General features: G+C 42.8%; 2 long non-coding RNA genes across 3 annotated transcripts in view; one reads left to right on the forward strand and one right to left on the reverse strand.

Annotated features, from left to right (window-relative positions):
- The window catches only part of LOC147580770 (uncharacterized), a 14,797-nt gene extending 5,175 nt beyond the window's left edge, over positions 1 to 9,622 (forward strand). The window contains exon 3 of the long non-coding RNA XR_015251072.1: positions 9,471 to 9,622. This is a non-coding gene — a long non-coding RNA (uncharacterized LOC147580770). The remainder of the gene's footprint in view (positions 1 to 9,470) is intronic.
- A 13,077-nt stretch (positions 9,623 to 22,699) lies between these two features.
- LOC147580771 (uncharacterized) lies at positions 22,700 to 48,710 on the reverse strand. 2 transcript variants are annotated; one of them, XR_015251074.1, is made up of 4 exons: positions 48,540 to 48,704; positions 45,610 to 45,686; positions 26,901 to 27,031; positions 22,700 to 23,983 (listed from the first exon to the last, which is right to left on the reverse strand). It is a non-coding gene; the product is annotated as an uncharacterized LOC147580771 (long non-coding RNA). The 2 variants fall into 2 exon arrangements; XR_015251073.1 differs by lacking the exon at positions 22,700 to 23,983 and having other exon boundaries at positions 23,997 to 27,031; positions 48,540 to 48,710.
- Between the last annotated feature and the right edge of the window lie 9,752 nt (positions 48,711 to 58,462).

Below are 58,462 nucleotides of genomic sequence, written 5' to 3' on the forward strand. Positions count from 1 at the left end.
CTAGTGTCCAATATCTTTGGGATAATGTGTGGAATTGTTCATTCACTGAACAATTATTTACTGATTGCCTACGTTAGGTGACTAAGGAAGGCACACGTAACTGACCCAGATGGCCTCAGCCCTCGAGGACGTACCTTCCAGTTTGCAGACGTAGCTGGTGCTCTGCCACAGCTCTCTGCCTAAGGGATTTTCTTTTCTGGTCAAGTGTGTTTGGCCTGTATGTAGGACAAGCTGGAAATGCCCAGGAATTATTTTCCCTGGAAACAGACCTCAAATAAAACATGGAAAATGCATTGGTGAATAAATACCCCAACGTCTTTGACCTAGGGTGGGATAACTGTGTTTGACCATGTCCCCCAATGGGACTGAGCTCAGGTTGCCCACAGTAGGATCTGAATGGCTAATGTATCCTTTATTGACTTGCTTCTCCCCCTACTGGAGATTTCTGGGATCTCCTCTCAACTAAACTACTTACATCTGAATCCCTGTCTTAGAATCAGCTTCTGGGGGAAGCCCTACCAACTAAAGAACTAAAACATATGCGCAGATAGTTATAATTCTAGAAGAATTGGTGAAAGACGACAGTAGAGTGCCTCATTTAAGATCCCATGAGAGTTCGCAGGAAGAGATTGCTTTGGGTTGGGGAACTTACAAAAGGACTTCATGGAGGAGAGTCCCTAAATGGGGAGTAGGATTTGAGCATACAGTGATTAGGTGAAGGGAAGCTCAGTGGAGCTGGGTAAGCTGGGCCATGAAGACAGGAAGTGAGCATATATGTTTGGTAACAGTTCAGTCTAATAAGGGAATTACATCAAGGAAAACAGCAGCAGATGGGCTTGGAAAGGGTGGATTTAAGTGCCAAGCCAAGGTCAGAAGTGTTTAAATAGTGATCTAGGCCAGCCTGTCCAACAGAAATATCTGCAATAATGGAAATGTTCCAAGTATGAGCTGGGCAGTATGGCGGCCACTAGGTGAGTGTGGCTATGGAGCACGAAATATGGCTAGTACAACTGAGGAACTCCATTTTTCATTTACTTTAAGTTAATGTAAATAGTCATTTATGGAGAATGGCTACCATGTCTAGTATTGCATTTCCAGGCAATAGAAAATGACATGAGCAAAAGTGTGTGTTGCTTGAAATAATCTGAAAGCTGACTATAAACTAGATTATAGGAGAAGTACTATAAAGATAGGCCAATTATGAGACAAAATCAATATGTGGGCCAGTGGTTTTTTTTTAAGTTAAATAGAAAATATTTCCTTCAGATATTAAAAAAAACACATTAAACAGATAAAAGTGGAACTGACTTTCTTAAAATTCAGGAGGCAGGAATGGACATCGTAAAGAGACATACCGTTTTCTTGCTTTCCCACCCACGAAGCCCCTGAGGGTCTCCCTGGGATTTCCGAGAGCTGCTCAGGACTCTGTTTGCCAACCACTAAGTTAGCTCAATGGTGGGGGGGGGGGGAGGTAGGGGCGGTGTTCTACCAGGGTGATAGAGATAGAGAGGAATAAATGTGGGAGATATTATCGAGGCGGAATCAACAGATCTTGGCATCTGAGTATGAGAAATAAAGTTTGATTCTCTTCACATCTATTTCCCCACTCATCTAAATCCAATCCCTGGTGTTACCTGGAATTCTTCCCCATTACAGAGCCATCACAAATATAATAGGTACACAAAAATAAAGTTATTGAACTGAATGGAATTAGCATACACAATGCTACATAGATGTTAAGCAGTGGGGATAATCTGGATTCATATCCAGGTCCATTGGCTCCAAGATTTGCCCTACAGCTTGCTGTCCATCCCCCAGCATAATAATGATCCCCCCTGAATATATCCCCCCTGAATAATGCAGTCACGGAAGCCAAGGTAAGGGGCTTTGCTAACGGAGGCGCTCAACGAATGGTTTTAAGTGCAGCAGCAGGTTTGAGAAGAAAATGATAAATGGATATTGAAGCTGGAAGATAATTTCAGTTACAGTGGAAAGAAGATGAGCTCTGAAGTCAGAAGATTTCATGTATTAGGATAATAGGGAATGAAGGTAAAAAGTGAAGGCAACGGATGTAAACTACTATGTAGCTTCTTGGTAAATGGAAAGAAAGAGGTGAGAGGTACTGGGAAAACTTAGTAAGGTGCCTACTGGATCCATTGTCTACTTTTATGAAATCTTAACGTACCCAGAACACCCAATGTCCTTTCAAAGGAAGTCCCCAGCTATCAGTCACCTTACTTAGAGCCTTGTGGTCTCATCATCAGGTGGAGAAGACCCGAGATAGACAGCGGACAGGAATCAGCCATCACTAGGCTAACCAATGGCCCACGGGGTGACCTCACAGCAGACCCCCAACAGAGGCAGGGTGTTCGGACTGCTGGCTGGCCATTCTACTCACCCTCTGTGTCAAGGAGGTAGAACCCAAAGACACCAGAGATACTCAAGTAACACTGGAGCAGTAGAGGTAGGGACAGAAGGGGAAGATCACTTTGTCATCTGAAGTCACTTGGAGCAGAGAACGATGGCTATCTCCCCTGAAGAAACGAAATGACCAGAACCTTGGAAATGTTTCATTCTCCACAGAGTCTTGCTAGAGATGGCTGAGATCTTCCGCACTTTCTCTTGTATCCTTATGAAAAAATACAACAATTTGACAAATTATTTAAAAGAAGCCTTGCACAATTCTGTTTCTTGCTCAGAATGGGAGTGTATTTGGAGATAGTACATTTAAAGAGATGACTAGGTAAAATGAGATCATAAGGGTAGGGCCCCAATCCAATATGACAGGTGTCCTCAAAAGAAGAGAGGATTAGGGTGTGCCTGGGTGGCTCAGTTGGTTGAGTGTCCAACTCTTGATTTTGGCTCAGGTCATGATCTCGCAGTTTGTGAGTTCAAGCTCCACATCAGGCTCTGTGCTGACAGTGTAGAGCCTGCTTGGGATTCCCTCTCTCTCTCTCTTTCTCTCTCTCTGTCTCTCTCGCTGCCCCTCCCCTGCTCATACTCTCTGTCTCTCTCTCTCAAAAAAAATAAACATTTGAAAACAAAGAAGAAGAAGAAGAGATTGGGACAAAGACACATACAGAGGAAGGATGACGTAAGGACATCAGGAGATAGTTACCTACAAGCCAAGGAGAGAGGCCTCAGGAGAAACCAGACCTGCTGACACCCTGATCTTGGACTTCCAGCCTCCAGAGCTGTCAGAGTATAAGTCAGAGCTGTCTGTTGTTTAAGTCTGTGGTACTTTGCGATGGCCCCTCTTGTGAACCATCCAGTGTAACCTTACCCCTGAAGAATCTGAGGTGTGGCATCACCCAGCTTGTATGGGTGTTAGGTCCAGGCTCTAGGGGGTACCCATTCTCAGCCCAGAGGTCTTAATACCTACCACACCCTGAATTTGACTTGCATGGGTTTCTAGAAAGGACAGAGAAGGATGATGGGAAGATCAAGGGCACAGAGTTGGAATCCAGTCCATCATCTGAAAGGAAAGGATGACTTAATGGCTGCTTGTAAAATCCAACAATTCTTGGGCTACCTTAGTAGTGACTTTTTTAATATTTTCCATTTTTCCCCCATTCTTCCCTTGGTTTCTAACTGGGGGGAAATGATTGGTTGTAGACACTTCAAAGCGACTTCAGCGTGATTTTTACATACGGGACACCATGTTGGACCAGTAGGCCCAAATTTAACCAGGGAGACCTCTTCATTGGTGTTTACGGCTCTGATTTGTTGACTGTCTCCCAGAACCTCCTTTGATGAGAGAATCTGGGACAGCTGGGGGATTTGTGGTGGCAGAGTTTAAGTGATTTGTAATTACATTTTATTTTAGTTTTAGTTTCTGTTGTTTTTTTTCCGAGCGTGTGTACCTTTTAGGCCTTTTTTCTTTTTTTTTCTCGTAACATTACGGGCCTCTGAATGCCAAACTAATTTTCCCTCTCAATCCCCTGTAGGTTTCAAGTGACAAGCTTTTAAAAGCACAGCCCTTGTTAGTTTTAGAGTCTTAAGACTCATTGTCTTGTAGCCTTCCTGTCCCTCACCCCCCACTCTTATTGTCATCTCCCAGGGTGTTCTAAATCTCTGATTTCCCTCTCCGAGTGGTGTCTCCCATTTATTTTATTTAGAGATAATGCAGAGCTTTTGAATCTGAAGGAGGCTTGGCTAACTGAGCTTAGTGGGTTGGGAGGTTGGGCGATATCTCAGCATAATCCCAATGTCAAAAAAAAAAAAAAAAGGCTGAAATGCCCAGAGGCTATTTTTCAGAAACCCCATTGTTTTAGGCACAATTCTATCGGTGGAATTCAAGCTTCTGGACTTATTTCCACTGATTGGCATGATTGACACAGTGCCAGGCATTGTGTGGTGAACCAGGTGGCTTTGTGGCCTAGACTGGCCGTCACAAACACCAGCAAATGTAGCAGGATTATGTAGCAGGATATGTAGCAGTCAAGTCTGGACAGACTGTGATTATTCCGCTGTGGATGCTGAAGGTCAGGGCGCGGGTGGCCTTGAAAACCGTGCTTTACGTTGCCTTCCAGCACGTAGAGAAGAAATGAAGCCAGGCCTCTTTCATGAGGACCAGGAACACAACAGGTAGTGCTTACTTAAAAACAGGATCCATGACAAAGCATTCTAATCAAGGCTTTCACGTTGGCACCATAAAATAGCTTAACTGCCAAAAAAGATGCATTAGAGAGCAAAATACTGGTTTTAATTGGTGGGGTTTTTTTTCTTTTCTTAAAAAAAGGGAAACTTTAGAGCACATTTTAATTTAAGTTCTGGCCCTTGAGACTTTTCTTACTTGTGTGGTTACCAGCAAACGATATGTGAATTAATGGATATTAAGCTTCTCAAATTAGCTTTTTAACAATGATAAACATACGCACCTTGTAGCAATTAAAAATAGGAACTCCTCATGCTGAATTTCTTTTATATTAACCATATCCAGATGCACAACCCCCTCCGCTTAATTCCTTATTAATCTACTGTTTCCCCCCCCCCCCCCCCAGTACAGTGAAGTTGTAAATTAAAGGAAGAAACTGCGTCCCCTGGATTTTATTAATCGCAGTCGTTTGGGGGAAGACAGGCAGTGCTCCTGGTGTTTCTATTTGCAATCGCTTAAACCCCTTTGGAGAGGTTTCTTCAGTGCGTGGCGCAACTTTTCGGAACTCTGGAGAACATTCAGGAAAAGAGAGCACAAGTGATAAATAGTTTGGAAATGAAGATCAAAAAAAAAAGAACATTAGGAGCACTGGTAATGTTTAGTCTAGAGGAATGAAGAAGAAGCAGAGACAGATTTTTTCCCCCAACTGTCATAAACAGGATGAGGGCAATTCTTTTTTACCAAAGTGTAAATAAAGAACAAGTGAATATCGGCAGAAGAAAAGATTGGACTTTAAGTAACATCATTTCTTTTAGGGTTTTTTTTTTTTTTTTTTCATAATAATGGAACTCCTAGGAGCTTACTAAATTATCCTAGAGTAGTTTCAGAATGCTATCCGCAGGACAATCTGGGGATTAAGAATTTAGCAATACCTATCAAGGGGAGTGACGGATTATTATTGGGGCACTTAGGTGGCTCAGTCCGTTAAGCGGTGGAGTTGGGCTTGGGTTCTCACGGTTGCAGCCCTGCATCGGGGCTCTCTGCTGTCAGCACAGTCTGCGTCAGATCGTCCGTCTCCCTCTCTCTCTCTACCCCTCTCCCACTTAAGCACCCGAGCTCTCTTTCTCTCTCTCAGAAGTCAATAAATGGGGGCACCTGGGTGGCTCAGTCGGTTGAGCGTCCAACTTCGGCTCAGGTCATGATCTCACAGTTCGTGGGTTCCAGACCCGCGTCGGGCTCTGTGCTGACAGCTCGGAGCCTGGAACCTGCTTCGGATTCTCTGTCTCCCTCGCTCTCTGCCCCTCCCCCACTCGTGTTCGGTCTCTGTCTCTCTCTCAAAAATAAATAAACATTAAAAAAATTCTCTTAAAGTAAATAAATGAACATTAAAAAAAGAATTAACGCTATTCACATAACACGGAGCCTGAAATACTTTCCACCGATAATTGAGATAATAATGGCGTTTACTTCTCATGGGGCTCTCACGTTGATCACACGTTGATCAAACAATCTGTTCAGCATCAGGCGCTGAAGAATTCGAGGCAGTGAACACAGAGTGCTTGCCGTACCGGCACTGTCCTCAGTGCTTTACACACAGGAATGGGTAACCTGTTTTCCATTTGTGTCCTCTGGGGAGTAAAGGCCAAGGTGACATGAGATGGGCGTGAGGTTCATTGGGAGAAACGCCTATGAAGGATGAAGGGAGTGGACACAGGAGGAGGGGGCAAGGACAGGCTTCAGACCAAGATGCAGGTGTGATATCTATGCCAGAAGGTAAAGAAGGAAGCACTGGGTAGGAAAAGCCTCTGACCACTGACAAAAGTCTCAGATAGGCTGATGGATGAGGAATCTTGGATCAAGGTTGGAAGAATTCCTCATGCAGCATGAATGGCTTACTGTAGTGGTCCCAGCAGACGCTGGTGGGGGGGTGAGGGGGCTCTACCTCCTATAGTGGGCTCTTTGGAGAGAGATCTGAGTGGGACACTAGAGAACACAGCCTGTCTGGCACCAAAGTCCATGCTCTTAGCCGTGTGATTCCACCCGCTCATGCTCTCAGGGTGGGCAGTGAAAGATGTAACCCTGTTGTAATGAAAGGGCTGAGTAGGAAAAGAGGATGCCTCGTCACAGAGATCTAGGGGTTGCACTCAGCACTCACATGGAGCCTGGTCTCGGTGGCGTCCGAGGCCATGAAAAGCAATGAGTCTGGGAGAAAAGGGGCTGCACCGTAATCTCCTAATCCTAACATACTTGCAAATTTTGCCCTGGGACAGACACCTTCATCTGTTCCGATCTCATAAAACTTTTCAGTCAGTATTTAAATATTTACGCAACACTCACCAACGACGGGGCGCTGTGCTAAGTGCAATGGGAAATGCTAAGATCCAAACCTTAACTCTTCCATCCACTGGTTTACCCAGTAAGGAAGACGTCATTCACGTAAATAACCATAGGCACACGAGGACAAGTGAAAATGCCACATAAGGCACAGACAGGGCACCTTGGAAGTTTAGGGAAGAGAGGGACCACTTCCTGTTGGAAACGTTGAGAAAGATTTCATGAAGGAGAAAGAATTGGTATCGGTGCCTCAAATGCAAAGATGGTGGCCAAGAAGATCTAGACATTCATTCTCCGTTGGGAGAAAGTGACAAAAACCTGTCACAGAAGCTGGAAGCCAAACCTGAAATGACAGTATCATGATTCTCCTAAGAGAAATGTCTACAGTCCAGACCCCAACGGAGCTAGAAATATATTAATCTTTTTTATTAGAGGAAGAAGTAAGATTTATTTAGTTGACTAGAGTTGTTGTAACAAAATACACAAACTGGGTGCCTTCGTACAATAGAAGTTTATTGTCACACAGCTCTGGAGGCTAGAAATCCAAGATCAAGGTGTCAGTGTCATGCTTCCCCCAAAGCCTCTGAGGAAGGATCCTTTCTTGCCTCTCCCAGGTTCTGGTACTTCTAGGAATTCTCTGGCTTCTAGATGGATCTCTTCAATCTCTGCCTCCACTGTGACATTCCCCTGGTGTGTCTGTTCTTCACATGGCCATGTTCCTTTAGTGTCTCTTTTTCTAAGGACACCAGTCATATCGGGCCCACCCTACTTGACTATTGCCTCATTTGAACTAATTATAACGGCAACGCCCCTCTTTCTAAATAAGGTTACATTCTGAGGTCCTAGGGGGAAAGACTTCAACATAGCTTTTGGTGGGGGGACACTATTCAACCCGTTAACATTATCCTATTACTTGAATCATGATGGTATTCTTTGCCGCCTTCCGAAATATAATTTTACGTGAGCAAAAATCTCCTCAGATTTCCTAAGAACGATGAAAAGAAAACAAGCCATAATTATTTGGAACGTTAAATCAGTAGGTATATATTTATACATCAACATAAAACATTGAGATCTCTGAATAAAGTCCTAAAAATATTCTTAAACATTTGACAAAAGCATTGATTTTCATCATTCTTTCTTGGTTTTCCTAGCTGGTGTAGCCTCATGTTCAAGCAATCTGTTGAAGGTTTCCATAATTTCAGGGCAGATTTTTCCATAGAAAGTTCCAAGGTAAGAGGTGAAGCACTAACTCCAGACTCGGGCTCTTTTGATTGCAAGAATCTGTCCCTTTGTCCCTGAGAAACGGGAACAATAAAACATCTCTCACTACACTAGGCTGAGAGGAGCAAAGCTCTCTAGATGCGGTGAGAACAAGCCCATTAACTAGTTTGAACCCGGATCGCCCAACCTCACAGATTGTACCTTTTCAAGATGGCCACAAAAATATGTCCCCTCCCATCTGCTCTACTTGTAATGCGACATTGACACTGTTCCACTGGGAAGTGGAGAATATGGACAGGGTTTAGGGACTGGCTGCTAATGAACGCAACACCCGGGAAGCAGAGTTGAGTGATTTCCAAGATAAGATCATAAAAGACATACAGCCTCTGCTTGGCTTTCTCTGTCCTTCCCATCTCGAGCTCCCTTCCTGCCTTTCTGCCTCTCTGTCTTTCCCTCCATTTCTCTTTCTGTCCCTGTCTGTCTCTGTCTGTCTTTCTTTCTCTCTTTCTCTTTCTCCCTCTCCCTTCCCACCCCCCCTCACTTTCTCCCAGGACCCTCACCTGTGGAACCCAGCTGCCGTGTTGTAGACCATGTTTTGGAGCCCAGGCCAAAAGGAGAGGCCACACGTGGGTGTTTGAGTCGGCAACTCCAGCTACACTCATGGCCATCAGCCAGCATCAACCTCTAGACAAGCTGCAGGAACAAGTCTTGAGATTATGTGAGCTGAGGCCCAGACATCATGGAGCAGAGGCAAGCTCTCCCCACTGTTCTCTGGACACATTCTTGCCCAACGGAATTCACGAGCATAATAAATGGTGGCTTCATGCCTCTACATTTTCTGCATAGCCATGGTTACTGGAATGCCATATATCCAGCAAAATGACAAGTTGTAAAGCTAGATTCTTAAGTGACATATTTGTTGATGTTGCTGGAACTTTACCCTGGCCCTCTGAGAGAGGCAATCTTTTAGAAGCAAAGAGAAAGATATACTAAGGCTGAAAGGTTCTCAGAATCTAAAGAGTTCAAGGCTGCCAATAGGTAAAGCATTGAAGACAGACGTCTCTCATTTCAGGGGCGCATAGCTTGGCAACTGCTTGTGACTCTGTGGTTGACCAAGCAAACGTTTAGTGTCCTTGAAGCTAAGGTGACAATCAATATTAGTTGTATCTCAGGTAAACTCCTGCTGAATATTGACTGATAAATTTTATAAAGAGCAGCTATTTTGTTGGGATAACTACTATATTCTTATATAACTGATAAGAAAAACCTTCCTCCTTCCCTCCGTCCTTCCTTACTTCCTTTATTTCTTTTTCAGGGATGTCTGTGAATGAATGTATGAATGGCAGAAACAAACAAAAGGCTGAGGGTGAAGAAATAAACTCATTTTTAAAATTCAAGGTACTATTAGCACGTTATCTAGGTTAAAAATCAATTATATGTGACTCTTAGAATTTGTCTTCTTTCCTACTTGGGCATTCTCAGTGAACTTCTCAATTGAAACAACAAATTCATCTAAAGCTCCTATTTAAAATGTATAAAGGGGCACCTGGGTGGCTCAGTCGGTTAAGCGTCCGACTTTGGCTCAGGTCATGATCTCACAATTCAGGAGTTTGAGCCCCGCTTTGGACTCTGTGCTGACAGCTCTGAGCCTAGAACCTACTTTGAATTCTGTGTCTCCCTCTCTCTCTCTCTCTGCCTCTCCCCTGCTTGTGTGTGTGCTCTCTCTCTCTCTCTCTCTCAGAAATAAATAAACATTAAAAAATTTTTTAAATGTATAAAACCTCCTAATTAAAGACAATGATGCATTAAAATGGGATCCAACTGTTTATTTTATTTTATTTTTATTTTTTTAATGTTTATTTATCTTTGAGAGAGAGAGAGCGCGGGGGTGGGTGGAGAGAGAGGGAGACACAGAATCTGAAGCAGGCTCCAGGCTCTGAGCCATCAGCACAGAGCCCAACGCAGGGCTCGAACTCACGGACCATGAGATCATGACCTCAACCGAAGTCGGATGCTTAACCAACTGACCCACCCAGGCGCCCCTTATTTTCTGTTTTAAAGTTGTTATTTAAATTCCAGTTAGCATACAGTGTAATATTAGCTTCGGGTGAACAAGATAGTGATTCAACCCTTCCAGACATCGCCCAGAGTTCATCACAGTGAGTGCACTCCTTAATCCCCAACACCTACTTCACCTATTCAATTGTTCACGTTCAATCAATGATCGTGACAGCTACAACAAGGTCACTGCTGAACAACCAGCGAGTGATAAATCTTTAAAAATGGGAGAGGTTATTTACTTAACCAGAGTGGAGAAGTTACTTGCCCATGATTAGAAATTTGAAGCTATCTTTAAAATCCACATCTAACCCACCACTCTCACCCCACGCACTGGTCTTTGGCAACTTGCTGAAGACAAACGCCTTGGGTTAGAAAATGCAGTTCGGATCATAAGATTGAGAACAGGGATATTCTTGTGGTGGTGGCAGGTTGGAGAGAGACCAGAGACGGACGTGGAAACACGAGGGTCCCTATTGATCCGTTTTTCACCTATTTAAGTTTTTATTTAAATGCCTTAGTTAACATGCAGTGTAATATTAGCTACAGGTGTACAATGTAGGAAACCCATTTTTTCAGGGCAGCATCTTATTTTTAAATCCATTTCAACCTACTTATGTTTAAAGCAAGTGCCAAGTTTCGTATTCCCTATATCTCAAGTGCAGCAAAATGTACAATTCTCTGTGTAGCCATTGGTCCCCATGCAACACGTTTCCTTTTATATACGGTCCTAATGGCTCAATGGGACCTTCCTTGATCTAAGCCTTCCTTTTACTTGTGTGGTGGAATCATGATATTTTTTTACAGTTTATTTATTTATTTTGAGAGAGAGAAAGGGAAAGATAGCATGCGCGAGCAGGGGAGGGGCAGAGAGAGACAGAGAGAATCCCAAACAGGCTCCACACTGTCAGTGCAGAGCCTGACCTGGGGCTCGATCCCACAAACCGTGAGATCATGACCTGAGCCTAAATCAAGAGTCAGATGCTTAACCAACTGAGCCACCTGGGTGCCCCGGAATCATGATTTTTAAGCTACATCTTTAATGTGTCAGGAGTTTTCAATAATTGAATAATCGTTCTAAAAACATATCCCTTCTTCCTTTCGTTTTATTGACGTTTTCTTTCTAGGCTGTCTTTCTAGGTGTTTCCTCAGCGATGTAAGTTCATCTTGAATCATTCTCTGCACGTAGACCTGTTTCATTTGTGCAGATAAAGCTGTTTTAGACATTTCCCAAGGCGGAAGAGGGTCTGGGGTCTGGGGAATGTGCTTTCACCTTTAAGCTGGGTTAAGCTTTGAAAATGCTTTAACGAGTTTTAGATTCCTGTCTGATTAAGAGCTGCTCCAAGTAATAAGTAGGAGAGAGGCAGAAACTGAAGCCACACATTCGTGGATACGCGTGTTAAAGACCCTTTATATCCCTGCTCTGTGATTCTAGGAATTCTAAAAATCAAATTGTAGCCCTTTTATTCAGATTATATATATATATATGTATATATGTATATATATATTTATTTATTTTATATATATATTTATTTATATTTATTATATATATTTATTAAATATATAAATATATATTTATTTATGATATAAATATATATATTTATTTATACATATATACATATATACATATATACACCCCAAGCAGGCTCCAGGCTGTCAGCGCAGAGCCCGATGGAGACTCGATCTCACAACCTGAGCCAAAATCAAGAGTCGGACACTTAAACTGACTGAGCCCCCTGGGCGCTCCTCACTCAGTATCTTTTAACGAAGCTGTTCCATTTTATTGGAAGCTCTTACTTCTCTGAGTCTCTCTAGTCACCTGGTTTCCCTCATATGTCTCTGGCGTTCTTTACGTCTTCTCTGGTGCATTCTCCTTTCAGTTTGATCTCGGACCTAAGGGAGGGCCCTCAGAGGATAGTTCTAGGTCCTCTTCTCTACCTACATCACCTCTCTAAGGAAATAACCTTGTCCTATGGCTTGGGATTGCTAGATATGCCATCCCAGGTTCTCCATCACACCAGATATCGACTTTGTATTCATTATCTCCATTTGGCTCTCCAAAAATGCGTCTCAGAGATAACGTTAACTTTCTCCTACCCTCCAGACTGTTTCCTCCCCCAGGCCTCTCAGTCTTAGATAACGACGTCTCTCCCCAGGCAAGGGCTCAAGCCTTGATTTTTCTTTTCTACTCTATCTGTGAGTCTGGGGGCTTTATCTTCCACATTTACCTCAAATCTGTCTACCACATTCCACCTTCATTGCTAGCATGCTAACCCAAGCCACCATCATCACTTACTTGGGTGATTGCAATTGCCTCTGAATGTCTCCCTACCTCCACTCTCCCCGCTACAATCCATCACCACCCAGCAACCGGAGAGATGTTTTTAAAATATAAATCAGATCTTGTCATCGCCATGCTTAAAACCATCCAGGTATCTCCTTTCCAAAAGCACTGAGAATAAAATGTACCTCTTTCCCCCAATTTACAAGACTCCAGTTGACTTGGCCCCTACCTAGCTCCTTGTCACCTTACATCATTTCTCCCTCACTTCTATCCGAGTCACGTTGGCTGCCTTTTTGCCAATATGCCACTATGCTTTCCACCTCAGGATCCTCGTATATACTTTCTCTTTTATCCCTTTGCATAGCTCGTTCCTTCTTATTTGTCAGCTCTTAATTGATAGGTTACTGTTTCCCTTAGATCAAACCCCCCTGATGACTTTGTTCAAAGGGAGTCCTACCTCTCATCACCACACCCAGTTCTTGCCCAGCAAAGCCCTGGTTACAAGTTGTTGTAATTACAGGCTTGTGCCTGTTCTCATTTGTCTTATTCATCTCCCACAAGAACGTGAGTGCCCTGAGAGCAGGGACTTTCTCTGTCTTATTAATAGCTGCATCACTGTTGCCTAGAGCAATGCCTGCCTTCAATTGTGTTCAATATTTGTTGAATGAATGAATGAATGAATGAATGAGTTTTTAGTTTATTCAAACCATTTGTTTTTCCTTGATTGCCTGCCAGTCTACTCCTTGACAAAATACCTGGCTGTTAGACTAAGGAACATGTTTCGTTTTCAAGTTGTGTTCAAAGAGGATGTAGAAATTTAGCAGATTAGAGGGAGCTGATAGCTTTTGTGTTTTAGCTTTTAAGAAGTATATCCCTTAATGAGAGTGAATAACCGAAGCTTGAGTTATGAGAGCGATCAGACTTTCACTAAGCAAAATCTAATCTTTTCTGTTTTCTCTCCCTTTTGTGAATTTAATTTGGCCTGAATTCAGACTGTGGCCATAGCTATGGAAGCTATTGCTTGGATGCAATTTTCAGCTATTGAAATCCTAGAACTCCTAGAATTTATTTTCAAATACATGGGTCCCAAGACTATGCGTTGCTGACTCTTCCTATTCCAAGAATTACAAAATAAAGATGCTGACTTGGAATTCATTGCAATAATACCTTGAGATATGAGCTTGTATCTATAAAACACTGATGTAATGCTATAAACTCATAATATAAATGGATACAAAACCATCTGTGTTTTGTGGCACATTACTTTTGTGTGTGTGTAATTCCAAAGTAAAGAGTGAAACAAAGTTGCAACTAGCAGGTGTGTTGTTTCAAGCATACAGCTCAGCAGCCCTAAATCCAGACTTGATGAAATGCCCACAAAAACCGAAGGTCGGGTTAAGACATTACACTCAACACGCCAGAAAATAGAAAAGAAGTACCTCTCCAATGTTTTAGGGGGCAAATGATAAACTGAATATAAAACTTTGCGGGTCAAGATAAAAGATCCTGTGTAAAATATTTTTATTAGAAGGAAAGAGAAACAGAAGAAGAGGGAGGGCGAGAGACAGAAAGGTAGGGTATGATGAAGAGCTGGTGCGTCTGAGCTAGCTTAAGCAGTTGAACTCAGTCTCTTGGGCTGTGTGCAAGCGAGAAAATAATAGTCAATATTTATTTACCATTTACTCCGGTTTTCCACACTTTGCAGTGTGTATTCAGCTCTGAGGAGTGTGAAACCACGGTTAGGATTACAGGTGCAATCCGAGCTCGGAAAGGCTAACAGTGAGTGTGGACTGGAGAAGCTGGGAATCATGTTACGGAAGGGTTTGGACTTCTGCAAGATATTCTGCTAAATCATAGGATTTCGATGCAGAAAGAAGAGCACAGAGGAGGGAGTATGAAGGGAGACATACCAAGAAGCAAACGCACAAAAAAGTTTGGAAAAAGATGTGAGACTTCCCTACTTCCAGGGAAAAGCCTAAAAGGGTACCTTGATTGGAACCAAGGAACATTTTACGTAGTTGTAAGAAATGAATAGAATGACGGGGCACCTGTGTGCCTCGGTCAGTTGAGAATCTGATTGTCGATTTCGCCTCAGGCCATGACCTCACGGCTGGGTTCGTGAGATCGAGCCCTGGGTCAAGTTCCACGCTGACAGCATAGAGCCCGCTTGGGATTCTCTCTCTTCCCCACCCCCCCCCCCGCCCCTCACCTGCCCGTGGCCCCCACCTCTCAAAATAAATAAATACGTTAAAAAAAAAAAAAAAGGAACGAAGCTTCAGGGCTTTGAACTCCAGGTGCATAACGAGTGGGCTGGCAGAAGCTCTTGGAAACTTCCAGCAAGGGTGTCATGAAGGAAGTGTGTTTTAAGAAGAGAACACTTGATGTTTATCAGGCAAGATGGGTTAGTTGCAAGGAGGTAAGCTTGGAGTCAAACTACGATTCTGTTTCTGTAGTAAGGATGTAAGATGTAATCAATCAAGGGTTTGTACTCTGACGGGGCCGATGTTAATAGAGTTTATCTCTATTAAATAACTTACTCAAGGTCAGATGGCGGAGCCAGCATGTGTTTGATTTAGAGAACTGTGTTTCTACTTTTATTTGATTTTTTCCTCCTCATCTGGAAACCTAACGTTGGTTTGTGTGTGTTCCTATTTCAAAGACCAGGGCTGAGTAGGTAATGGCCAAAGCAGAAAGTGATGGCCTGTTCTGTTGGAGTTCTCTTCCTTCATGCTTAAAAGTTGAGTATTGGTTTCAGATAAGTGAAAGATGAGGTCCTGATGACAAACAACAGCCTCATAAAGACTGATAGGGGCGCCTGGGTGGCTCAGTTGGTTGAGCTTCCGACTTCGGCTCAGGTCATGATCTCACGGTCTGTGAGTTCGAGCCCCGCGTCACGCCCTGTGCTGACAGCTCGGAGCCTGCAGCCTGCTTCCGAGTTCGTGTCTCCCTCTCTCGCTGACCCTCCCCTGTTCATGCTCTGTCTCTCTCTGTCTCAAAAATAAATAAACATTAAAAAAAAAAAAAAAGACTGATAATGCGTGGTTATGAGCTGGTTAAGGCAAGCTTCAGTAAGTTGGCTCTCGGTGAGTTCCTTTGGGTCGTCGTGACCTGAGCTGGAGAGGAATCACAAACCAGAGGTCTCCAGAGCAAGGGAGGCCAGCCCAGGCATGTTCCAAACAGTATCCTGGTGCTGCACAGAACCAGCGTTAAGCGACTCGAGCAATTTAGAGGCAGCCTAAAACAAATTTCCAACGGCAGAGTCAGAGAATAACATGGGCTTCGAGTCGAGGATACAGCTCGAGGTTTAGAGTCAGATTTGAAAGCCCGGAGAACTCTCTTTATAAAGAAAAACAGAAGCTCACAGTCCTGTTTCATTACCCACCCGTGCTTTTGAGCCATGAACTTTCCCCCACTTCGGAAACTTCTCTGGAAAATTCATTTCATGCTTGTCTACTCCAGTAAAACCCTTGACTGAACTGTTACAAAACAGGCGACTTGGCGAAGGGAGTATGAGAAATCACCCGACACGGTGAAGCCAGTTGGCATCCTCGAGAGCCATGTGCCTGTGACCTTTGCTTTACCTGTAATCTTGGACTGTGACCTTCTGCCAGCAGAGGGGGCGTTTTGATTGTTCCTGTGCCAGGTGGCCAGGAGGCAGTCACGGGCTCATGCATCTGGGTCTTTGACACGCTGAGGAGCACCAACCAGGCGGAGGGAGGATTATACGTGCCCGGGTTTCAGGCTCAGAACTCACCAGCGCCTGAGAGGCGGTCTTAGGAAACTTGCTGGGTACCTCTCACATCTCCTCAAAAGCATCGCATCTCAATCTCTTCTTGGATTGTTTTTCTTACAAGGGTGTGCCTGCGTCAATTACCTTATTGCTACTAATGCTGCTTCGAAACTAATGTGATAAAACATCCCCGGCTCCTCTATGCAGATTTTTACCCAGCAACCCTCATGTGGATCCTTCGCCAGACATCCTCCTCTTCTCCAGCACAGTTGTTTCAGAACGGCGTCCGTTGTCTCAAGGTCTCACCCATTCTTACCCCCTCACTCCCTGGAGATGGCCCAATTTCTTCTTCCCCCAAGAAAAGTCTGTATTCTCAGTAAGAATTCACTGAGCACCTGCCGTGATGTAGGACTTGTGCAGAATTTTTGGAAAACAAAGATGGATGAGGCATGATCTTGGCTCTGGATGGGCTTTGAGCTGACTATAGGAGAATAGATATGAGATGAGTGTAGTCCAACCATGTAGGCAAACGGATGGATGGATGGATGGATGGATGGGTAGGGCAAAGGGAATGTAGAAGAGGGGTCATTATTTCCACTTGGAAAGGCAAGAAAAGCTCCAATACAACCATCTCAGGTGGGCTTCCTAAATTCCTTTGCCTCTGCTTTCAAAATTATCAATAGCTGTAGATAATTCTTACCATCTTGCTCCCTATCTTAGAAGAGGTATCTACTCATTTCTAAGGTTCATCCTTCACGTGGCTCTTAAACACAAACTTCATCCTCCAGTACGTAAGTGAGGTAAAAGAATTACAAAAATATTGTAAAACAACAGCTTGGAAATATGAAGAAAGAAAAAAATACCTCCCATAACCCAGCCAACTTAACATCGCCGCCATCATTGGTGTGTGTGTATTTTAATCTCTTTTCTTCTCCTTTGTATGTTTCAAAAGTTATAACCACAACCCTTTGTGTTCACGTCCAACCTCTAGTCCCCCCACCCCCGGGACCTGACTCTTTCCAATTCTACATCTTGATCATCTTTCCCACTGGAAAGTCCCATTCACTTCCTTACTCATTTAAATCTCACCCACCCTACGACACAGGAAGTCAAACCATTTCCTTAACCAAACTAGACTGTTCTTAAAGATTCTTCAATGACGCACTAAGGAGGCCAACTCACTTTCCTTTTTTTTTAATGTTTATTTACTTTTGAGAGAGAGAGAGAGACAGAGTGTAAGCTGGAAAAGGGGCAAGAGTGTGAGCTGGGGAAGGGGCAGAGAGAGGGAGACACAGAATCTGAAGCAGGCTCCAGGCTCTGAGCTGTCAGCGTAGAGCCCGATGCGGGGCCCGAACTCATGAGCTGCGAGACCATGACCCTAGCTAAAGTCAGACGCACAACCAGCTGAGCCACCCAGCGCCCCTCACTTTCCTTTTTGATCCCTTTCTTCTGTCTCTAACTTTTCTCCCTTGACTGTCTTGGCCATCTATTTCTGAAATTAATTTGGTTTGTTTCCCTACACTCTGATAACGCTTTTCTCCATCTTTTTCTGACATTAGTCCCTCCCCTCTCTGCCCACCCTTTACAGACTGGTGGTTCACAGGGTCTCTCTAACTGCCTTCACTCACTCAAAACTCTCCTTGGGCCCCTCCTAGAGACTGAGTACTTCCAGATCTGTATCTCTACCTGGGCTTTTTGCCTGAACCTCAGCCCCGCTTACTACTGGTCACCTTTACCCTAGACACCGCCGACTCAACATTTGCAAACTGGATTCCTCTCTTTCTTGCCTAGCTTCCTCAAAAGTTTTACCACCCACCTAGCCTCCCATGCAAGAAAAATGGGCATCGTCTTCATTTCCTCTTTCTTTCTCAGTCAAGCAAATTCCTTCTGCAAAATGTATCTCAAATCCACAGCTTGTTCTCACGGCCACTTTTAAAAGTCAGACTCTAGTTTTTATCTGGTCTACTAGATAGTCTGCCAGTAAAGCTACCGCTTTCTATTTCTTTTTACAGTGCTTCCCCTCGTCCATGCTTTTGTCACAAATTACATTTCTGGAATACAGATATCTTTTTTTAAAACAAAATCGCTTCTTCAATTAAAAAAACGTTCACGAGGGGCGCCTGGGCGGCGCAGTCGGTTAAGCGTCCGACTTCAGCCAGGTCACGATCTCGCGGTCCGGGAGTTCGAGCCCCGCGTCGGGCTCTGGGCTGATGGCTCAGAGCCTGGAGCCTGCTTCCGATTCTGTGTCTCCCTCTCTCTCTGCCCCTCCCCCGTTCATGCTCTGTCTCTCTCTGTCCCAAAAATAAATAAACGTTGAAAAAAAAAATTAAAAAAAAAAAATGTTCACGATTTTCCACTGCCTGCACCAAAATTCAGATTTCTTACACGGCACTCAAGGCAGTATGTAATTTGCTCCCAATCTATTTTTTTCCACGCTCATTTCTTTCCTACCCCTTCCCCCACCCACCCTTCCATGTCGTTGACGGCATGCTGTTCTGTTGTTCCAAGCATGCCTTGAATTCTTGTACCTCATAGGACCAAGTGTGGTTTTCCCTCTGCCTAGAAATACCTTGTGCATTGTCAAAATTATATTCATGCTTTTAAGCCCAGTTTCAACATCACCTTGTGCGTGAAGTCCTCCCAGACCCGGTTTTCTCTTGTCCCCTGGGAAATCAGTGGCTCCCTGTCCTGTGTTCTTTTTTTTTTTTTTTTTAATTTTTTTATTATGTTTATTTATTTTGAGAGAGAGAGAGAGCGAGAACGCAAGTGGGGGAGGGCAGAGAGAGAGAGAGAGAGAGACAGACAGACAGAATCCAAAGCAGGCTCCAGGCTCTGAGCTGCCAGCACAGAGCCCAACACGGGGCTCAAACTCGTGAGTGTGAGATCATGACCTGAGCCGAAGTCGGATGCTCAACCGACTGAGCCACTCAGGCGCCCCCCTCTCCTCTGTGTTCTTACACCAGCGTGGCTCCCAAACCTGGCTGTGCACTAGAATTAACTGGGAAGTTTTTAGAAGATCCCGATGCCTGGGTCTCACCTCATACCATTTGTACCAGAATATTTGAGGGTCATCTCTTTGCATTAGTCATGCATTTTGACATTCAGGTCCCAGGTGCTTAGAATTTGATAACTTCAAATCTTGATTCATGATTCATGGCACACTCCTATCAACACTGTCCACGCATGTCTCTCTTTCAACTCAATTTTAATAATGTAACAAATACCTGTGAACCTACCACCTGACTGAAGAAGCAGGTTTGTAACCTTTAAGGAGGTTATTATCTAGAAGCTTCTCATCTATTTGCCTGCACCTGAGGCAATCACTACCCTGAAATTTTATGCTTTTGCTTAAAAAATGTTATATATGTGGGGTGCCTGGGTGTGTCAGTCAGTTAAGCGTCCAAGTCTTGATTTCGGCTCAGTTCATGATCTCAGGGTTTGTGAGATCGAGCCCTGCCTTGGGCAGTGTGGAGTCTGCTTGGGATTCTCTCTCTCCCTCTCCCTCTGTCCCTCCTCTGCTTGCACACATGTCCTCTCTCTCTCTTCTCAAAATAAGTAAACTTTAAAAATGTTATATATGTATATACAACATTTAATGTTATATATAATATATAATATATATAATTATATATATAATATATAATATATATAATTATATATATATAATTATATAATATACAATTGCATGTTATATGCATGTTATAATGTTATATATAATATATATGTTATATATAATATATAATTGCATAATACAATATAATTATATTATATATTTATATATAAATTATAGTGTATAATATATATACTCATGGTACCTATTATCTACATCTATATATATCTATAATATATAATATATATATAATATATATATATAATAATATATATACTCATGGTACCTATTATCTATATCTATATATATCTATAAACATATATACAGTGTGTGTGTGTGTGTGTGTGTGTGTGTGTGTGTGTATATATATATATATATAACAGGTACCAACCATATATATTACTAAGTTTTGTTTGTTTGTTTGTTTGTTTTATAAAAGACAGATAGCTCTCCAGGCACTGGCGTTTGTCCAAAGCTCTGGGTGATTCTCGTCCACAGCCAGGGGAGAGCAGCTAGCTCTCAGAGCACTTTGTACGTAGCCTCTATTCCAGATATCTCCCTGGGTCACCTCTGTGAGCCACTGACTAGTCTGTCTTTGGCTCTGACTTTGGGAGCCATGCCTCACTCTGGCTTTTCTGGAGGTAGTCCGTCAGTCCCTGGCCTCTGATCCGTTCACTTAGGGTGCCCTGTTCTCATCTTCCTCTACGTCTAAAATCATTCTGCTGGGCTCTTTCTCTGACGGCAATTTGTCAAAGAAGTCTGTCACCCTCCACCCTGTCTCTGTCCCCTTTTCTGTTTGCTCTTTTGTCTCCGCCCCACTCTCACAGCGTTTACTCTCAATATTAGCAAAGGAAAGCAAGTAAAGTTGCAAAGACTTGTATATGAAAAATCATATATAGGAGAGGAATAAAATGAAAAATGTTCCCTGTATCTTTAGCTTCTAATGACTGGGAAGGCAGAACTGGGGTTTAATGAAACCACAATTGTACAGAAATGGGAAGTGGGTTGTTCTTGAACACGTGGACTAGTGGGACATCTCAGTGAAAGAAATTGGCTTTTATCTCTGAGTACGTATCCTTAGCCCCCCTTCCTTTATTGCTTCACTTAATGATCGCAAATAAACTGTGTGCGGCCAGGTAGATTACATGCCATTTATCGAAACAGGTCACAAACGGTCCACAGGGAAAGCAAGACTCACCTTATTCTGGGTTAACCTAGTTCTGGGACAAGGAATTCCGTTCTGGTCTGTGTCCCCAAAATGTCGAGGTTTTCAAATAACCAACGAAGACGGTGCACGGTGTGACCTGCGGTGTTTGCGTCGTGAGAAAATTCACAAAGATACTTTGGAATAGAGTTGGGACTTCCTTCCTCACCAGATGGCATTGTTGACTGACAGGACAGATGAACCAACAAGGTCTCTGGAGCACCTGCACCTGATTCCTGAGATTTTCCTCATGCTATGGAAAAGGGACTAAAGCAGGGACAAAGATTTTTTTTTTTTTCTCAGCTAAGAGCCATTGATGGAAAAGGTGGAAAATCAGCTGAGTATCACATAAACTTTTTTAAAAAGCCCACTTAGATTTTCCTTTTGTTCCTTTTAATAAGAAATATAACATATTCAATTTCTCTTTTTGCTTCTTTTCTCTTCTTTCCTTTTCTTTCTGTCCTTCCTTCCTTCCTCCCTCCTTCCCTTCCTTCCTTCTTTCCTTCCTTTCTTCTTCTCTTTCTTCCTTCCTTCCATCCTTCCTTCCTCTCTTTCTTCCTTTCTTTTCTTTCTTTCCTTCTTCCCTCCTGCCCACCTTCCTTTTCTTTCTTTCTTTCTTTCTTTCTTTCTTTCTTTCTTTCTTTCTCTTTCTTTCTTTCTTTCTTTCTTTCTTTCTTTCTTTCTTTCTTTCTCTTTTTCTTTCTTCTGTCAAATAGTTGTCCTTTAGTTGTAACGTTAAAAATCTGTTCTCTCCCAGGCAGGTGTATGTGTCAGGATCTTTTCAGTTCTATAAACTACCAACTTACACAGAGACAGACTAAATACATTGAAATGAAGTGTTCTCTGCACTACTAAATTGGGATCTGAAGGTAAGTCTGCTGAGTAAATAAAATAGTATAGTATTCGTAAGTGAAATAGTCCCAGTACTCATACTGTTTTTTTTTTAATGGTTCAAATGCAAAGTATTGTAATAGCTTCCAGTTTGTCTCAGAAAACCAAAGAGGTTCTTATTTAGAAACCACTGCAATAAGCCTGCTATTACTGGGGTGCATTGGAAATCAACAAGTGAATGAAACTGTTGTCTTGGAGTTTGAGTTTATTAAATAACATTTGAACATAATTGGCAGGAATTCTTAAATTCTAAAATTCTTTCCTGTGTCTCTAGCCCATCTGCCAAGCTTATCCTCAGGAATATATTTTTAAAATCTTCTAAAAATGTTTACTGGGGAGAGAGAGAGAGAGAGAGAGAGGCAGAGAGGAAGGGAGACACAGAATCCAAAGCAGGCTCCAGGCTCTGGGCTGTCAGAACAGAGCTCAATGCGGGGCTCCAACTCAGGAACGAGAGATTATGGCCTGAGCCCAAGTCGGAGGCTTAACCAACTGAGCCACCCAGGTGCCCTAACCCTCAGGAATCTTGAACAGTAATGTATTGGGATGCTTTGTGAGTTGGGTCGCACCAGAGGTCTCCAGTCCTGCTTGCACACGTGCCTTGGCAGACGTGTGCACGCCATCCACGCGTGCACAGGGATGTACGTCCACACCCCCAGTGGCTGGCCGGTCCCCAGCCTGGGTCTAAAAGAAACTCTGACTTTTATTTTTTTTTTTTTATTATTATTTTTTTTAACGTTTATTTTTTTGGGACAGAGAGAAGACAGAGCATGAACGGGGGAGGGGCAGAGAGAGAGGGAGACACAGAATCAGAAGCAGGCTCCAGGCTCTGAGCCATCAGCCCAGAGCCCGACGCGGGGCTCGAACTCACGGACTGCGAGATCGTGACCTGGCTGAAGTCGGACGCTTAACCGACTGCGCCACCCAGGCGCCCCGAAACTCTGACTTTTAAAAGGGCCGTTCTCTTTTTGTTTGAAACCATGATCTTAACGTTGAATCCAAAGCCCAGACAAACATGACGTCAGGGGACAGCACAGCAGGGCAGTTTGAGAGGATTAGATTTCTTTAAATTACAAAAACAGTAAGAGCCGGAGGTCTTCAAAATCAACATTTTATAATCCGAGTCACGCTCGTGATTTTGCTCCTTTGCTTAGAAAAACAATATTGTCAGAGTTGACCTCAAATCTGTGTAGCGGCACGTGACCCGGTTGGAGAGAAGTGTGCAAACGCTAAGCAGCATCTAAGCGGGGGTCCTGCTGCCCTTGGGATCCATACCAGGGATGGAAGTTCTGATGGTTGAGAATAATCATATTCTTCACTCGTAGCGGAAGAACATTGAAATAAGAACAATGTATTACATAATACATTGATTTAAAGGTTTACTTTAACATCCATTCATGACAAAAACTCTCCACAAAGGAGGCTTAGAGGGAACATACCTCCACGTAATAAAGACCACATAATGAAAAATCCACAGCTAACATCATGCTCCACGGTGAAAATCTGAGAGTTTTTCCTCTAAGATCAGGAACAAGACAAGGCTCTTCTCACCGCTGCTAGTCAACACAGTACTAGAATCCTCGCCATAGATATCAGACAAGAAAAAGAAAGCAGAGGAATCCAAATCAGTAAAGAAGGACAAAAGCTTTCACTATGTGCAGATGCCATGATGCCACATAGAGAAAACCCTGAAGACTCCATCCAAAAACTAGAGGAAACTGATAAATAAACTCAGTGAAGTTACAGGATAAAAAATTAACCTGCAGAAATTGATTGCATCTCTACACACTAATAACAAAGTCACAGAGAGAGAAATTAAGAAAACAATCCCATGTACAATTGCCAAATTACCAAAAAGAATAAAATATCTAAGAATAAACCTGACCAAGAAAATAATAAGGTTCACCGCTCAGAACCCAAACACTGAGAATAGGTGAATAGACCCTCCACCCACCCCCTACTGACTCACCTGTCTCGTAACCTTCTGAAATTCAACTCAGTGCAGTGATCCTCAAGGTGTGGTCCCCAAGCCAGCAGTGGCAGCACCACTTGAACTTGATGGAAAAGCAAATTCTCAGGTTCCACCCCAGATTTGCTGAATCAGACACTCAGAGGCGGAGTGAGCCAGGAATGCGTGCTTCAGCAACCCCTCCAGGTGATTCTGAGTAGGCTCAAGTTTGAGGACCCCTGGTTTATACACTTCACGATTAGAAAGACCATCGGGTGTCTGAATATAAGCCGACCGTATGGCATGGCTTAATGAGAAGATGTATAAATCGAGAGGGTCTCTGCAACACCTGGCCTTTATTCTTAACATCTTTCTTGTGCCAAAACAAAGGGAGTTATGCAGAGATGGAGAAACTGTTTCTTTCCAGCCAAGGCTCATTGATGTAAAAGGCAGAAAACCAATTGGGTACCATATAAAGGTAAAAAAAAAGAAAAAGAAAACATTTAAGTTATATTTTCTGTTCCTTATAATAAAAAATATATTCAATTGGCTCTTTTTCAGTTAATGAGGAGGAACAGTAAGACAAAGCCGGGAAAAATAACTTGGTTTTCTACTATAGTTATTTAAGGGAGATGTGCCAGATTTTATGAAGGAGCCAATTTTCTTGAAGGGCAGAGGCTTTCATTATATTCCTCAGGTACCTAGCTCACTCCTCAGTCTGAACTAGTTGCATAACAGATAGTCACTAAAATTAAGGGAAAAGATAAAAATAAAATTAAAAAGTAAAAAAAAAAAAAAAGGTGAAAAGAAAAAAATTGAAAAAATACCCCAGGGAGAAATATAAACACGAGATGCTGAGGAAAAAAAATAGAAACGACATAAAGAGCAGGAAGGCAATCAAGTAGAAAATAGAACAAAATGGCAGAAGGAAAAAGCAAAAGGGTGATACAAATGAAGAACTGAAATGATTTATAAACTATATCAGGGCGCCTGGGTGGTTCAGTCGGTTAGGCATCCGACTTCGGCTCAGCACATGATCTCGCAGTCCGTGAGTTCAAGCCCCACGTCGGGCTCTGTGCTGACAGCTCCGAGCCTGGAGCCTGCTTCAGATTCTGTGTCTCCCTCTCTCTCTGCCCCTCCCCCGTTCATGCTCTGTCTCTCTCTGTCTCAAAAATAAACGTTAAAAAAATTGATAGGAGTAAGGCTCATGAACTTCAAGTTCAATGATCAAGCTACAAAGGTATACAACATTTCCTCTTTTAGAAATTATTTCTAAAAGTCCGTGTTCAAAATGGCGGCCGAATTTCAAGGACCACGAAGTTGGCTCTTAGGGACACGGGAGTGTCACAGAGTACTCAAGTCAAGGAGGAAAGGTAGCTGTGAGGAATGTGGTAGATGCTGTGTCAACAGAAGAGGGGGGAGGGAGAGTTGGACTTTTTTTTTAATCTTCAATTTTGCTGAGAAAACTTCTCAGAGTTTCAATTTATAACAGCTGTTTCACAGATATGTAAGCATGGGAAACATGGCTCACTGGACCAAGGCCTGTGAATTCTCACCTTGAACCAAAACTCATTTCAGCTTCTTAACCAGTCACCACCCTATTTCATGCCTGGTTTCATCTCAGCAAGGAGCATTTGCTCTGATGCCACTAGTGTGGTAACCGAATAGTTCAAGGGCAGTTGTAAGCAGAGTCGGACTAAGGGGGAAGTGTAATCCGCCCTAAGTGTTGGCGGAAGACATTCCATCCACCCCCAAGAAGGAAACTACTTGTTCAAGAAAAGACATCAGAAAGCATAAACTACCACAACACACACACACACACACACACTCACACACACTCACACAGCAGAGCTGACAGCCACATCTTAGAAGTAGGAAGAATTGACCCAACTCTACAAGACGGTAGTTTTCCCAGCTAACTCTTGCATCTCAGAAATCGCTAGCCCTCCATGCAGCGTAACTGGATGCTAGACCTGTGTTTTGTCACCTCAGGCAATAAACAAAAAGAGGGCACCAAGGAGAAACAACCCACACTGCCATCGTCACCACACGTTATACATTCACGTGTCATCTGTTCAAACCCGTAGAATGTGCGCCACCAAGAGTTAACTATGGACTTTGGGTAATGATGTATCAATACGGGTTCACCAACTATAATAATGTACCACCGTGGTGGGGGACAGTGATAACGGGGGAGGCTGTGCCTGTCCCCACACACCTCTGTCTCCTCCTCTCAGTTTTGCAGTGAACCTTAAACTGCTCTAAAATAACACTGTTAAACACACACACACACACACACACACACACACACACACACTTCCATTCCTGCTTTTTGAATCCAATCAAATGTTTTTCTCTATCACTAGGCTGGAACCTCCGATAATGTCAATGACGAGATCTTTAGTGGGCCGGTGGGAAAATTGAACCTACCTTACAGACAGTTCCCAAACTTCTTAAGCTTGTTTAAACTTGCCATTGATTTGGCAAATACATAAATTGACCTGACAGTAGTCAATCGTTAATCATAGAATGAAAACACACTGAGAAGTTAAACTTTTCTTAAGTTTATTTATTTCTTTTGAGAGAGACAGAGAACTTGAGTGGAGGAGGGGCAGAGAGAGAGGGAGAGAGAGAACCCCAAGCATTGATTGTGTGGCCGTTAAGATATGATCGCACAACAATGGCACTGAGTCAAGACAGATGCGAGGCTGGAACGCACAAACCGTGAGATCATGACCTGAGCCGAAATCAAGAGTCAGAAGCTTAACTTCAGGTGCCCTTGAAGTTTAACTTTTTGCTCAAAGGAAAGCATTACAAGGAAAAGACAGTGGGTAGGTGGGAAGCAATGTGAAACTTATATTTGTTTTACATACACATGTAAAGATGCAAGTATATCCACCTAGGGATGTACGCTATCTTTTAATCTCTACAAAGACACTCCTCTGCTGTCGGGAAAGTTTTCTTTTGAGAGTTGGTAGACTTGGATTTGCACGCATGTCCCACTGGTCCCCTCGGTGCCTTACTGTGCATATCTTCAAAGCAGAGTACTGGGGCAATGTGAAGAAGTCTTTCTTGCGCAGCGCAACTCTCCAATGGGTGATCGTTCTCAAATCAACTGAGCTCAGAAGGCTTGTTCTTGAATTAATCCAACTTACTAGACAAATAATACATAAGGTTCCATGTGAGTATTTTTTATCAGTAAAATAACGGATTTATGGTACTTTCTATTATTCTAATTGGTACACCATTTAAAACATTAAATCAAGAGAAGAGGCAAAAATGATTATGCAGCTGTCAAGATACGATTGCACAACAATGGCCTTGAGTCAAGATTGGGAGGCAGTACATCTGTGCTGGCATGGAAGGCTGATTTATGACAAATGTCCAACATAGTGGTATTTGGAGTTCTTTCCTCAGTTAAAGTGATGGGGTTGATTTTTTTCAGGACCTACCATTAGAGTTCCCACTTAGCATGTCTCTTGTATTTCTGATTCGACTCTAGTAGAAAGCAAAAGAGAGAGGAGGTAATGTAATTCCTAAGTGCCCTTGTACACAGGAAAATAGAGTGTGTTTATGACGAATGTGTTTATGCAGAGCATGTCCTTATGAAAACACATATTTTGAGATCACCTTCTTCTCCTGCTTCATAAGACTTAAGAGAACTAACCTATATTGAGTACCTTCCACGAGCCAAGTATATTATAGACAATGCCTTAAGTGTTCGCAACTAAGTCAAGTAGATATGATTATTTCCATTTCCCCATCCCATTTCCAGATGAGAAAACTGAAGCCACGAGGATAAAACCAGTGGTCAATGTTACCAGACAACTGGCGGGAGAGCTGGGGTAACGAGCCTTGTTCAATTACAAAACCAGAGTACCTCCTATCATACACTCTTGCACCCTTTTCTAGCAATATCGGTTGAAGTTCTGTCTTCTCTCATTGCCTTTTGTCAAAAAGTAACAATTAGATACAACCCCCCCCCCCACACACACACATACATCTCTCCATAAATGTCCATATATGAGTTACAGGGTAGTATAGCGGTGAAGTGCATGAACTCTGGGGCAAAAACTACCTGGGTTCACATAACAACGCTGACCACCTGTGTGCCACTCAGCAAGATGCTTAGCCACCTTTGGGGTCATTTCCCCATTAGTAAAACAGCTATGCTGATAGCATAATCACTAAGAATGGTTTCTGAAATATTTTAAGTGCTGTGCCAGTATTAGCCACGACTGATATCAGTAAGGGCAGAACTCTTGGATAATATTTCTCATTCGGTATATTTTGGCTAGAGTAGTCTGGACGATTAAAATTTAGTGCTACGGAGGCAGAGATTAAAATTGAGACAGACGCATAAACCCGTTAGCTTCCTTTCTGCTCTATGCCCACAGGTTCCCTCACCCCACTCAGCTATGTCAGTGAGTATCATGGGTCAAAAGGGCTCCCTGAATCAGAAAAATTTTACACTCCCAACAAAATACATGACTTGAGGATCAGAGAGTAGGTTAGTCATGAAATGGAAGATGAGCCCTCTACTGTGGTAATTTAAAATACTGACTTCAGGCACCTGTGTTTACAGCAGCATCATTCACAATAGCCAAAAGACAGAAACAATTCAAGTGTTCATCGATAGATGAGTGAGGAGTCCCTGGGTGGCTCAGTCTGTTAAGCCTCCGACTCTTGATTTCAGCTCAGATCATGATGTCATGGTTTGTGCATGGAGCCCGATGCGGGCTCTGAGTCTAACAGCATTCAGCCTGCTTGGGATTCTCTCTCTGTCTCTGTCTCTGTCTCTGTCTCTCTCTCTCCCCCTCTCCCTCTCCCTGTCCCTCCTCCACTCTCTCTCTCTCAAAATAAATAAACTTAAAAAAAACAGATGAATAAAGAAAATGTGGTCTAGCCATATGATGGGATATTATTCAGCCTTAAAAAGGAAGGAATTCTGGGGCGCCTGGGTGGCTCAGTCGGTTGAGCGTCTGGCTTCGGCTCAGGTCATGATCTCACGGTCTGTGAGTTCGAGCCCCGCGTCGGGCTCTGTGCTGACAGCTCGGAGCCTGGAGCCTGCTTCGGATTCTGTGTCTCCCTCTCTCTCTCCGCCCCTCCCCCACTCATGCTCTGTCTCTCTCTGTCTCAGAAATAAATAAACATTAAAAAATTTTTTTTTTAAAAAAGGAAGGAATTCTGACACAGGCAATAACATGGATGAGCTTTAAGGATGTTATGCTAAGTGAAATGAGCCGGTCACAAAAGGACAAATACCGTGTGATTCCAGTTATATGAGATAGCTAAATTAATCAAATGGACAGAGACAGAAAGTGGAATGGCAGTTTCCAGGGGCTGGGGGAGATTGGAAATGAGGAGTTATTGCTTAATGGGTACAGATCTTTGTTTTTACCAGAGAGAGGGATCTCTGGGGATGGGTTGCATAACCATATGAATGTACTTAACACTACTGAACTGTAACTTAAAGATGGTTAAGATCATAAATTTCATGTCACGTGTATCTTACCACAATGAAAAAAAAAAAAACCAATACTGATTTCAGTGAAACCAACTATAGCTGCCGCGGTGGCCCCTGATTTAGTGGGACAGTGTTCTGTTACTGATCTATGAGGTTAACTGAAATCGTCAATGCATTTTCTCATCAGCAGCCAATCTCACTGACACACTGCAGCTGTTGTCTACACTCCACACTCCAAGCAAGAGCCTGGGCCACCCACCCCTTGACCTTTGATTCTTTCCTAGGGGAGCTACAAATATAACTCTCGTATTCAAGGGTACCTGTGGAGAAAACGCAAGTGTGTGTTCCTAGGTGGCCACCCTGTTGAATCCCCTCACCTGTGGGAGAAAAGGCAGGAGTAGGAAAATCTTCCTTATAGGGCAGTGGTGTTAGATCACATAATTGTCAGACGCGTTGTTTCTATTTCTGATGGCATCGTTGGAAGTCTAGGCACCACCCCAGGGTCTCTGCATCTGCACCCATGTTTTTGCATGGTGTATGAATGTGAGGTTTGTGTTTTGGAACTTGGGTCATTAACCCAAGAAAAGAATGGCCGAGTCTCTTAATTAATTAGGACCTATTTAGATTTCTGTGGTCAGTGGCTTCAATAGGAATCCTTTAGCTTAGACTTACTGCCTATGGATTTTTTAAAAATGTGTTTGAATTTCACAAGTACGTGTGAATTACGTATCTTTTAATTCTCCCAGTTGGGAGGAAGGAGAAGGGAGGATAAACATTTTGTGTTTCAATACAAATGAGAGCAACCTTCAGGGCCAGCATATTAATTAACAAATGATTATTCTTCATAATAGTGGAATAGTGTAAAAAGGAATCTATTTTAGTAACAACAATTCCTTCATTCGGACATTAGCATCAATTCTTTATGCTTCCTGACTGCCTACATACTCCAGTGTGTGTGTGTGTGTGTGTGTGTGTGTGTGTGTGTGTGGGAGAGAGAGAGAGAGAGAGAGTGTGTGTGTGTGTGTATGTGTGTGTGTGTGTGCACGGGGGGGGGGCATCTATCATGTGGCATGCTGAAGTGTAATTTGAAACAACAGCAATTCAGAAAGAATTCAGAAAGAATCTTCAGAAAGAAACTTCGTTGTTTTTTTTTAAATATAATTTATTGTCAAATTGGCTAACATACAGTGTGTAAAGTGTGCTCTGGGTTTTCAGGGTAGATTCCCGTGGTTCATCATTTACATACAACACCCAGTGCTCATCCCAACAAGTGCCCTCCTCGATGCCCATCACCCTCTCAATGCCATTTTTCCCTCTCTGTTTGTAACCATTTTCCCCCTCCCCTTCCCCCATGGTCTTCTGTTAAGTTTCTCAAGATCCACATATGAGTGAAAGCATATGGTATCTGTCTTTCTCTGTATGACTTATTTCACTCAGCTTAATACCTTCCAGTTCCATCCACGTTGCTGCAAATGGCCAGATTTCATTCTTTCTCATTGCCAAGTAGTATTCCATTGTATATGTAAGCCACATCTTCTTTATCCATTTGTCAGCTGATGGACATTTAGGCTCTTTCCATAATTTGGCTACTGTTGAAAAAGCTGCTATAAACCTATGAATCAGCACTCCTGTATCCTTTGGCTAAATTCCTAGTAGTGCTATTGCTGGGTGGTAGGGTTGTTCTATTTTTAATTTTTTGAGGAACCTCCACTCTGTTTTCCAGAGCAGCATCCAGATGGCTAACAGACACATGAAAAGAAACTTTGTTTCTGATACCTATCACCCCCACCACTACAAGCTTATTTCAAAAGGGCAGCTGTCAAGAAGTCTCTAGTTGGCTTTACAGAAAATGAAATGCAAAGTGACTGGTGTTTGACTCTGAATGTCTCTTGATTCAAACCATCTTGAAAAGTAGAAGCCTCTCTGAAAACTGAGTGCCACCTGTTAACTGGAAAAGGGCCAAATGACCTCTGACCGGACTGCTGCCAGGGAGGTTTGGCCACGTCTGTGATTTCCATCAGCATCCGCCTTCTCTGGCCCTTCAAGAGGCTGGGGCAGGCCTTAGTTAAGGAGGGGAAGTGGCTTTCAAAACACTGAGATTAAAGAAGTACCAGAATCAAACAGCTTAGTACAATGACCGATTCTCTTTCGCACAATCCTCAGAGCTGACCTGTCCTTGGCCTTCCGAAAGGTTGCTTCCAGAATATTAAGCCGTCAGGGCACTGGGGAGAAGCCACAGCAAATGATGAGGCCACTGGGTGGGAAGACTGGATCTTAACAGCAAAATCAAAGTGATTCTGCCTGTCTTTAAGCCTCCAGAATCGCAGATAGGGCAGCACCGGTCAAGACTGAGCCATTGCCCTAAGAGATCTCGGATCACTGGTTCTCTTCTGAACTTGAGAAACTGGAAGTGGCCTTGCCAGGAACTATTTTAGCAGGGGTCGCAAAGTTTTACGAGAAGAGGAAGCAAGAGCTTTAAACCAAGTTTCCCTTTTGCATTTCACCGAGAACAGGTGTTTGCTTTGCTCAAGGGAAGACTTCCCCGGGGCAGGGGATGTCATGCACAGCTAAGAGCCGCGGTGGGAATGCTCAGCTGTCATACCTGGGATTGGTTCACATCACCAGTGTGATATCACTCCAGTGGCTTTCCCTGAATATGATAATAAACACACGGGTGTTTTATTTATTTAAACACACGTTTAATTAATGTTTATTAAACATCTCATTTAATTTTCATCGCAATGCTATGAAATAGGCATTATGGTCCTCGCTACAGAGATGGGGAAATTGATGCTTAAAGGGCTTGAATAAAATGTTAAGGTGGCAAAACTAAGTGGAGGAGTTGGGATTTGAGCCCAGAAAGTCCAGAGCTTTGCTTTCAGTCACATTTCTACAAGATGAGTGGCACACATTGTATCAGTTGCACAAGGTCACTAAAGAATCCTGGGTGAACATCTGCCAAGCCCATCTGCTAATTTTCCTCTTCTTTCCGGAGCTGACCCATGAGCCTGGAGGTGTGGCCCTGCCTTCCTGCCACCTGACGCGGAGTCTCTCTGCTTCGCTGCTTTCATGTCCTTTCCAAGATTAACATTTTACCTACCTTCTTTCCATGACCTCCCCCCCGCCATGACCAACGCCCTCGACACTGTGTCCTGAATAAGAGAATAGGACAAAAAGTCTTTACCCACGTTTCTGAGTAGAACGGCTATCACTCCGTGGGCTTTTAGAGGGGCACTGTCTATGCAGCCTTAGCTAACTGCATGGTGTCTTCTTTAACCAGAGCTCCACAATATCAAATCTTTTTCACAATGACATAAGGAGGCAGAAAAGAGTCACTTTAGCTGGTGACGATCTACTTTCTCTTTCCAGCTTCTCCTGGATGCCTTTCTCTTTTCTAATGCTTCCATTGCTGGATGTAAGAGGCTGCACTGTGTTGCTGTGTTTAAGATAGATGATAGATAGATAGATAGATAGATAGATAGATAGATAGAATAAATCTAGAGAGATTTAGATATCAAGATAGAAGTAGGTGTTACGATATCAAGACATGTATGTATGTGTATCATTAGTTTGGGTTCCCCCAGAAGCAGCCCTTAAAATAAGGATCCAATGCAAATAGCAAACACTAGTAAGGGAAGGGATAAGAAACAGAGAAGGGAAGTAAACGAAAGAATAATCAAGCAACTTCCCACTGAGGGCAAATGGAGCTTAATTCTGTGGGGGAATGCCGGGGGATTGTGTAAAACTTCCTACCCTATGGCTCAGTCGGTTAAGGGTCTGACTTCAGCTCAGGTCATGATCTTGTGGCTTGTGAGTTCGAGCCCCACATCAGGCTCTGTGCTGACAGCTCAGAGCCTGGAACCTCCTTCGGATTCTGTGTCTCCCTCTCTCTGCCCCTCCCCTGCTCATGCTCTGTCTCTCAAAAATAAATAAACATTAAAAAAAAACAACAACAAAACTTCCTACCCTAAGTGGATCACTACCATCAGCTCAAGCTCCAGCCCCAAATCCACCGAATCAGAACGGGAATTTTTAACAATATCCCCAAGTGATAATCTATGGAGTGCTAGGGCAGAATATGCCTCAACATTACAGTAACTAAGGGGCAAGAAAACTGTGAGATTTATCCTCACCTGACATGGGTTGTGAGCGACTTCTTGGGGTTTGAATTCTCGGGCATTTACGGCTCAGCCTTTGCACAAGGCAGAACATCAGTGCTCCAGTGGCCAGAAAGAAAGTCCTCAGACAATGAAAGGTTTCTTAGATATAAAGTTTAGATTGAATTTCATAATAATCACCACCACAGCTGTCGTGCTGGTTCAACATTAAAGACACATTTAGTAGAGTCAGGTAAGCAGCATTTCATCTAGGCTACATAAAGCTGTTCATTCACCTAGCTGGGAAACACCAGCGTCACCATTTACTTTAGAGGCATTAAAATAAATGTAACATTGTATTTTATCAGGAGTTATTTCAGGCGCAGGCCATGAGTGGGGTCAGGAAATAGGCCTCCAAACTTGAAAAATAATCCTAAATATATTTTTTAAATGTTGAGAGAGAGAGAGAGAGAGAGAGTAGAGAGTGTGCGTGCAAGTGGGGGAGAGGGGCAGAGGAGAGAGAGAGAGAGAGAGAGAGAGAGAGAGAGAGAGAGAGAGAGAGAAAATCTCCATGCTCAACATGGAGCCCAGTGCAGGGCTCAATCCCATGACCCTGGGATTATGACCTAAACTGAAACCAAGAGTTGAACGCTCAACCAACTGAGTCATGCAGGCACCCCTAAATAAGTTTGTATGTTTAAGTACTGGGACCATAGAAAAGTATGAATCCAAAATTTGGGGACACAACAATATATATTTATTCTAAGCTCAAAGTATATGCTCGATACTTCAGCGTCATTACATAAACTACAAAATACAAATGAGTTAGCTACGTTTCCTTTGCTACATCTTTTGTTCAACACAACACAGAATGAATTTTAAAATGTTCAAAATATTGTAAAATTACATTCATTCCTCGTTTATCAGCCAACTCTCAAAATGGAAAACTTTTGCTCAAAAAATGAAACATTAACGCATATGGTATATTCTTAACTTACATTAAGTAATGAAACCCTACAAAATATGTTCTTCTTATGACCCTTTCTCTTTGTTTCTCTCTCCTCTGTCTGCCCTGTAATTCCAGCCATTGACGTGATGAAATAAGTCTCTGAAATAAGTCTTCCCTGGGTACCCTGAGCATAGCATTTTCCGTGCACTTCCTCACATTAAAAGTTAGCTGCCTGCTAGAGAATAAAACCTAGTGAAATCCTGCTTTTGCACAAGTGCTGTCTCTGGTTTCATGAGTTGTTTCTTCTCTGGCAAGGACAGTGAGGAAGACATCAGAGGCTTTCGATCATGCATATCTTTTTTTTTTTAATTTCTAAACAATGTTTTATTATTTTTGAGGGAGCGAGAGAAAGAGAGAGAGGGAGACACAGAATCTGAGCTGTCAGCAGAGAGCCCAACACGGGGCTCGAACTCATGAGCCATGAGATCATGACCTGGGCTGAAGTCGGACACTCAACTGACTGAGCCCCCCAGGCGCCCCAGTCATGTCTGTCTTTATACAGCATGGTTGACAGACTCACTGATATTGAAAAGAAAAGTTCTGCCAAATTTCACAATTCATTCCTCATTCTATTCTGAATTTCAGTTAAACAAAAAAAGCCACCTTAGAATAACAATTTGGGTATTTTCCTCAAAGAAATAGATTCTCCCTGTCCCCAAAGCGTGTGCAGAAGATGAGTTGTAGAGACGTAGAGGTGGGCGGGGGTCACGTACCAACAAATGATGCATCTGAGACCCAAGCTGCCAGTACAGAATGGGATGAAATCTTCAGGATGAGAGTAAATCCGAGAAAACCAAAGGTCTGAAACTAAGTGGGTTTGTATCAGAAACTAGATGGGTTCTAGACCAGTGCTCTCCAACAGAGATGTAATGTAAACCACGTACACTATTCTAAACGATTCTAAACGTTCTAGTAGCCCCATTGAAAAAGCGAAAAGAAGCAGATATAAAGTGTATCTAACTACTATCTTATTTAACCCAATATGTATAAAATGCTGTCATTGTTAATATTCATGAAATACGTAGCATTCTCCTTTTTTTCATACGAAGTCTTCAAACTCAAGTGTGAAATGTCCACTTTGTAGCACATTTCAAGGGCTCAGCGCCACCTGTGACCACTCGCCATCATGCTGGTTAGCTCAGTTCTAGACAACCTATTAATAAATTAAATTGCCTTTCAACTATTTGCGGGATCCTTAACAGCCAGATCAAAAACACTAGCTGTAATCGTGTAGCCAAAGCTTCATTTTTATTATAGGGAGGTCTGACCTCTTTCATTTATACTTAGAATTCCAGCTACCTCACAGACTTTTCTCTAAGGATTGTTTTGTCATCCAATTCAATTTCACATGCTTTCATTCATTCTAAACACATGTTATGAGCAGTACCTCCGTCCCCCGCCCCCCAACACACACACATAACCTGAATTATCCTACCCTCTTACCCCGGGAATTGCTTTAAATTAGAAAAATACTTTAATTCTGATTCGCTTTTTAGCACGGAATGCTCTGCTTACAAATGCCATCGGTGTAAGGTACCAAAAAACCCTTATTTCAAAGCTTCACTAGGTCTTTGTGTGGCCCGAGGAGAGGCACCAAAAAGCAAATGGCTGTTGTTAGAAAAAGTTACATGTACTAGGGCTCGTTTTTTTTATGTGCTCTGGGTCTCTGGTCAAATTCTGGAATTAGGAAGGAGACAAAGGGCGGCCTGTCACTTCAGTGCATAATCATATATATCGCCATCCCCTCAAGGGAGCAGTGAGAGCACACTATACTATGTTGTAATTAGAGAAATGTTTCTCATCCCTAGCATGGATCTTGGTCGTGATGTTTGGAAAACTTCATGTCTCTCCCGAGAGAATAGTTACCTATGAGATGACCCAGAAAGAATAAGAATAAAGCAAGTTTGTGCATTACACTACCAGGGAAATCTCAAAGAGCACTGAACCTGGAATGCCAACATTTATCCCGAACTGTCCCTAAACAAAAACCCTGTCTGCCAGTGATACTCTGGCTTAATTGGGGAAACGTCTTGCTGCAAGCGATTGCCCTAAGGATCGTATTGGTTCAGGTGTGCAAATGGGTGCAAGGGGATTCTAGGACATTCCTGATGCCAGTGAGTATGGGGTGCATTTCTCCAAAGGGAGATGAAGGTTCACGTTCTGGTGGTTTGCAAACGAAAGCCCCCCTCAGGGGGACATCGACCTGAGAATTGGGGGACAGGGCAGGGCACACTGGGCCTATCTGTGAAGGGCTTAACCCTCTGAGTGATTTTCTCTTGGACCAGTAAAATCATCTTGTAAAGCATACGCTATGAATGCCTCCGACGTTGTATTCTTTTACAGCTTTTCCAATAAAACTCTCATGTGATAGAATAAAGGCAGGACCAGCTACATTATTTGCAGGGCCAGGGCAAAATGAAAATGCAGGAATCCTTGTTTAAAAAAAAAAAATTAAGAATTTCAACAAAATGTGGCACATACCTACAACGAAATATCGTTCAGTCTTAGAAAGGAAGGAAATTCTGACGAATGGTCAGGAACAAGCGCATGATACTAAAAACAAAAGAAACATTTTAAAGCAGTCAGAATAGGGGTGTCTAAGTGGCTCAGTTGGTTAAGCATCTGACTTTGGCTCAGGTCCTGATCTCGCGGTTCACGAGTTCGAGCCTCATGTCGGGCTCTGTGCTTACAGCTCAGAGCCTGGAACCTGCTTCAGATTCTGTGTCTCCCTCTCTCTCTGCTCCTCCCCCATTCATGTTCTGTCACTTCCTCTCTGTCAAAAATAAATAAAAACATCAAAAATTAAAAAAAAATAAAAGCAATCAGAATAAAAGGTAGATTACCTTTTATCAGACTAAAGGCAGAATTCTCATTAGCATTACAAGAGACCAGAAAGCAACAGAATAATGCCTTCCAGTAATGGGAGAAAGTGGTTGTCAACCGGGAAAGTTCCATCTAGCTCAATTATTATTCAAGAACAAGGCGAAATAAAGACAATTTCAAACAGATGGAGCCTGACAGTTTACAAATCATGGACTTTCCATCACTGAGAGAATGAAAAAAGGATGTACATTAGTAGGAAGGAAACTAATCCCAGGAGGAAAAAAGGGCATGCAAGAAATATTTTATAGTTTTTCATTCTACCTCCATTGTCTCTTATAATTTTTTTTAATTTTCTATTTCTTGTTTCCTCTGTGCTACATTATGAATACTTTCTTCATATTTTTCTAGTTTACTAATTCTGTATTTAATTGCTAACCCTGATCTGTGATGGTTAGGATTAAGTTCAGGTAAAGTAGTAGAAAAACCCGTTTTTGCCATGGCTTTAAAAAAGAAGAAATTCAGCTTTCAGTAAGATGGAGTAACAGGGGACTGGATTTGTTCTCCCGTCTGGGGAGGAAAGAAACACAGACAACACCTATAAGGAACAACAGTTTTCGGGGCTCCTGGGAGGCTCAGTTGGTTAAGCGCCCAACTCTTGGTTTTAGCTCAGGTTATGATCTCACGGTTCATGAGTTTGAGCCCCACATGGGGCTCTGCACTGACAGTGTGGAGCTTGCTTGGGATTCTCTGTCTCCCTCTCTCTCTGCCCCTCCCCCGACCTCTCTCTCTCAAAAATAAATAAATAAAAATTTAAAAAAAGAAGCAATAGTTTTCAAGACTCTGGACATCAGGTAATAGAAGATAATGATCCTGAATGAAAAGGAACAAGTAAAGTAAGTCCTATGATCACTCCAGCTTGTTGCCGTGAGCGAGGTCTCATCTTGGGCTGTGTCACCAAGAGAGAGAGCTCAAGTACAGCCTACTGGAGTCTGATTTGAGACTGAGGATCTCAGGAGACCAAGACAGATAGAGGTCGCAGGACAGAACACTGAGGGGAGGAGAGCTGTGCACAGACGGAAACGCAGAACTCCACAGAAGGTTCTCCTGCAGTAGTCAGCTGAGAAATAATCGCATGTGTGTGAGGAAACCATCTGAAGCTAGCAAACGAACAACCCGAAATGTTCAGAGGAAATAGCTCCTGAGCTCACACAGGCCGAGGAATAGTGCCCATTCCCAGAAGTTGTATTAAAAAAAAAAAAACATATGATTCATGGGGCACCTGGGTGGCTCAGTTGGTTGGGCATCCAACTTCAGCTCAGGTCATGATCTCGTAGTTTGCAAGTTCAAGCCCCATGTGGGGCTCTGTGCTGATGGCTCGGTGCCTGGAGCCTGCTTGGGATTCTGTGTCTCCCTCTCTCTCTGCCCTTTCCCTGCTTGCACTCTTTCTCTCTCTCTCAAAAATAAATAAAACATCAAAAAAAAATTTTTTTTAAACCCTCTGATTTGTGAGGCGTGGGGTAGAGTACATGGAGAGGTGGGTGAAGGAGTTCAAGAGATACAAACTTAGAGTTATAAGATAAATAATTCTTGGGATGTAATGTGCGGCATGGTGACTGTAGTTAACGCTATTGTATGTTCAAAAACAGCTGAGAGTAAATCTTAAAAGTTCTCATCCCAAGAAAAAATGATAACTGTCTAGTGGTGGATGTTAACTGAATTTATTGTGGTGATCATTCAGCAATATAGAATTCAGGTATAATATATATGATATTGTATATATGACATACTATACAATTATTATTACATATTATATATATAATCCTTATGCTTACACCCAAAGCTAATACAATATTGTATGTCATTTACATTTCAATAAAAAAAGAATAGACCTGAATACCTCTACATCTATAAAAAGAACTTCAATTTGTAGTTAATAAAGAATATTATAGGCCCAGATGGCTTATGGGGGCAAAACATAGATCTGATATACGGTTTTCACTGTCTAGACTTCTTGCTTATTTTAGATTCATCTAACGCATGAAAGACAATGGGACATTTTCCAAGACTAGTAAGAGCAACATATAAGTAGGGCTCATGAATTCTACCAAACATTTGCAAATAATACCATTTTTACACAAACTTTTCTAGAAATTAAAGAGAATACTTCTAAACTCATTCTATAAAGCTAAAATTACTTTGGTAAAAATATTACAAGACAGGAAAACTTTGGATCAATACTTCTCCTTAACTTAGGTGTAAGAATTCTTTTTAAAAATACAACAAATCAAATGTAACAAAAATTAAAAAGCATATTTTGAGCAAGTGAGATTTATATCAGGAATGCAAGGTTGGTTTAACATTTTAAATACTATCAATGTAATTCACCAAACCAAAAAAGAAAACCCACATAATCATCCCTGCAGATGTAGGAAGGTCTGACAAACCCAACATCTGTTTCTATTAAAACCTCTTCAGAAACTAGGAATAGAAGGGAACTTCTTCAACTCAATAGAAGACATCTACTGACCTACAACTACCATAAAACTCAATGGCAAAAGACTGAATGCTCTTCTCGATATGAAGATAAAGATGAGAATGCTTGCTCTCACCCCTTGTATTCAACACCATATTGGAGGCTCTAACCAGTGTAATAAGGCAAGAGGAAGAAAGACAAGGCATCATTTTAAAAAGGAATAAAAGCTTTTTGGTTTTTTTTAAGGCAACATGAATGTCTACATAGAAAACTCAGTGTAGTCTACGGGAAAGATACTAGAATCAATCAGTTAGTTGAACAAAGTTTTGGTATACAAGATCAATATACAAAAGTGAATTATATTTCTGTAAACTAGCAATGAATAATTGAAACATCGAAAAGCAATGACATTTACAATAGCATGATACTATGTGATATTTAAGGATAAATCTCGGGGCTCCTGGGTGGCTTGGTTGGTTAAGCATCTGACTTCGGCCTAGGTTATGATCTTGCAGTTCATGGGTTTGAGCCCCTTATAGTATTGGGCTCTGCACTGGCAGCTCAGAGCCTGGAGCCTGCTTTGGATTCTATGTCTCCCTCTCTCTCTATGCCCCTCCCCTGCTTGTGCTCTCTCTCTCTCTCTCTCTCAAAAATAAATAAATAAACATTAAAAAAAGGGATACATCTGACAAAAGAAGTGTCCTGGAAACTATGAAACCATGCTGAGAGAAATTAAAGAGGGATAAAATGAATGGAGATATGTATTTTGTAAGTCAGAGGATTCAACATTACGAAGATAATCAATTTTCTCCAAATTGCTACCTACAATCAGTGCAATCCCAATAAAAATCCCAGAAGCCTTTTTTTTTTTTTTTTTTTTTTTTTTTTGGTAAAAAACGAAAGCTGATTCAAAAATTCATTTGGAAATCCAAATGACCCAGAATATCCAAAGCAAATGTGGGAAAGAACAAAATTGAAGGCCACTAATTAATTTTGAGTTATCAGGGCATTCGAATGGCAAAAGGAAAATGAACACTCAATAGTAAGCGTGCCCAAAGTTTGTCCAAATAAAAAGATGTGAAACATCTGTTGTGTTGAGATGTAGTAATTAACAAAATAGATTGGTGTGGCATCACATAGATTGGCAAAGGATCACATAGACTGGGCCCAATAAACACTTGCTGGATATAATCAAAATTGGTCAGATAGCAGTCTTGAAGGTTGAGGACACATTAGAAATTAGCTGCTTTCAAACTTGATTAACACAATTTTATTCATTTATGTATTATTTTTACCCCACTCACTTCTTTAAAAGACTTGAAGTAGCTGGTAATTAACTAGGAAAGTAGCCAAAGACTTGTTACCCAACATATATATTTTTTACCCTTGTGTATTTTCCTAATTTGTCTTTCATCAGACTAGAGGTTCCTGAGTGCCTTCCACTTTACAATACTAAGTAAAACATAGATCTGATATATGGTTTCCACTGTCTAGACTTCTTGCTTATTTTAGATTCATCTAATGCATGAAGGACAATGGGACATTTTCCAAGACTAGTAAGAGCAACACATAAGTAGGGCTGTCGTCATAGTCCTTCTTGTGTTAGGAATTTTCCCGTCATTGTTCCAAGAAGGCAAACACTTGGGAACCACACTGCAGGAAATGAATGGTTTCATGTAAATAGCCATTTGCCACACAGTCCAAAGTATCATAAAGTGTCTTACAATGATGCATTTCCTACTCAGCATCTTCCCTTCCTGAAGAAAGTTTGATCCTTTCTAGAGGAGAAAATGGTGACTGGGGATTTACATTGCCTCTTGAAGAGATTTTCTCCATGTTTATGAAAAATTATACTGGCAATTAATGATGCTTAACATTAGGCATTACGGTGATCTTTTAGGTACACTGCTGCTTTTAATAGGAATCGAAAAAGTCTTTCATGTGTCGTGAAAATACTGTAGGTTGATGAGGGGGAGTGTCTGATCCATGGGTCTGATGTATGCTTGTTTGGGATAGGGAACAGCACTTTCCATCTGAATTTTAAAAATAATAATAAATGTGACCAAAAAAAAAGCACCATATACTTTCTTCCAAATGGGCAAGGTAAGCATCCTTATCTTTTCGAGAACTTGGATACTGGACAATTAAAGGCTTCCTACATTTGAATTCTGTTCTCATTTTTATGTTGCCTATAGTGGCCTTTCTACATACAGATAACATTTCTTTCTGCCTCTCATCGACTGTTGTTCAAACTCCCTAGGATGTTTCACCAGGACCTTCACGAGGACCTTCTGGTCCTTGCTTACCTCTCCAACTTCATTTTTTTTAATCCTGCAGGAACACACACATATGTGCATGCTAGCCTCCCTCTCTCTGCTATCTCCATCCCACACTACCTGATGAGGCACCACATTCACACCCAGTAAGGTGGTCATATGGAAATCATTTCAGTTCCATAATGGCCTAGGTTTCCACCAGATGTTGGGCCTTTGCCCATGTTGGTCTATCGGCTTAAAATAGTGTTCCTCATATACTCTTTGTTATGGACTGCATGTTTGTGTCCTTCCCCCTGCCCCCAAAATTCATATACTGAAATTCTAACCCCCCCAAAGGGCAGTATTCGGAGATAAGGCCTTTGGGAGATGATTTGGTTATGAGGGTGGAACCTCCAAGATGGAATTAGTGTCCTTGTAAGATAAGGAGGAGAGCTAGACCTTTTTCTGCCATGTGAGAATATAAGAAGGTAAACCAAGAAGTGGGTTCTCACCATAACCTGACCATGGTGGTACCCTGATCTTAGACTTCCAGTCCTCAGTGCTGTGAGAAACAAACGTTTGTGAGTTAAGGCTCCCAAACATTGAGTAGTTTGTTTTAGCAGCCTCAACTAACACTGTCTTTGTTTGGCTAACTTCCACTGAACCTCAATTTCAGGTTACTGGGCACTTCCTTTGAAATGCTATTGGTTGATCCTCCCGTCAAGATTAGGACTCCTTGTATGTTAACATATCCTCACCTACCATAACACTTATTTTACAGTGTTTTGGAGCCACTGTATTTTCAAAAGATGGCCACACCTGTATCTCTGAGCCCACGTGCTTTTACCCTGCTGTCCTCCATCAAGAGGTGGAGGGCAGAAGTTGGAGGAGCCTAATTCTCCTTCCCCAGAATCCAGGCTGGCCTTAGAAGCCAATAGAATATGGTAGAAATGATGGTCTATGTTTTCCAAAGCTGGATCAGAAAAGGCCCTGAAGCGTTTTTGTGTTACTGTCACGACGCTCTGGGGGAAGCCAGTTACCATGTGAGAAGCCCATCGCCCTAAGACTGTTACACTGGAGAGGACACTCACATGTGTTCTCAGCTAACAGTTAAGCAACAACTGCCAGCCAAGTTAGTGACGACATCTCCGGCTAATTTCATCCCCTGGCCATTAAGTCATGCTCAACACTGCATCTTCTCAGCTAAGGCCCAGACATCATGGGCTCTCGTACCTTGTTTAAATTCCTAAGCTGCAGGGCTGTGGGCATAAGAAAGTAGTTTAAGCTGCTAGACCTGGGGATAATTTGCTACACTGCCCTAGTAATGAAGCGACAATTATGAAACGGAGGTTCACTTACGTAGGCTGCAAGATCCCACACCAGACTCTACAAGCATGAGGACGAGGACTATATCTGATTTGTTTACCATTGTAGCCTCGGCTTTTAGCTCAATGCCTGGCACATAATAAAGGGCTGGATAAGTAATCTTAACGAAATATATAAATGAATGGAAGGATGCACGCCATCTTCCTCTAGCTTTGGGCTTACCCACGTCTTGCTCACACCTGAAGTTTGGTGATCTAGTTATAGCCGTTTGCCCAAGATCCTGCTTTTTTCTTATCTGTGACGTTCTATATCATTAATTCCCACAGTGTTCCTCTTGACCGTTCCTTGATTAGTGTTTGGAATGATGAAGTGGCCCAGAGAAAGGCCTTGGACCAGGTGGGTCTCAGGAGGCCTGCCTGGTACAGCCCCCAAGTGGCCCTCCTTTCCCCAGAGGGGGTGAAGTGAGGAATTACAAGAAGCCAGTAACCCTCTGAGGTCTGTGAACTTGACAGTGGTCTCCATGAGGGTGCAGAGATGTTCATTTGCCACATACTGCTCCTCTCTTTCTTCTGACCCTCCCAGGGCGTGGGGATGGAAGAGATTACAGAGAGAGAGCAAGCCCACCAAGAACATCATCAACTCTGTGCTCCAGGAGTGTTAGCTGGTGGGGGGCAGGAGGTCGAAGGTGAGGGGTAAGGAATTCGGGCACTCTGCTGTATGAGATAATATCCACGCCTTAAAAAGTCTGTCATCTTCCCTCTCCACCCAAACCCTTTCTCTTCCCTTACACATGCTCACTCTCTCTCTCTCTCTCTCTCTCTCTGTCTCTCTCTCTCTCTCTCACACACACACACACACACACACACAGAGCCAGGAGGAAGCCTAGCATCCTGAATCACCTCTGGTTGTATGTAGAATGGGCGTAGCCTTCCACACTTAGCCCAGTCATAGAGATAAAATAAAAATAAATAGAATAAGGAGAATAGAAAGAGAAGGGGGAAAAGAAGGGGAATAAGGGCTTTTATTTCATGTTTGTTATGTGCCATGAAACAAAATACAAGCCTCTTTGCGTAATGCCATTCCATTTGAAGCAGCAATTCACAGAATAGGTCTAATTTCTAATTTGCAGGCAAGAAACCTGCTGTTCAAATTGTTTAAGTAACTTACTCAAGATTGCATAGTCAAGGCAGAAACCAGAATTTGCAGCCAGATCTGGCTGTCTCTAAACTCCATGCTCTTTCCATTCAACTGGTCTACAAGGGGGTTCTATAAAAGTATCCCAGGTATCCAAATAGCCCACAGGGAGAATGTTCAAGAAGGATCACGACATGGGGTCGCGTCGGTTCTGACTCTGTGCGGATTTGGACCCCATGTTACACCACCTGCTTGATTTCCATTCCTGCTTACACAACTACCTGGGTGTCTAAACACAGCTCGGAACTCCTGGCTGATCTGGAGTACAGAGTCTTGGCTGCACCTGCAAAGAATTCAGGCTGTGAGATTCCAACACAGAGCATTGCACCATAGAGGAGATGGTTGAGAAATCTAGCTGATGGCTTCCAGCCACACATTGCTTCATACCCAAGAATGCATTTCTGTTTCTGGCAAAAGACAAGTGACCTTCCGCGATCCATTCTGGTCAACCACATTAGCTATTCTGATCATAGCAGCCACTGTGAACTGAGTTGGTTTTCTAGACTCCCCATTATACAGTGTATACACCAGCTCCATTTGCTAGGGTGACACAGTCAGTGATTTCTTCAACGTTTACAATAAGTGATAAGAAAACAAAGAACCACAACAAAGTGCCTTGGTGCTGGATCAAGTCACTTAAAGATCACAAGGAATTCTCAAAAGTGTCCTATTGCTACCTTGAAACATGGGCTCGGGCTGCTGAGAACGTGGCCAGTGGTCTCTGACTGTCAGCCACATTCCAGAACCGTAAAACGAGGAGTGACCTTCCAGCAATTTCTTTTAATTGTTTGCTTTATTTTTCCTATTCAGCAAACATTTCCTGAGCATCTGCTTGGCCACTGACCCCTATCGAGGACACCAAGATGCAGGGAATGTGATCTGTACCTTCAGAATGTTACAAAATGTTGGACAAAGGATAAGTAATCAGCTAACACATGCCCCAGGGTTTTGTTGTTGCTGTTGTTTTCACTTGAGACATTGATTGCATTGGTAGGGGATTAGGGAAACGGTGGAATGAACGATACAAAGCTTGAAAGGGAGACCGGACATTGCAGGTAACAGGACCCCTTAGAACTCCCCACTCTCACCCTCACAGTCCATAGATTCTGTGTCGACTTTTTCATAATCCTTCTCTGGGGTGGCCCAGTCTTGCCTAAGAACATTCCTGAAATTCAAGGGAAGCATGTGGAAGGGAGCAGTCTATTCCAACAGGCAGTTACATATTTTATTTTGATCAAGGGTTTACTCCGGTTTGATTCAGCTCAACCTTTGAAGTCCCATTGTGACCTAGACATTAAACTACAGAGCAGAAATAAATGGTCCTATATCCTGAGTTTAGCTAGCTCCCCATACCTAGTGATTATAGAAAAGAAGTTACATATTTCAGCAGATTGCTTTGTCATTTACGACCCTTTGTTGGGTCAAAATATAATTTCTCATAACATATGCATTGTGATTTTTAGTTCTCAGAGTCAGAATATATGGTCGAGTATATAATTAAAATTGACGACAACTTACACATCAGTTACTGTGTTAATCAGTGGTATTCAGGCCCTTCCGTTTTAATACATCTCATATGGTCACTTTCTCTGAATGTTGTGGAAAAAAATTAAAAACCTTTCTCTATAAATCCTACTTTTTTTAATGTTTATTTATTTATTTTGAAAGAGGGAGAAGGAGAGTGCACACACTCATGAGCAGAGAGAGAAAGACAGAGAGAGAGAGAGAGAGAGAGAGAGAGAGAGAGAGAATCTCAAGCATGCTCCGAGCTGTCAGCACAGAGCCTGACTCGGGGCTTGATCTGAGCCAAAATCAAGAGTTGGGCACTCAACCGACTGAGCCACCCAGGCCTTTCAGCAAATCCTACTTTTTAGAATATGATGTAAGAAGTTGAATTTTACCCTCAGAGCTGCTTGACTAAGCCACGTTACTCTATCTTTGGGATGGAAAATTCTGGAATTCCCAGTGGTGATGGTTTACATTAACTTTAGGGAGAAGGAGGGAATATAGGAGCAAGTGAGAAAGAAATAAAAGAAAACAAAACTTTAGCTCCAGAAGAAAAGACAGAGGTGGGTAAGGGAATTTAGAAATAGGAAAGAAAAGACAGAACGCTATTAGAAAAAAAAAATCTGAACGGCAGCCTGATTTATTGTAATTCATCATATCTTCACTCATATCCCCAAAATAGGATTCGATGTAGCTCTAGGCAAATGGCATCAAACACCAAAAGCAACAAATGACTCATAATTTAGAAAACCAGTTGAATGAGCTGTAAAAAATGGGTCCAAGTTTATTTTTAGAATTTCATAGAGCGGTTTTCATTTTCTTTGAACAATACGTCAGAATATACAATGGCGTTCTCTAGGGTCTGAAAAATATATTTAAAGACACTGTGAATTCTATTTTAACACGGTACACTTCACTTTTGATTTTTTTTTAGTTAAGTGCAGAGAACATTACAAAAGCACTCCGTAGTACCCTAATATCTTTCCAGTCGTCGAGAGTTCATTGTCAACACCCCCAGCTGTGGTCTGCTGTATGTGGTAGTCACATTTAACGGGCTTGACTTTACTGAGTCTGTGTTTTTATTTCTCCACCAGTGCCTTCCTCACTTGACTTTCAGCTTATAGTCATTCACCACATAAAAATACCAGAGCTAATAAGATGATTGGACGAAAATGCAGAAAAATAACCATGTAATATGTAATGTGCCATAAATGCAGTGGACACATATTATATATTATAGCAAAACCTTGGTAATTGCCTGTCTGGTTTAATTTTCAGCTGAGTAAAGGGAAAACATTCCAAGGTTGCACTATCTTTTTCTCTGGTATTATTATTATTACAAATATCTGTATTGGTCAGGGAACCACATGAATCCATCACTGAGTTTCATAGTTTTCAAAGATTCTGGAATTAGAAGCTAACCTAAGGTAAAACACTTAGCTGTGCACAGATTTCCAGAGTTTTCTTACTTTTCTCATCCAAAATGAATTTCAAATTAACCTTTAAATAATAAGAAACAAGAGTTCCCTAGGAAATTGTGGGGTAGCTAAACCCCAGGGTAGGGAGGGGGTAGGACACAGGGTGAAGACATTATGTTCTTACTTATCCCTGTTAGCAGATGGTTTTAAAGACGAATGGCCTTGGATCTTGGAGTCTTTCCTCTATGCGTGTGGAGAAGGAGACATCATGATTTAGGAGTCGGGGTTGGGGGGGGGGATAGTAAAAACTTGGGCAAAATTCTGGTATGTACCAATTCCAACCTCTCATTTTTCCTTTTTTTTTTTAACCCCTATCCCCCAACTTAAAGTCCGAGGAGAACTTGGCTTGAGAAGGCAGCTCAAGGTTTCTATAACCATCTAGTGGGTACGCCAGCTGCTAGAGATTTGGGGATAAAGGACCCCGCGTCCCTGTCTGCAGATAATTTAGAGTTTAAGTGGAGCGGTGAGTACTAACTCCCCAGGACTGTCATTAACAAAGCACCACAAAGCTGGGTAGCTTAAACAATAGAAATTTATTCTCGCACAGTCCTCGAGGTTAGAAGGCTGAGACCATGTGTTGGCCGTGTTAGCTCCTTCCCGGGGCTGGGAGGGAGAATCTGTTCCACTCTGTTCTCCTAGTTTCCACCCTAGTGGGATCGAAAAAGGATATTGGAACAGTTAAAAGAATACAGCTGACCTCCGAACAATGTAAGGGTTAGGGGTGCTGACCAGTTGAAAAGTATAACTTTTGATTCCCCCAAAGTTTAACTCCTAAGAGCCTACTGCTGACCGGAAGCTTTAACAATAACATAAACAGTCAATTAAAACATAGTTTATATGTTATATAAATATATTACAGATATTTAAAATATTAAATATATGTATTAAATATACATATTGTTATATGTATTATGTTCTGTATTCTTACAATAAAGCAAGGTAGAGAAAAGAAAATGTTATTAAGAAAATCATAAGGAAAATACATTTACAATACCGTACTGTATTTATAAAAACAAACAAACAAACAAACAAACCTTAACACTAGGGGCGCCTGGGTGGCTCAATCGGTTAAGCGTCCGACTTCAGCTCAGGTCATGATCTCACTGTTTGTGTTTGAGCCATGTCAGGCTCTGTGCTGATGGCTCGAAGCCTGCAGCCTGCTTTGGACTCTGTGTCTCCTTCTCTCTCTGCCCCTCCCCTGCTTGTGCTCTGTCTCTCTGTGTCTATCAAAAATAAATAAACGTTAAAAAAAACTTTTTTTTAAAAAACCCACATGTGAGTAGACCCACAAGTGCCATTCAAGCCCATGTTGGTCAAGGGTCAAGTGTACAGTAAAAGATTGTAATTACGTACTGGAAATATTCAGTGAATATGGAGAAGAAGGGTGGTATATTCAGAGATGAGAGCAGTTTTCTATTCAGCAAGTACAGTTTGTCTTAGGCAGTTCAGGCTGCTATAACAAAATGCCCTGGACTGGACAGCTTACACAATTCACACTTGTTTCTCACAGCTCTGGAGGCTGGGAAGTCCAAGATCACCCTTCTAGAAGATCCAGGATCTGGTTGAGACCTCTCTTTTTAGCTTGTAGGTGGCTGCCTTCTCACTGTGTCCTCACACAGTAGACAGAGAGCAAAGCTCTGGGCTCTTCCTCTTACGAGGGCACTAATATCATCTTGCGAGCCCCACCCTTATGACCCCATCTAAATCAAATTACCTCCTAAAGGCTCCACCTCTGAATACCATCACATTGGTATTCTATATATGAATTTGGGATGGGGCACAAACATTCAGTCTATGATACACCTTCTGCTAATGTTAACAGGAGAAATGAATGCACAACGCAAAAGAACCGACCGATAAGGTCTTTTGCGCCTCCCCGACCCCCACCCCCGCCACCCCAAAGCCCATGGACTTGATCAAAATAAACCACAAGACTGTGCTTTAGTCAATCCAGTGTGTGATCAGTTAGCAGGGCCCGGATAATGGTCCGTCACACAGTGTAAGAGCAGACCTAGCTAAGACCGCCTCTTATTACACAGCCATGCAAACAGAAGCTACTCCAGAAACCCATTGGCCTGCCCAGCTCAATGCTACAGAAGGGGGAATGCAGCTCTTCCCCAGTGTGGGCATTAACAGTCTCAGCTGGATTGAGGAGAAGTGTGCCATGTCCTCCCCAGCTGTCCTGTGATTCCTGGGCTGCTATTGCCCCATCACTGCGGTCACCTGACGTCATGGTCCTCCCAGAAGCCTATGATCTGTGCTAATTTAAGACGGAAGACCTATGCCATGTTGCCTCCTTCACCTCAGAACAAAACTCATCATTCCCCAATACCTTAAAATGCACATCCAGCCTCAGGATGTGATAAAAGTTCACCAGATTGTCAAGTAAGCCACCAAGATTAGAGAAGGTTATATGAGGGCTGAGAAGTTTAACCGAGTCTGCGCTAAACAAAATAAGGTAGAAATGGAGATCTCACTGGTTGCATAATCATCAATGTATTTTTTTGCAAACAAAACCTCAGCATTCCTTTAAAGCAGTGTAGTAATCAGGAAGGAAATAAGCTGATTTCATTTGTTGTTCTCTTACATCATCAAGAGTCTTGACCATGTTTTAAGCCAAAAAAAAAAAAAAAAAAAAAAAAAAAGCCAGTATACGTGCCATTCGCCATGTTTTGGAATAAACTGTGTTGGTGGGATGGAGGAGACTGGTTACAAAAAGCAAAAGATAGAGTCTACACATAAGACCCTGTGTGCCAGAGAACAAGGTCAATAATTAAACAATGCGGCTGACCATAATTTGGCTTCCAAGATCCAGATTCTGGGCCATTGAGCAACTGTGTTCCCAACCCCTGGGTCCTGTCTTTTTTCAGCCCCTTTGCTGGTGGTTTGTGGGTTGAGCTAACTCCCGGTCCGGCACCAGGCATCACGCAGCGGGTCTAAACACACAAAGACCCTCGGGGCTTAGCTTCCGTTCCACGAACTGGCATTTCACAGGTCAGGATCTGGAATTCAGCCGGAAGAGGAGATGTTTACAACTGCTGTCTGCTTTGGGGGCTGGGGTGTTTCTCCGAGACGTGTTTGATAAAACCAGAATTCCACATTCGATACAGAAAACAACCGCTCGATGTTTTTAATAAGAATGGAATGTATGCCTCTTCTTTCCACATTCGGCCTCAGATATTTAGGGGGGTTATTTACAGTGTCGATTCCAACTCTGTACGGCACTGTCCAAAAGAATGAATGAATTCGTTAATCAGTTCAGTACATTCAATTGAATTCTGACTGGATTCTGGAAGATAGAAGGAACCGTTAGACCCAGTCCTGCCTAGAAAGAACCCACGAGGATAGAAGGAACCATTAAACCCAGTTTTGCCCTAGAAAGAACCCACAACCGGGCGCCTTGGAGGCTCAGTCTGTTAAGCATCGGACTTCAGCTCAGGGCATGATCTCATGGCTTGTGAGTTCGAGCCCTGAGTTGGGCTCTGTGCTGATAGCTCAGTGCCTGGAGCCTGCTTTGGATTCTGTGTCTCCCTCTCTGTCCCTCCCCTGCTCATGCTCTGTCTCAAGAATAAATAAACATTAAAAAAAAATAAATTAAAAACGAAGGAAAGAAAGACCCCACAACTAGTCTGGGAACCAACCAACCACAGGACCGAAAGCTTGTTCTCTGGGTTCGGTCATCGCTGTCTCTCTCATACCGAGCAGTGTTTGTGTGGGGGCATGCTGGGTGTTCAACAGTTATTTGTCAAATACATGAATTGAGAGCAATACCACAGGAGGACAGTGATTCCTTTCCTGGCTGAGAAGCGAGCATTCCTGGCTTAGGTGCTTAGGGCGGGCTACAGGAGATGGAATTTTAGCAATGCTTTCGAGAAGGGGTGGGACCCATGCAGCTGGGGGAGGGTTGACGGGAAAGGCTCCCCCTTGCAGGTAAGGGGACAAAGGTGAGTGACACCAGGAGATGGGGAGACACAGAGCATTTTCAGAAGAGGGAATGGCTGGAGTACCAGAAGCTGGTGGGGGGTGGGGTGGGGAGAGAAGCCTGCCGAGTGAGGAGGGCACCTGGCATCACTTCCGGATTGACTTGACCATGTGGTTGAGAAAGGTGGGCACGGATACACCGGATAAATCGTGGAGCGCTGTGGCGAGGGAACCACATACAGACAACCTGACCGGGCCTGGGACACCCAGGCCCCATCCCTCCTGGGCCCAATAGAGTAATGCTCTGTTCTTCCCTGCTTTCATTTTAACCTTTAGAAAAAGGAAATTTAAAAAAATCTTGACTTCCCATGTACTTTTTCAAGTGAGTCCTAAGGATTATTACGTTCATAGGTGATTTTGATGGAAAGGCAGGAATGGGAATGAGAACAGATCCCAGAACCCCCCAGGAGGCTGCTCTTCGCCATAAAATGTCTTAGGACAGAGAAACCGCCTCTCGGTGTCCATTCTCCCCACAGTCATGTAATGTGTTGGAAGGTGCCTGGTCAGCAGGTCATGGCATTTTGGGGACCTCCTACCACAAAGGGTGTGGGTGTATGAGCCTGTGTGTGTGTGTGCGTGTGTTGTGGGTAGGAGGGCTGTGCAGGGGCGTCTGGGCACTAAAAGGGTTTGAGAAAGAGCAAAAGTGACATGGGACTCGGTGACATGGGACTCGGGGGATACCAAGTTTCTCCTGAGCAGGCTCTGTGTATGATAATCCCAGTGACAGTTGAACACACACACACACACACACACACACACACATCCCACAAAAACAAGTCAGGAAAGGGACGCACAAAAAAATCCTCATGAGATTAGATTTCTCAACAAAATAGTTATAGGAAATTGTTTATAACCCAGGAGAGATGAATTTTTCTATAATTAGCTTCCACAGCAATGTTGCAATCATCTTATTCATCTAAGCTGGAGGTATCAGCCCCACCCCCCACCCCACACCCCGTGCTCCCTAGCCTCATCTTCTCTCACTTCCTGGAAGGCTGTCACCTCCCGGATGGCGGGAACTGATTGACTTACGTAGAACACTCCTTGGCACAGAGTAGGTGCTCAATGAGTGTTTTGACTGAATGGGATCCAGGAGGGGCTTTGAAGCAGCGTAAGCTGCAGAAGGAGGGCTTTGCTGATTATCCCACAGATAACTCTGGAATCCATTGCAAATGTGCACGTGCAGACACACACACACACACACACACACACACACACACACACACATTCTTCCAAAAATAACCATTACTTTTTAAAATCGTGTGATCTATTTCAATACCCAGGAGTCCGTATGTTTTCTGAATACGGCACAATCCATTCCATGCTAACACGGTATAATTTTATGTTAAGCAGTTGGAGCCTTACATCAATGTACTGAATGGTGTCCAGTGTTATCCACCCCTCCCACCCCAGTGCCCCACTCTCTCCCCTCTGCCCTCTGGGCCCCTGGTCCCTGCTTAAGACACCCAGGCTCAGTCAGGACCATCTAATCACGGAGGCGCTATAGGAAGCACTGCAGAAGCTTTGAAATGCTGCTGCAGTGTGTTAGGTCCCATCCCTGTCCTGGGGAGGCATCTCAGAGACTTTCCATTAGGAGAAGAGGGGGTATGAGGATTTATGACCCTTCTGTGCAAGAACCACACGATTGTTTATTCCACTCGTCCAGCTACAAGAACAAACTTCCGAGTATAAGAACGGGCTAGCACAACATGTCACAGATGTTTAGAGAAAGCAGAATGTGGACCGCAGTGAAATCTGTAGGGGAGTATTCTCCAGGCGCTGGGGCTGGAGCCCAGATGACTGAACAGGATTTGGGGAGGTGGGCTAGCCGGGCGAGTGGGGGGCAGGGAAGGTGAGGGAGGACATTCCTAGCATTCCTGGGTGGGGGTCAGCTGTGGCAGGAGCTGTAGGGTCCTGGGGAAGTCTGTAGGGTCAGTGCTCCCACGTGACCACTGTGCAGGAGTCCCGAGAAAAGTCAGTGTGTGTGCACGTGTGTGCAAGCAGACCCACGCACGCACATACATACTTTAATAGAAATCTTTATTTGCAAGCTCTGTCTCTGAAATCCTTTTCCCTCCCTTTTCTTAACGTGAAAAATGTTGTCTGAGTGACGATAACAATGCGTAAAAGTGCAAACAACTTGAAAATGGCTTTTCCTATCTTTTGTTACATTATATTATTAACTCTTTGGAAGGGCTCTCCTCCCCCACCCCTGGAGGTGCCGGGAATGCTTATCCGAGTAATGTTGCATTTCTGCAGGGCCACTTATTTTAAATGGCTGGTAAAATATTCTTTCTGTGCTTGGAGAAGCAGATAAGATTGTGCACTTAACACTCACTTGCTTTCAGAGGTATGTGTCCTTCAGGAGGGCCTCCAGAGAAGAATGCCGGTATCTCTTTTTCCCCAGAAGGTGACGGGTTGTGCTGGGTGAGTCAGCTGTTGTCACTCTAACTGCTCTTGCCACACTAGGGCTGGGAAGGAACTGGTAATCAGGGTGTAGGAATGAACGCCCCCCCACTAGCCACCCCCCACTTCCCTCCTTGCCCAAATAAGGGCAAGACACTATTCAGCAAAGACAACTTGATAACCCCCAGCCAGAGGGGCCTAAACCAAATTTCCCCTTCTGCTAGTTGAAAGCCACCTGCTGTGGGGCATCATGAGCCCCCTCCCCTTCTCAGAAACGGTCCCTGCTGGGCTGGAATATGAAGCTGGCTTGCAGCCCCTGTGTGTAGAACAGGGTATCCTTGAAGACTGTATTTAGATTTGCTGGAAAACCCTGCAAAGCATGTTCCTGTTGCCCTAGAGCCACCCCGGGACCGTAACTATGCCCAAGTCTTTGTCCTGGACCCTTGAAGGAATAGAACCTAGCCCTGAGGCGTAACCTCCATGGTTAAAGTTAGGGTTCTGAGATCTAACAACCCTCCGGGTAAAAAACCACTGGAACAATAATGCCTTTTTTTCAAAATTCAAATAGCCACTCTTGGCTGAATTCTCACTGCAAGCCAGGCCCTATGCTCAGCTGAGCATTTTACATCTAGTCTTCAACCAACCTGCAAGGTCCTTACTACTCTATTTCAGCCCCAAGAAACCAGAGGGCTCAAGCAGCTCTCTCAAGATCTCACAGCCAATAGACTGCAACGCCGCCGTGATGTTATTCTAGGCATCTCCGACTCCATTTAACCATTTGAAAGGAAGTGCACGTGCCATTTTGAAGTTCTTGCACGTACATTTGTTCTTTTATTCACTGACCGTCGACTGAGCTCCTACTAAGTGCCTGGGCAGTAAACACACTTGTGAACGAAAGTGACAAAGCTGGGGATCTCATGGAGGTTACATGCTGGTAGGGAAAGGCAAAGGTTGACAAATACGTAACATGTTATGTGGTGGGAAGCGCCATAGGGGAAAATAAACCGTGGTAACCGGGTAGAAAGGGCTGGGAATAGGGCAGCTCCACCTACGTAGGAAATGACGCATTCCTGATGCGAGGACATGAACATACTTCCCACCATGTCAAGAACAATTTCTAAACTCCTGGAACCTGTCATATCCAGCTGCGATGACAGCATGATGGTTCCCCGGCCAGCATAAGAGGGGTCCCTGCCAAATAGGTGCACTTCAGCTTATTGGAACATGGGGTCCGAAAGGAAACGATACAGCACAGATGGACTGAATGACACGGGTAATGATTCAATCTCGTTGGGAGCCTTACTCCCCCCTCCACCTTGATAGAGAACTAATCCCCTCCCCCTCTTTTTTTTTTTTTTTACAAGGGGCTTTTGAAAACTGACCCCCACCAATCTGGAAACCATTTGGAGATTCCCAAGAGGAAAGAGCTACCTACCAATGTGATTACTGGTATTGTTTTCATTAAATATGACATGATTGGGAATTCCTGGGGAAAACTATTACCCATGAAGGAAGGGGTTTCAAAAGATGTGACAGATTAGCATGTCTGAAGATTGGCCATAAAATCAGGAGGTTGATGAACTATCAGTGTTTCTAAGCTGTGTAAATAAGCAGTTTGATAAAGTGATGTGATTTATTTAGAGATCTTGAGAGAAGGTGGTCTCATGTTTTAGAGACAAGTGATTTAATAATGTAACAATATACTTTGAGAGGATTATTTTCCCCGGAAGTAGCAAGGGTTGCTAAGACCCACATGGAGGACAAGGAGTTCTTGCATTTAAACAGATCTACCTATCTGCCTTAGATGCTTGGGGTGTCAGGCTGTAAATAGCCTATCAAAACCATTACTACAACATTCAGTAAAACCAAATACCCTTTGTCACGGGGGAATTGAAAATTAATCTCAACCAAAAAAAATTCGTATAACCCATAAAACTCCATCATATTTGACACTTCTGATGTCTTCCTAATCTTTCCAGCACCTTCGAATGTCTTTTGGCAGTAAACGGAGTTTAACTCCTTAACTAATTTATAGGTAATTAGTGCAACAAGTATTTCAAGCCTTATATATTCTCATTTCATGTAACTCGAAAACACCAAAACTTTGATTTTTCAGAAAACACTTTTCCAAGATTGATACATAAAGAGTCTTGTTTCTACTGGAAATCTGTACCCATAAGGCTTTTTGCTCTCTTCCCTCAATTCAAAAAGAGAAAATAAGGAAAGTCCTCCAAATATGCTAGCACATGGGGCGCCTGGGTGGCGCAGTCGGTTAAGCGTCCGACTTCAGCCAGGTCACGATCTTGCTGTCCGTGAGTTCAAGCCCCGCGTCGGGCTCTGGGCTGATGGCTCGGAGCCTGGAGCCTGCTTCCGATTCTGTGTCTCCCTCTCTCTCTGCCCCTCCCCCGTTCATGCTCTGTCTCTCTCTGTCCCAAAAATAAATTAAAAAAAGTTGAAAAAAAATACAAATATGCTAGCACAAAGGACAGGTATAATAGAGGAACATATAGCCTTTGAGGCCATCTACACTTGGCTTTGTGCGTTTTCATTGCTCAATGAAATTCTTAGAACAAAAAGGCCCCAAAAAGTCCAAAGCAGTAGTGGTACTGATTCAATTTACTATCATTTCATACTCGCTGTGTGTCTTTACCATCCAATATGGAGCCACCGTCCGCATATGGCTATCGATCACTTGACAAGTGGCTACTCTGAATTGAGATGTGCTGTAAGTATAAAATACACACTAGGTATCAAAGGCTTAGTATGAAAGAAGACTAAAAATATCTTATTAATGGTTTTTATATTGATCTTACGTGGAAATGATAGCGTGCTGGCCATACAGATGATCCCCGATGGTTCAATTGTACGGTTTTTGACTTATGATTGTGCAAACGTGATGCACATCTGATAGAAACTCTACTTTGCATTTTCAATTGTGACCTTTTCCCGGGCTAGTGATACTCGGTATGATAATGTGTCATGGGCATCTGCCACCCCTCCCAGGTGAGTAAACAACCAATACCCTGATCACCCCATCAGGAGAGTAAACGACTAATACACTGACAACCATTCTGCACCCGTTCAGCCATTCAGTTTTTCACTTTCAGGATAGTATTCAATAAATTACATGAGATAGCCACTTTATTATAAATGAGACTTTGTGTTAGATGGCTTTGTCCAACTGTAGGCTATGTAAGTGTTCAGAGCACGTTTGAGGTAGGCTAAGCTGAGTTACCATGTTCCATAGGCTAGTTGTATTGAATGAATTTTCAACTTGTGACATTTTCAACTTACATGCGTTTATCAGGATATAACCCCATCATAAGTTGAGAAAGATCTGTATTGGGTTAAATAAAATATATTATGAGAATTAACGTGACCTATTTCTTTTAAAATTTTTAAGTTTATTTATTTATTTTGAGAGAGAGACAGTGAACAAGAGTGCAAATGGGGAGGAGCAAAGAAAGAGGGGCAGAGAGAGAGAGTCTCAAGCAGACTTCAACTGTCAGCACAGAGCTGGATGTGAGGCTCAATTTCACAAACCATGAGATCATGACCTGAGCCGAAATCATAACCTGAGCCAAGATCAAGAGTCGGTCACCTAACCCACAGAGCCACCAAGGCACCCAGCCTGTTTCTTTTTATATTTTTAGTGTAACTACTAGAAAATTTAAAAGTGTATATGTGGCTTGTGTTTTATTTCTATTGGACAACGCTGCTCTGAAGTTTAAGAAAACACAAAGAAAGGGTTTACTTCAGTTGGCCTTCAGTTATTTTTAAAGCAATTGGGAGATTGTATTTAAGCAAGAATCACCCTAAGGAGGCGTCAAGATTAGTTCAGTAAGTACATGCTTTGTATGGCCATCCCCCTCTTCAAACAAGAACAGTGATAGGCACAGCATAAATAAATAAGTAAAACAATATATCAAAACACGATAAGCATCTACATGGACAGGCACATGGGCCAGAAAAGCAAGACAATTTCGTGCACACAGCACAAAGATCTGGGCTTGCTTCTGGGGCAGCAAGTTGGTGCCAATATCTGGCAGTTTAGCTCATCTGAGGTTGTGGTAACTAAAATTATTCTATACAATGTGGCAATAGGAATCGAGCTGGAGAGTGGGTGGAAAACCCCCTGATAAAAGAAAAAAAGCTGAGGAAAAAAAAAAAAATCTCTGCTAATTGTCTCCTGGGAATTTTGCCTCCTTGAATGGTAGCACGTAGAAAGAGCCTCATCTCCAGGATCCGAAAGACGCTATCTGCTGGTTGTAGGACCAGACTGGCCAACAACCTTAATCCTCGAGGCCATGATCTTTAAGGCATGTGAGCTCCAAACCTGCAGCATAAGACTCGTTTGGTCAGCCAGCCCCAAGGGGCCAGAGGGAGGCAACTTAATACGCTAGTAAAAGAAGAGCTGACCCAAAGAAATTAAAAGTAAGGACAGAAAGCAGAAATCAGTAGTATACAGAAAAGACAAACTGTTGGGAGATGAACAGAATCATATGTTTTAAACAACGTCACCGAAATTTACATACCGAATAGCTCACTCACAGTGGACAACTCAGTGTCG

This window comes from Puma concolor, chromosome B2 (assembly GCF_028749965.1).
Source record: "Puma concolor isolate L17-30 chromosome B2, mPumCon1.1.hap2, whole genome shotgun sequence".
Classification (NCBI taxonomy): Eukaryota; Metazoa; Chordata; class Mammalia; order Carnivora; family Felidae; genus Puma; species Puma concolor.